Genomic DNA, 55509 nt, shown 5'->3' with positions numbered 1-55509 from the left:
CCCGACACAAAGGCCGTGCTTCGGCAGTGTTCTCTGATTGGTAGACATCTAGGCCGCTGATTGGCTGTTAAAGTGGCCTAACGATTGGATAAAAGCAAAGAGAAATGGACGAATCAGAGTCTAGCACTAAGCGGCTCTTCTCATTGGATAAAATGGAGCTATGTTTGGATCCTTTCCTTGGTTCCAAAGCTCTACAATAGAAAGTCAATGCAAATCAAGTGCATTGGTCCCCATCAGGAGTGCAGAGTCTGGGTAGGCAGAAGCCTAATCTTATTTGTATCGAGGAATGCAATCAATGTAGGAAGTGGTTAGTTTAATAAAATTTTTGTAAATATTTTCCAGTGTAAAATAAAATGTGTTCTCTATTATTATTTACTTTTCATTAACATTTTGGTAGTTTTAATTCGTTTTTTTGTTCCCAAGCTTTATTCAAGAACTCATAAAATATTCCAGGTAAGTGTTTTAATTCACTTTAACATTTTGATAGTTCAGTATGTAGTGTAAATGAAAATTAGAATTCAGTAAGTCATATATTACCAAAGTATTTTATGTACTTTTCACATACATTTTAACCAAAAATCAGTTTTGCTTGGTAGCGTGGAGAAGGGCAAATAATAGCCACAAAGAAACAAATATCAGTAAATGATTTTATAGGTGTCGTTCTGCACAGTCTCAGGCCTGCTGTCACAAAATGCTTGGTGATTCCAATATGTAACTAAGCAACACGGTTTTGAATTATGTAATTCAACTGAATGAAATTACTACAGCAACAATGGGAATAGTCCTACCACAGCATTTGCATGTCCATAACAAAAAAAGAAAAGACAACCATATTTAATATGTGCCCTTGTTTGACGGCATACTTGTGGAGAAGCGGAGCAGATGTATAAGGTGTTAGTTCCTATCCTTGCCTAAATAAGCATCTTGGATGGAGTGCAGTGTTGACTTCAGGGATGCAGGTACGTGAAATACCAAAGCAGGCTTAAGGCTAAGACCAGACAAACACAACTCAGAAATGGAAATAGAGCCTCGGGCATTCTACTCCATAATCTTTCCTTTGGGTTCACCGAATAGTTTATTTAAATCTTTTTATTTTAGCAGAACCAGTTACATATAGACTCCAACCCAGAGAATTATTACACGTAAATACAAATGCCTCAAAAATGTACTTGTGACGCCAAAAGTCCCCTCTCAGTATCAATAGTGAGAAAAAAATGTACAGTTTGGAAAAGTAGCTATGGCAAAAACATCTTTGGCCCAATCTCTGGTACTGAATTACTCTTTTAATTATTTCTGCCCTTTCAATGATAACATTCAAAATAAGTATCATATTTAGGCTTTTCTTCTGCTCAGAGTTTAAGGTAGCAGAAAGATTAAGCTTTCTATTCATGATATGCTGAGAGGAGAAACCAAGATGGAGGGAGGCTCTTTGTTTTTTAGAGACGGAAACACCAGTGTGTGGTTGCCTCTCGTGCGCCCCCTACAGGTGGTCTGGCCTGCAACCCAGGCACGTGCCCTGACTGGGAATCTAATGGGGGACGGTTTGGTTCACAGGCCAGCACTCAATCCACTGAGCCACACCAGCCAGGGCCAGAGGGAGGCTCTTGCCCTGTTCTTGGAATCTGTGTAAAGAAACAGGGCACTGCTTAGATCTCGCAGGAGACTGTCAAATACTCTGAAATATAACTAGAAAAATACCCTGCCATCTTTTTTTTCCACTGCTCAAATGGCTTGGGGAAGGAATGGGCTCCTTGAAACACCCCTTTGCAATCCAGTGTTTTCATAGGCGATGTGGAACCCTGACTGTCCCATGTCTCCTAGAGAAGAGACAGTAATTTTTGTTTTCAGTTTTGCTAATTAGAGAGGAACTAAAACTGCTCCAGGAGCAACCAGGTATGGATTTATAATCATTTATTTAAGGACAATTAGTGAAAATTATTTGTCCTTCTTGTCAGTCATACAGATTTGCCTTTCTTTCTCCTAAGTAGGTGCAGGGGAGGAAAAGCAACACAGGAAATGGAGAACTGCAAATGTTTATACAATCAAAACAATACAATAGGTGATGCAGACAACTGTTCTAGTTCCTGTTCTGTCACAGACTTGCTGAGTAACTCTGTGCAAGTTACTCAACCTCTCTGAGTTTCAGTTTCCTTTTTTTGTAAATTAAGCAGATTGGATGATATCTCCTAATTCTATTAGTACGCACTTACTTATTCTGAAGCTCATGCTGTACACTTACTTAAAATCTAGCACTATGCATTTACTATATTTCTTCATTCAAATCACACTGGACTGTTTTGGGGATAATGTATAAGCCAATTACTGAGATTTAATAATAGGATTACAACAATACACTACAACATCATTTATTTGTCCTTTTGTAATCTTTCATTTTCCAATGCCCCTAGTGGTTAAACATTTGGTCTGTTTAAGAAATACCAGTTTCACCCTGGTAGGGGAGCTTAGTTGGTTTTAGAGCATCATCCAAGGTTTCTGGTTGCTAGTTTCATCCTGGGTCAGGACGCATACAATAAGCAAGAAATGAATGGATAAGCAAGTGAAACAACATCTCAATGTTTCTCTTTTTCGTTCTCTCCCCTCCTTCCTCTCTACAAAGCAATTAAAAAAAAAAAGGAAAGAAATACCAGTTTTTTAACTTTGTAGGCTGACAATTTGGCTTCTTTTGTGAGGTTACTGGGAACTAAATAAAAATGCGTCACTCTTAAATAACGATTTTTCATTCACCCCATCCTCCCTCACTCTAAGGTTGTTCAGAATGTTTCTTTAATGGCATGATCATTAGTTAACAACAGCATTAAAATATCTTTGAAGAACTTTAGAAAGCTCACAGAATCAAATGCCTAGGTCTGGGGGAACTGACTTATTTTACAAAGGCCAGGAAGTGAAAAACTTAGCCCCACTGGTGGGACGTGGGAAAGGGAGACATTTTCCCAAATAGGAAAGGCTGACGTTCAGAGCAGGAAACTGGAGTGGATCATAAATCGCACCACCTACTCAAACCCAGGCCCTTCCTCTGGACACTATATGCTGCTTCTCAACACCCCTGCAACTTGCCCGTGTATCTCAGACTACTCCAGATGGAGATTAAATTCGCCCTTGGCCCCTAATGTACTGAAAACAAGTTGGTCAGGCCAGGTGTTGAGGTGACAAGGGAACTAAATCGTGGAGTTCCAGGTTTCAGGGTTGCTAAATGTTTATGGAGCGCCCCCAGCAAAGACGCGGGAACCGAGTATTGCGTCGCGTAGCTCTTCTTTAGCAAACCTTTCTCAAGCTGATTTCCAGCGGGCAGACCTTCCTTCGTGCCTGATCCCTAGTCCAGCTGAAGAACTGAGGATGTTGGCGCACTCCAGGTGCCGGCAGCACAAACGGACCGTACAAGATTCTTAATCATTGCTAGGGGCTGGCATCTGAACTGAGCCCAAGCTATACCAAGTCTGGAGGCGAGGTAATTATTACACTCTTGGCAGTAAAATTACACCTGGAACTATTTCACAGAAGTCTTCAGGCCCTCCCCAGCTGTGGGCCCCATCTACTCCGGGGGATCCAGTTTCAAGGAAAAGTACCCCTACGAAACTGGAACTGCGCTACAAAACGCCGCAGGACTACAATTCCCAAAAGCCGTCGCGGGGTCTCAGCATCCGGGACACCGTCTGCACGGATCTCTGGGTATTGTGGTCTGTTCCTTTGGCAGCAACTCTCTGCCGACGGTAAAATTCCGGCCAAACCAGGGACTACAACTCCCAGAAATCCTTGTTGTTGTGCGGGGGGTCTTCACGTTCTCGTGGCGCGGCGCAGGCGCACTGAGACCTCGGCGCGGACCGCGCAGACTGAATAATAAAAGGGGAGCGGCGAAGAGGCAGGAAGACAGGACCATGTCGAAGGGCCCCGGGCCCGGCGGCTCCGCAGCTTCCTCGGCGCCCCCGGCCGCTACCGCTCAGGTGCTGCAGGCACAGCCTGAGAAACCGCAGCACTACACGTACGTAGAGCCCCCCCCGCCGCGCGCGCACGCCTGACGTCAGCGGCCAGCGTGAGTCACGCGCGCAGGGAGAGCGCGAGGCGGCCTCTCCCTCCCCCCTTTCCTCCTCCGGCCCGGCCCAGACCGGTTCCAACCTGCTGGGGCCGGTCCCGACTGCCTCCAACTGCCACCAACCTCTGGTCTGGCCTTGGGGCGGGAAACCCGGTCCCCGCTGCTGAGTGGGCAAGGCAGGAGCACGGGGTGCGGAGCACACACACGTTAGGTCGGGCCTTCGAGGCCTAACTGTTCCTCAGACCGTGAACCACAGTAGCAGGCACTCGAGGGGCGAGGAGGAGTCCAAGGCCCGACCAGAATGAGTTTCTTAGGGGCCAACCCTGGGACCACCTAATGAATCACGATTAGCGTGAAGTCCAGGCCTTTTCGGGCCCCCAGGCCCGTGTGTTTTCCACGTACACAGCTGACCTAACCCGGAATCAGGGATCCTGAGCAGGACGGGGTCGGAGGATGTGCTCAGGGCCACCCGAAATGTGCCACCAGAGTCGGAGAGCCCTGAATGCTGACACTGGAAGAGTCCAGTAACGTGGAAAACCTTTCCCTGGGAATCAGCTTGGGTCTCAGTGTAGGTCCCGGTCTTCCTCCTCTTTACTGCCTTTGAAAGCACGTTAAGCAACAACCTAGTGCTAGGTGCTTTGGGAGAAAAAAAATGAAAGGAGGTGGGTCTTCCTGTTCAAAATGTTGGTTTCCATGTTCCCAGATGCTCTTTGTGTGCCTCTCATCCCCATGGGCTCCTGAGCGATGTGCATCCTCATACCTCAGGCTAGAGTAACCCGTAGGGGCCACCTGGTGAACCAAGAGCAGGAAGCGCCTGTTGGAGCAGAAAGAACTGCAAGTAGACAGGAGGAGCTCGGGCCACAGAAGTAACACCCCCTGGGAAGCCGCTCTGGGATTGGGGGCTCAGTTTCTGGAAGTGCGTTGGTTTCTGTGCGAGCTGCTCTGCCATTGGTTGAAATCCTCGGAAGCTCTTTCTTGACTACTGTCAGACTCGTGGTAACTCACTCTCGTAGTGTGGCGGTGGCTTCACTGGTCCTTTCTTAGCGGGCTTCCGCGATCCTGCCGTTGTTTTGGTGAGGTGGTCTGGCCTTAGAGAATACTGATTGGTTGAGTGTTGCGGTCAATCAACAGTGTGGTCTTGAGTGGGAAATCTGCAAATTTGGCATAGTTGGAACTTTATAAACTCTGGTTGCTCGAATCACGTTTTTCAGTACATGCCTATAACGTTTTGAGTCATGTGGGTCTTGGTTTCAGCAACCTCTTTCTGTGTTGTGTTGCTAATTGAGTATACCGAGGCGTCTTATGTTAAAAAGGCTTTCTACCCTGGCTGGTGTGGCTCAGTGGATTGTGCGCCAGCCTGTGAACCCAAAGGTCGCAGGTTCTCTTCCCAGTCAGGGCACGTGTCTGAGTTGCTGGCCGGGTCCCCTAATGGGGGCATGTGAGAGGCAACTGGATCGATGTTCCTCCCTTCCCTTCTCTCTAAAAGTAAATAAAACCTTTAAAGGGGGGTGGGGGCTTTCTGATCGGTATGGAATTGACAGATGAAACAAGTCAACATCTGTGGGTAAATTATTAATATCTGAGTCTTCGTCCTGATGCTCATTTGTTGAAACTATCTTTCCATTCCTCGTAGGGTAAGTGCAGAGTAATCAGTCTTGGCCTTGAGGTGGTTTAGTGAATCCACAGTAAGTTTGATTGTGTGGTTGGAGATTTTAGGTGTTACCATCTTTATTTTCTGTTGTGTGTTCATTCATGTGTGTGTGTGTGTTTATGTTTATCTTAATATCTCCAAAAATAAGAGACAGAAATCAGCTGTCTTTCTTGGTAGATTTGTGGGTATTCAGAAGTTGTGATGATTGGGAAAGCTTCATTGCTTGATGCCCCAGGTTTGAGGAGCAGGGAGGATGAGGTCACAGAAGATGTCTCCGGCACACTTGTTGGCCCTGGGTTTTGTTTTGTTTTGTCTTTTAAGATGAACCAATTTGTTGCTTTTGGGGGTTAGGGTTAGGATACAGTAATATTTTTAGGTTTATCTTTTTTAATTTTTAAAAAACTTTATTGATTTTAGAGAGGGCGGAGGGGAGAGAGACAAACATACATTTGTTGTTCCACTTATTTGCGGCTTTATTGGTTGCTGCCTGTATGTCTGTCCTCTGACCCGGGGATCAAACCCACAACCTCGGCATATCAGGACAACATTCTAACCAACTGAGCTCCCCAGCCAGGGCTTGATACAGGAGTATTTTTATTTTGATTTCAATATTCGTTACAAAGTTTTGAGCTGCTCGGCAATTTTTCATTCTCCCTTGCAGCGTGAATTTCCAGGACTCGTTCCAGTCTGATTATGGCCTAGCTATTGTACGGATACCCTCATTGAATACAGACGTGGACCCTGTGATGGTGTCCGTACAAAGCTAAGTCCACTTGGAATGTTTGTATTTTCTTTTTCCTGTCAAAATTTTTTACCTTTACAATTTTTCTTAAACATTTATTACATTAATTGTGTGTATTTTTGCTCCTGTGTTATGTGAAATTATGTGACACGCAGTCGTCATTGCAATGATGTGGAAGAAATTTGCATTAAAATTGAGTCCCACTCGTCATAATGGCAGACAGTCTCAGCAAGCACAGTGGAATCCACCAAAAGCAAACGTCGCCTTTCTGTTTGCAGTGTTTCCCTTAATGTGTGCCTTCTCCCATTCGTCCTTGTCCCGCAACGGACGTCCTAGAGTTTGAGCCCTCTTCTCTAAGAGGATTATTCATCACATAGTTTGAAGGATAATTATTTTGTTGGTATTTTTTCTAATCTCTTGAATAATCTTGATTTAAGAGAAACTTTAAAATAATCCCTTCAGCAGGCACTTGTGCTAGACCTGAGGAATTCGACCGTTTTAGGAAACGGGTCTATCAGAATTTCCTCTGTTGAGCGGCTCCACGCACATGACCAGCGCTCTGACATGATACTCCAGCGCTCTGACATGATACTGTGCATGTGTCAGTGCGCATCCAATATAAGAGGCACAGGTCCTCTTGCTGCGTAATTTGTCTTTCTATTTCACAAAGACTAAATGTTACCCAGGTTTACTTAGAGCAAGACCTTCTTATATATTAGAAGAAAAGTTGCGGCACTGGCCAGGGAGCTCAGTTGGTTGGAGCGTTGTCCCGATACACCAAGGTTGCGGGTTCAATGCCCGGTCAGGGCACGTGCAAGAATCGAGCGATGAGTGTGCAAATAAGTGGAACGGCAGATTGAGGTTTCTCTCCCTTTCTCCTCTTCCCCCCTCTCTAAAATAAAAATAATAATAATAAGTTGTATAAAAATAGATACAAGAATGAGAAATTTTAGAGCAATTACATTCTGAAATATATCTACAAATTTAGCTAACTTTGGGCTTATTCCTATATAACAATTGTATCGTTATTTTGACATTGTAAGAACTTCAGAGACATTAAATCGTGTTTGGATTCCTTCACCTGCAGTTGATCCTCAAAGTTCTTAATACCTTGTGTTAAAGGAAAATGAGTTTCTAGTTCTGGGAAGGTTTCTTGGAGTTTCTGGTCACTGGGTGATTTCTTATAGGCAAACGGAGGATAAATACTTTAAAGATTTCATTTAATCAAGTGTCCTTTTAATTTAGTACTTTTTCCTGAGATTTTTAAACAGGGGTAATGTAGCAGTATGTCCATAGATAACTATTTTGAGGCAAATTTGTTAGTTTGTACCTTACAGAAATACCGTGAACATCACTTGATTGCATCTGGTTGTGTTTTGGAAGATCCAGGACGTGGACGTGTAGGTAAATCGTCCTTGCAGATTGCAATAAGGTTGTACGTACATTACTGGAGTGCAACTTGTTGCACAACTGAAGTCACTGGAAGCGTTGCCTAGTAACCTCAGCAAGAATGAGTTAAATTACCAATAAATATTTCTGGATCTTGTTTACTTACTTATCAAGTAGAACTCCTCCCTCCCTCCCTCTTTTTCCTTTCTTTTCTTTCTTAATTGATTTTAGAGAGAGAGGAAGGGGGAGAGAAAGAGAAAACATCCATTTGTCGTTCTACTTACTTGTGCATTCATTGGTTGATTCTTGTATGTGCTCTGACTGGGGAATGGAACCCGCAACCTTGGAGTATTGGGATGATGTTCCAACTAACAGAGCCACCTGGCCAGGGCTAGAACTAGTTTCTTGCAGAACCAAAATTAAGAGCTCGTTACAGCCTTCAATCAAGCCCACAAAATTCCTATTTTTAAGTGTTAAATGCCCATCCTAAGGGTAGACTCAAGCTCAAAATCTGGTTGATATTTGCTATAATCTAAATTAATGATTAAAGTGAAGATTTGCTTAATGGTTAAGTTTTTTTGTTTTAATCCAGCCGTGTTAGACACTAAAGAAGGCTTCCCCGCAGCCCATATGAATCTGCTTTGACTGGTGGTTTCTGCCATCCCACAAAGACTGACTTACTGGTGAGGGCAGCTGGACAACTCTGAGAGCATCTCAGAGCAACCCACTTGGGCGCACTCTGTAGAGGAGCTCCTCCTCTGGAAGGAGCACCCCAGATAAGTGCACAAAAGCAAGATACCCTCTCGGACCTACTTCCTCCCGCTCTCAACACCCTGCTGCCTGAAGGTGAGCTCTCCTTCCTGTGTGTCGTAGAAGCCGTGAGCTCACTTCGGTGACGAGAGCCCTGCCACAGCCAGAGCGCCACACATCCAGCGGGCGTTTCTGCCAGACCTTTGCCTAAGAGTCACTGTCTCAGCAGGAGAGACTTTAGGGCAACAGAGTGATTAAGGCTGCATTTGTAGCTATGTTACTGAAAATGGTGGACTGGTTTAGGGATTATTTTCCCAAATGGGGCAATATTTTCTTAATGATTTAAGTTTTTCATTTACTGTTGAAACCTACCAAAGGAGGTTTTCCCACGTAATGCATCTTCTGTATTTTGAAATTGGAACTGTGGACAGTTATGGTTAATCCTAGTAGGTTGTCTTCCCTTCTTTTAAAATCTTGGATGAATTTAGGGCACACTAATGTGTTATAGGAAGATGTTGTCGAATGTCAGTTTCTCTGCTGTTCTCAGCCCATATAAAAAAATACATTAGCCTAATTGCTAAAAATGCCAGGAGTTTGGGTTCAGTATCCTTCTGGGCAATGTAGCTTTCTTGTTTTCTTACTATGTGGGTGCTCTGTAGATTCACCCAACCAACCTTCTTAAATGCCTGCCTGGACGACAGAGATATCTGTATAGAAACTTTGGGTAAAATCAGTGCATATGGTCATGGATATAAGCCATATTTATAGAGTGATGGAAACATTCGGGAATTGGTGATGGTTATGCAACGTGTTAAATGTACTAAAACACAGTACACTTTAAAACGGTGAGTTTTTATGTTGTGTATATTACATCTCAATATTTTTAAGAAAAGGGTTTTAAAAAATCAATACATACGAATTCCTACTGCTAGAGAGTCCGTAGAGCGCACGACCCTTCAGGCTCGGCAGCATCCTTCAGTGTGAGCCAGCCTGCGCTGGGTGAAAAGGAGCACCGCCCCTTTCCCCAGCCCCTTTCCCCAACCTTCTCAACGGCTGAGTCCCACTGGGTCCATGCTAGTGAATGTGCCCCCACGTCGTGAGTCTGCGGAGGTGCTTTTGAGATAAGGCGTGAATGCTCAGCAAGTTTGAGACTGCTGGTAGTTAGTAGTTGCACTTAAAACCGTCTCTGAGTTGACAGCCACTGTAAGGAACAAGCCCGTTTTTCCCAATGCATTTGTAGGATGCATTGTACTTATTTCCTAGGGTGGGTGGGAGGTAGAAGAGAAGGTTGCTGTTCTGCTAAAATGTAATAGATCACAGTCTTCAGGTATTGTGTTGATTGTTTTGATGTTCACACGGGCATTTCTTTAAGGACAGACGACGTGTTTTAGGCGTTTAAAATGATATCAGTGGTTATAATGTTTTAGTTCAAGTAGTCACAACAAATTTTTTTATTTCTTTGTAAAATCCCTCAACTTTCACCCCTTTTTTCTTTGCCAGTGTGTAGCATTTGACAGCAGTATCAAGAGCTGAGGAGGAGGAGAAGATGGAAAGGAGTCTAGCGACTTAAAAATCTCATAGCATTCTCTGTGAGGTGACCTTTTTCCTGTTGGTGCTCAATTTATTTAGGAGATGAAGATACTAAGGCCTGGGACAGTATCATCATGTTATGTCTGAGCTTACTGAAATGTTTCTTCCTTTTCCTTTTTTTAAAAAAATTTTATTTATTTACTTTTAGAGGGGAAGAGAGGGAGAGAAACATTGATCGGTTGCTTCCCCCACACCCCCAAATGGGAATCTGGCCCACAACCCAGGCATGTGACCTGACTGGTAATTGAACTGGCGACCTTTCGGTTCACAGGCCTGCGCTCAGTCCATTGAGCCACACCAGCCAGGGCTCCTTATTCTTTATATCACAGTTTGCTTATTGTGTTCTTAAGTTGACTCATTTGTTTCCAATTACTATTTGGAACACCATATGGCCACCGTAAGTCCTTAACAGAACGACTTAGGAGGAGGGGGAAGGCCCACATTCCCTATGAAAGTTTGGCCTAGTCACAAAACTACCCATTGAAGAGAGGTACTTGGGCTTAGAAAAGAAGAGGTTGATAAGAACCTTTGGTGTGGGTTTTTTATGACCTGAAAGTTTTAAATAGTGTCTGGGCTTTTATTAATTTTGGTAAGAACATTACTGTATCTTTTCAATGTCACTTTTACTGCCAAGAGGTGGCAGGCATTTGTTAGCCTGCCGCTTCAGGGTCTGTGTAAATCAGACCTGTCCTAACGCAGCATAACGTAGAAACACGTATCTGCATTTTCTTATTTAAAAAATTTTTTTTCTATTGAACTGAGAGTCCTTTATAATGAGTACATAAAATGAATATTAAATACGCAGTAGAGCATGTTAAAATTAACATTTCTGTTTTTATTTTTAGCAACTTGTTTTGTGGTGGTGTAATTGTGGCCTGTCAGAAACTCCCCGACGCATTTCGCGCAGCATCCAGAGTCATGCATGCTTCTTTGCTGCTGCTCTTGTTTTCCCTTTCTCTCAGTTAAGAGAAACGAAGTTGACGGTCAGCACGACGTTTAAGAACGCTGACTCCAAGGCCGACTGTGTGGGTTTGAAGTCCAGCTCTGCCCCTTATTTGCTGTGGGACCTTGGGCAAGTGACTCCCCTCTCTGGGTGTCAGTTTGCAGAGGGTAGCAGTAGTGTCTGTGCGTGCGGCTGTTACGAGGATTAAGTGAGTTCACGTATGTAAAGTGTATGAAACAGTGCCTGGCCCGTAGCGCAGTGTCAGGGACTGTGCTAACGACTCTCTGAACTGGGCCCAGCTACTGCTTTGGGTTGCGCTGCTCTTCCCTTCCACAGCCCTAATCAAAACGCCTTCCTGGGCTGTCCCCCCGCTAGAGAGGTTCTTCATTTCCTAAGGCACACTCCTCTCTTCCGTGTCCACTTGAACTTCAGTCGTCACCCTTCGTACAGCCTCCATCGGACTGCCTGTATCTTACTTATATGAAGGATTTGTGCTGTGAATGGATCCCCCCTCCCAGGGCCAAAGACTTGGTTGTACAGAAAACAGTGTGTAACGTAACACTGATTTACACATCGGATTGGAGGGTTTTCAGACCATCTGCGTAAGGAAAAGCTACATCAAGTGGAGGTTCTCCCTAATTTAGGGAGCGGGAGTCAGGGCTCTCAGCGTTCCCTACATGTCCCCCCAGGCCAGTGGCTGAGACGCTCACATGAACTCTCCTCAGTATTACCAGTTCCAGGGTCCTGAGGGCAAGGGGACAAGGGTTCGAGGAAGAAGGAGCTGGGGACACACAGCACCAGGTCTACATCTGCATCGGAGCTTCATGGCTCCTGTCGGTTGGCGGGGCCAGCCCAGCTCACAGGCGTTGGACTTTCTCAGTGACGAGTGGGTAAAAGCATTTGCCGGTGGGTGGCTGCCCACCCTGAAGTGTTTGCTTACCGAAGGGCCTCTAGCACTCGTGGGGATGCTGTGCGTGTGTCTGTCTCTTTGTTAGGGCACGCCCATTGTTATTTGGGAGGTTCCCTCTGGCCTTATTACGGGGCTTTTTTGGCTAAAAGTTAATTTTGGGATCAAAGCCTGCCTTAAAGGTTCGGACATACTCAGAACTCACTAGACATTTATTTTATTTGCTTTCTTTTTCTGCCAGAGAGAATGTTCTAAACCAGGATCACTTCAGAAGACTTGGAGGCCAGATCTCTGTAACTGCATAGCACTTTATCCGAATTGTCCAGATACTTGCCAAGCACCAATTTTAGCTTTATTTGGCCTTGTGTTTTAAAAGTAATTTTTTGGCAACTTCCATTGGTGTGGTTATTGTTACAAAATTATGTGGTTTCTGGATTATGTTTGATATCAGAACAGAATGTGTATGTCTTATAAAAACAATAGAACTACCTAAAGCTCTTTAGAAAAGAGGAAGGATTTTCAACAAATTGTAAAATATGTGTATATTTATATAGATGTACATATATATCACACTTAAATAAGTAATTTAGTATTCTTAAGCTGCTTATCTGCTCTTACAAGTTGAGAATATTTTATTCTCAAACGTGAAAATGAAGAGGCTTTGATAAGCCATGACATACGAGCTCTATGACTGAGTTTCTCTTTAGGGTTGCGTGTGGGGGAAGTAGCCAGGAGGGCTGCTGCGGACGTGGAAGGCAGTAGTTTGCAGATCAGGACCCTCCGAGCCCTTGGCTACCCCAATAGACATCACAAAGCTTAGGCGGATGGAAGGTGTTGAAAGCCACGGTCACTCGTTGCATTGTTCGTCAGCAGGCTCTCTGCGGGACGTCCTTGACTCTGTGGTGTGTTGTGAGCGATTTGGCTCCGTGCTGAACGGCACTGCCTCTTGTGGACTTGACCATCGTCAGTTTCATGAATTGTCAGAAGTAGAAGCCGAATACTCTGACGTGCTCTACTGCACAACAGTTTGATGGCTTAGCAGTGGTAAGGTTTCCTTGTAATTTTTTCAGTTCAGGGCTGAGATTAAAACTTTTTTGAATGAGAAGAATCATTTTCAACTATTATTGAACAATGAATGGCTTTGGAAATTAGCTTTTGCTGCAGACTTCATAATGTTTCTCAGTGAATTCACCCTAAAATTACAAGGCAAGTCATTACTTATGTGCAAACCTGACATTGCAGTAAACTCATTCCGACAACTCATGTTTGACCCGTGAGTTGTCACGCTACCTGAGACACCGTGCTGTCCAAAGTTAAAGGTGAGACCTCCGTTTGTACACAGGTTTATCATGGATGTGATTTCCGAACACAAACAACAGTTCTGACAGCAGTTTTGCGTCTTGATATGAATACAAAGCAAGTTTCTGTATTTCAGAGTCCATTTACCTGTGCACCTAAGCAGTTTACACCAAGCCTTCAGCTGGAAGTGATTTAAATGCAAATATCAAGATAATTAAAGCCTATAAATATCTTTTAAGAGACGAATATGCTCAACTAAAATCATGTTTGGGGAATAACAGCATGTATTGGCAGTACCTACGTATGTGAAGAGACATTTTCAAAGGTGACATACGCAAAATTCCATTACACAGTGAGCATTAACAGATGAACATTTGTAATTTTGATGAAAGGGACCTCAACCTGGCAAATGTCATCCCTCCCAACTCCATTCTTAGTAGACCTGTATTACAACAGTTGTAGCTAAGTATTACTATATTTTGAATTTCATCAATAAAATATGTATGGAAATTTGTTCTCTCTCTTGTTATATAAGTACCTGCATAATATCCTCAATTTGGTGTCTTGACCCCCTAAGTCTCAGATACTCACTGTCTGGTCCTTTAGAGCCGACCCTGCTCTAGAGCTTGTTTTGTTGGGGAGGGGAGGGTCAGTGAGGCCGTGCCGAGCGCCTTGGCAGAGGCAGGAAGGGCTGGATCCGGCCACGGCTGCTTCGTCCCCCTTGTCTCTGAACCCACATGGTTTTTCTGTCAGCATCTCTAATACTTCTGTTCTCTCAGTCGTACGCCTCCCTAGGAGAGAGCGAGTGACACACCCCAACCGGTGAGTCTGGGATGGGGTTAAGGTGACCCGGGAGTTGAGCTCGTAGCAGATGAGTGCTTGATTTAACACCCCTTTGAGAGTGACACAAGTCACTGAGTTTACTACTACTCCCCTGTGTCGTCACTGTTGTTGGTTCAGGGGGTGAAGGATTGAATTTAGATTTCAAGTAGCCTGGCTTTGGCTGTTCTTTAGAATTTCAGAAGGTAAAGATAAGCCAATAAATGTTGAAAGTATTATTTGATTTTTATTAAAAAACCTAGATGCCCATATTTTATTTTTACAGTTTTTAGAGAAGAGTATGAAGAGTTCTGTAAGGCAGTGTATCACTGGGACACATTACGATGCTACCTGTGTAAAAATAAACACTGGAAGAAAACTTACCAGGAAGGGTGATTTTACCCTTCAAGGGGGCATGTTACTTTCATAATAATCTTTTACATTGGTCAGTAAACCATAAATTACTAATTCCATGTCCTGAAAAGGAGTGTGCGATGACTTTGATGGGCAGGCGGCCCCAGCGGAGCAGAGTGTGAGGGCGGAGCCCTGGGGAGCCCTTCCGCTGTCGGAGGCGTGGCTTTCTCTGGCAGACCTTCCTTACTCAGGGCCGAAGTGGTTTCTTAACTAGTCCTGGCCACAGCAGGTCATTGAGGCCTCTCAACTTGAAGCTAGTTTAGGTTCATTAGCTTTTATCCTCGGGCTTGTGGGCATCTATTTGGGAGACTGGGGCGCTGTGCCCCCCCTCCCCCAGACCGTGGAAGGGGGAGGAGGGGTTGCTGAGACTTCTCTCCTTGGTCAGACCCCAGGGCTTGTTTCCCCGAGAGCTGGCTGAACCGAACACTGAGCCTCAGCCTGTTCAGTGTGTTCCGTCCTGTGCTTTCAAACCTTTAAAATGGACATATGGAGTGGAGCTTAACGGAGACAGTTCTGCACTTTCACTGAAAATTTATGTTCTGAATTTCAATCCATGAAAATACGAAAGTGATTTCTAAGTGGTTTTCTCCTTGCCTCGTGGGCACGCATCGCCTGGTACCACGAGGCTGGAGGGGCGTACAGGAAGCTCTGACCCAGCGTTTTGGCTGCTAGGTGGTGGGTGGTAAGTTTCATGAATGGTGTAAGCATAAGGTTCAAAATTTCTTAATTTCTTTCCTCTCGTTGTAGTTGGTTGAAAGTGGGCGCTCTCTGCCACCTAGACTCAGTCATTCTGCCCCCTGGCTCACAAGTGGCTTTCTGCAGGTCGGTGTGCCCTCTTGGCCGAGTGTCGAGTTTCCTGCTCTGTCGAGCCTTCCGCCGGGGACCAGGGTCGGGCTTCAGCTGGCAGGGCTCAGCCCTGCTGGCAGCATCGGGAAACTGTTGGGATCGTTTTGTGGACTTTGCTCTTTCTGAGACATTTTAATTTCTTGTAATAGTCAACTTTGTCACTGTACTGGGGTCTTTTTTTTTTTAAGATTTTATTTATTTTTAGAGAGAGAGGAAGAGAGGAAGAAAGAGGGAAACATCAGTGTGTGGTTGCCTCTTGCACGCCCCCTACTGGGGACCTGGCCCACAACCCAGGCTTGTGCCCTGACTGGGGATCGAATGGGGGACCCTTTGGTTTGCGAGCCGGTACTCAATCCACTGAGCCACACCAGCCAGGGCTGTACTGGGTTCTTATGTGCCCAGCACCAAGGACTTCAGTAGAAGAGAAAGCCACACACATTATTAATGTTCAGTGTAGGATAAGGGCTGTAAGGAATGTCTAGAGAAAGTGCTGCAAAAACTTAGAGATGGTAACTTTTAGCCGATGACAGGGCAGGAGGGGAAGAGGCCCAGGAAGGCCTTGAGGTGGTGGCATCAGAAGACTTGTTACCATTGGATTCAGCCTTGAACGATCTCTGCAGGTGAGGAAGGGCGTGCGAGCACAGGCAGAGAGGGAAGCTACTCCGTCTGCAAGGACTCCAGTTGTTAGCAGCGGGAATAGAGAGGAATCCCGCGAAGTGAGGCTGGAAAAGTACACCGGGCCAGACGAGCAGGGCCTGGAGTTCAGGATCCAGAGTTGCTTGTCGTGGCAACTGGGGGAAGCTGAAGGCTTTTAATAAAGTGAGGGCCAAGTCTGGGCTCCAAGAAGAGTAGTGAGCCTTGTGCAGGGTAAACTGGACAGACAGAGGAGAGGCCAGAAGCAAGACCAGTTTATTAAAAGGAACCAGGTCCCTGACCTGTGGCAGTGGGAGTGGAAATGAAGAGGCTTAAAATTATGTCATTTGTTGCCCCTGTGCCTGTCCTCCGGGGCACCCCTGCCAGGTGGGACCCTTGTGGAGCCCTGCAGACATGGCTGCCCCAGGGAGTGGGCTTGCCAGGACCTCTCTTTCTCCAGCGGGACAGGCTGTGCCCAGAGTCCGGAAGACCACGTCCTAAGTTCTTCCCTGTCACCTCCCTGGCTGTTTGCTGAGGCACTGACACCAGCTAGATTGGAATTTCAGATAAATAATGAGTAATTTTTTGCTATGTCCCAAAAGATCTTGGTGTATCTGAATTCCAGTTTACTGATGTCCGGTGTGTGAGCAGGCAGTCCTAGCCACCACTCATTCTCTGCCCCCGGCCCAGGGCTCAGCCGCCTCCCATCCCCACCTCTTTCTTCCAGAGTTAGTCTCCTTGTGGGTCCAAAGTCGTGGGGAGTATGAGCTGCCCAGGAGGCGTCAGCCTAGTTTAGGGGGTGAGAGTCCTAATTCAGTGCCAGGGTGTGGTACCTTTGGACAGCATGAGGTGCAACATTCTGTCCACGTAGACGGGAGACAGGGAGACAGACCTCATGTCCCAGTTTTGTGTCCCAATGCCAGAGGGGACAGGAGAGCGCCAGCCCCGAGGGAGCCTTGCAGACTTCTGCACGGTGACTCAGAATGCACCTGGACCCTGGCCACAGTGTCCCTAAAACTTGGCTCTGCCTGCACCTCATCACCTCACCCTCACTTCCCCTTTCTGCTTCCTCCCCTACCCCATTCACATCCCACAAGGGTGCTGGGAGCTCAGACATACTGTTTCTAAGCTATACTGTGCCCTGCACCTGAAACACCCTTCCCACACTCTTCACCCACTAGTGCCTCCCTTCCCCTCTCCCCACCGCAGGCTCAGCCGGGGCACGGGTCCTGACTCTGGGTTCCCAAAGAGCCCAGAGTGAGCCTCCCTCATGACTTCACATGCCCGGGTGGTTCCACCTGTTACTGGCGTCTCTCCCGTGGAAATCGGGCTTTCCGAGGACAAGCGCCTGCTTCATCAGTGTCCTCATTGCCTACCACCGTGCCTGGACCTAGTAGGTGCCAGAGGTGTGCTGAATGAATGCAGGACTCCATTGGGAGGCCTCACTGCCCAGGAAACCCCATCTGTGTTCCTCAGGAAGCACCCAGCTCCTGCCCTGCTCCCTACTCCCGAGCCCCCAGATACCTCACACTTCAGGGCTGAGAGGACTTCCCGGCACTTTTTACTAGAATTAAGGAAAACCTGTCTGCACAGTCTCAGCCCTGGACCTGCCTGTCCCCACACTTCCCATGGGCCCAGAGGATCTTGGCGTGAGCCAAAGATGTGGGCTGGACCCTCTGTCTTTTGACCCATGTCCTCCAAGCCTAGACCATGGTTTCAGGTCAGTTTGTTGCTCCTTCCACCCTCTCTTCTGCACCTTCTAGAAGCATCTTCGTCCTCGCTGGCATCACGTGTTCTCTGTCCAGCTGTTTGCCGTCTGCACGGTTAAGGTGTGAAGGAAGGGACAGAGAATTGCGACACTTCCCTGTTTCCCTGTGGGGCGAGAGGCAGATCTGAGACCCTCTGCACAGACACAGAGGGAACAGATGGGTGGGTGGTATGTTTTGAAAGGGGGTAAGCAGCTCTGGGGCGCTCCAGGGGATGGGGCCTGGGAGAGGAGCTTTGGGGGCGTCTTGGGTGTCCCATGCAGAGCAAAGGAGAGGGGTGAAGGTCGGGAGGAGGCCATACGGACAGGCAGAGTCCCCAGGTCAGCCAGGATGTAGTGGCCCCAGCTGCTGGGGGTGCCCACCGAGATGGCTGGGGACAGGCAAGGCTGAGAGGGCAATTCTTTTTAGATGCTCCTAATGTGAGCTCCTTCCCAAACACTTACCTGGGTCGTGCCAGGAAATGTCTCTGGGGGGAGGTAGGTGGGACAATAATTATGTGAGTCAGGAGTCCAGAGGGACACCTGTGACCTGGGCTTTGAGCTCAAAAGCAGCAGCCTCCCTGGCCCTCAGCACCGCTCCTGGGACTGGTGAGGCTTCCAGAACTGGCAGGGAGGGCTCAGAGAACAGGCCACCATTAAATCCTCCACTGGTCACGTGGCGGCAGCTGACTGCTGAGAGCCCTGTGGTCTATGGTTCCTGCCCTTCAGGCTGTCTTAGGACCTGGGCATCGGGAGAGATCCACATGCTGAGGTCCAGCCTTTGCTCTGGGCCTCTTCCAGTGTCGCCATGAAACCAGCACCCCAGAACAGGGCCCTTGGGGGACTTTGATGGCCAACTTCTTGCTGGGAAACAAGGGACTTCACTCTCTGCTCCCGGCCCGCCAATCGCGGGGCTGTCCCTGCAGGTACCTGAAGGAATTCCGCACAGAGCAGTGCCCACTCTTTGTGCAACACAAATGCACACAGCATCGGCCCTACACCTGCTTCCACTGGCACTTCGTGAACCAGCGCCGCCGCCGGTCCATCCGCCGTCGGGACGGCACGTTCAACTACAGCCCCGACGTCTACTGCACCAAGTACGACGAGGCCACGGGCCTCTGCCCGGAGGGCGACGAGTGAGTGCCCCCCAGCCTGCCCTTGGGGGAGCCCCATGTCTGCTGGGTCACGTGCCCTCAGAGTAGGCCTGGCAAAGTCTGAGCAGCCAACTGAGGCTACTGGGGAGGCTGTGCTGCAGCCTGGCCCTGGGCTCAGACCCTGCAGCCTCTAAGTGGGCCCCTTCTTTTCACACTTGCGGGGAACCCTGCACAGGCCTTTCCTCTGCTGAGCCTAAGGGCCACATCTCTGAACCAAAGTGGCTCCCTGGGCCTTCTGTCATGGTCCCCTGCAGGTCACTAGGACCCTCTCCACCCCCTGCCACCACCCATCCCAGTTCTGTGCTGGGCGCAGCAGAGACACAGCCTCTCCAGTCCCCATGTTGCTGACCCTAAAGGTTTTACCACCATGCTCTGTTAAAAACGGGGTACGACACACACAAGGGGGCAGCAAGCCAAGGAACCTCAGTGAGAGGTTCACTCACCAACCTGCTGGCTGTGTGTTTCAGCCTCGCAGAGGTGGCTCCTGTGGGCATGACTCACTGACCCATCCCCCCGCCAGCACGCCTCTCTCGCAGAGGTCACGGCTTGCAGACCCCTCTCCCAGCCCAATGACGCACTTAGGGCACAAGGCCTTTGCTCCTCCGAGACCCCTGGTCTGCGCAGCGTGTATTCTCCCAGGAGCGCCCGCCCCTCCCAGAGCTGCTTTTCAGGACAGCCTTTAGGAGGACATGCTGAGCAGGCTGGAGTGGGTCTGCCAGGCCCTGCTGGGTCCCCTTCAGGCTACGGCACGGACGGGCGTGGGGATGGCTCTCTGACTGCTGCAGCGCTCATTGCTGCCTGCCTCCTTGACCCGCCATCGGTGCACTGACCGATCACGGGAAGGGCGGGGGCTGGGAGCCCAGGCTGTAGGGGGCCCGGTAAGTGACCACCCTACTTCCGTGTTGCAGGTGCCCGTTCCTGCACAGGACCACAGGGGACACTGAACGCAGGTACCACCTGCGCTACTACAAAACTGGAATCTGCATCCACGAGACAGACTCGAAAGGCAACTGCACCAAAAACGGCCTGCACTGCGCTTTCGCCCACGGGCCCCATGACCTCCGCTCCCCTGTCTACGACATCAGGTGGGCTGGCTGCCACGCTGAGCTGATGGCTGTGGGCCGGGGTGGGAACCTGGCTGCCCACATGGTGAGCGCCACGTGTAGAGTGCAGGCCGGCACCCCGGCTCCTCCCCTCATGCCCCTTCCCTGCGCTCTCTGTCTTCTCCTCCCAGGGAGCTTCAGGCCATGGAGGCCTTGCAGAATGGCCAGCCCACAGTGGAAGGCAGCACAGAGGGCCCATCCGCTGGGGCTGCAAGCCATGCCATGATAGAAAAGATCCTCAGTGAAGAGCCGAGGTGGCAAGGTGAAGGTGGCCATGCAGGTGGCCAGGCTCCTCCCACCAGGCGTCTGTCCCCACCCCTCTCCCACCCAGAGCTGCCCTAAGGACCTGGCTCACCGCCACCCCTGCTGGGAGGTGCTCACCTCACCCCACCTCGCATCCAGCCAAACCCTGTCCTAGGGGTCAGGGGAGTTACTAGGGGGGTTTCCCCAGACACACCTTGCCCTGCTCTCATCATCCCAGGTGCACCCCAAATTTCTTAGGGATTCCACACATATGTACTTGTGCGTGTAAAGAAGTGCATGTGCGTGTGTTCTGGAACCTCCTAAGGGTGCCCTTTTTACCCTGGGAGCTGAGAGTATCCCCAGAGAGGGTGGAGGACAGCATCCACCCCCTCTCTCCCCTGGGGTATCTTGGTCCTGACTTTGGCCTGTGGAAGGGTGGCCCTGCTTATACCTCATGGAAGCCTCTGCTCCCAGACCCTTCCCAGCGGCTTCTCCGTCCTGCCCCCCACCCCACCCACCTGACCCCTGCCTCTGGCCCTGCGCAGAGACCGCTTACGTGCTGGGGAACTACAAGACGGAGCCTTGCAAGAAGCCCCCGCGGCTGTGCCGCCAGGGCTATGCCTGTCCCTACTACCACAACAGCAAGGACCGGCGGCGGAGCCCCCGGAAACACAAATACAGGTCAGCCGTGGGGGGCCAGGTGCCGGGGGTGGAGGGGTCCCAGCAGAGGCGGCTCCCATTGTGCTCACAGGGATAGTCAGAATAGCAGAGTTCTGGGGTCCAGCGGGACTCTCCTCTCATGGCATGAGGATGTAGGGCCCAACCTTCTCTGAAGCCCCTTCAGTTCTGACACAGAGGGGTGTGCTGGGGCCACGCCGTGTGCAGAGAGTGTGGTGGTGGCAGCTGCCCGGCCATCCTGGGCTGCACAGTGCTCAGTGGGAGGACCTGGCTGAGGGAGCAAAACTGGGCCAGCGCCACACAGCCTGGCTTCTGGCCCTGTAGGGCAGGGGTCTCGTCTGGTCGGTGCTCCCCAGATCCTGATCTCCCCCTGACATCCATGTGACCCCACCCTCTCGTTGGACCAGGTCATCACCGTGTCCAAACGTGAAACACGGGGATGAGTGGGGAGACCCCGGCAAGTGTGAGAACGGAGATGCCTGCCAATACTGCCACACCCGCACGGAGCAGCAGTTCCACCCGGAGGTGGGCCTGGGAGCCGGGCCGGGCCTTTGGGGGGCGGGCGGCTGCAAGGCAGAGCCCACCTGGACTCCATCCTGGCAGAAGGACTCGAGCCACGGGCTCCCCGACCAGCAGTGCCTGAAGGAGCCCTGCTCCTTAACTTGGCAGCTTCCCTTGTTCGCACCCACGCACACCGCACAGCCCTCTGCTCCCAGCCCTCCCCCGGCCTCCAACAGAGAGGGCCTGGACCCAGCGCCCTGGCCGCTCTTTCGCGTCACTCGTGGTGGTTATAACCCAGTGACACCCAGATGAAAAAACAAGAAAGCAGTTGCCCTGTCCGGACCAGAGCCTAGGGTACGAGCAGCCTCCCTGCCACAGGTCCGCAGTCCCCTGGCTCCGTGGTGCGCCCTGAGCCCTGTTCCGTCCTGAGATCTGGCGCTGGGTGCCTAGAGGCACATGCCGTCCCTTCCCCGGTTGCATGGAGACCAGGACCCACTGTAATAGACACACGAACAGGCTGCCTCACATGGGCTACGGACAGCAGGGTGGAAAGTTAGACCAAGCCCTGGCTGGTGTGGGTCAGTGGACTGAGCTCCGGCCTGTGAACCAAAGGGTCACGGTTCGATTCCCAGTGAGGCGCATGCCTGGGTTGTGGGCCAGGTCCTGGGCTGGGGTGGCGGGGGCAGGCGGCGTGCAACAGGCAAGCACACTTTGATGTTTCTATCCCTCCTTTCTCCCCTCTCTAAAGATAAGTTAATAAAATCTTCAACAAAAAAAAAGCGCTGAGTGTAGGTCCCAACCTAGACCTTCACCCAGGCCGCCTCTGATCTTGGCTTTCTGAGTGCCCAGGGGCGTGTTCAGAGGTCGCAGCTCTGGCTGAGATGAGGCCCTGGGTGTAAAGCAGCGTGGACAGGCTCCCTCTGAGGGCTGGGTCAGGGCTGGTCAGACTTCTGACCCCAGGAGGGAGGGTATCCTCCACACGGGGGCGGCAGTGTCTGCTGCAGGGGTTTGAGTAGGAAGTCGGCAGGGAGACTGGAGAAGCAGCGTGGAGTAGGGAGGGGAGCGGAGCTCATTAGTAAGCTGACCCGCCCACACTGGAGGCCCCAGCCTGAGCCCCCTCTGCTCTGCCCTGTCCCTCCAGATCTATAAATCCACCAAGTGCAACGACATGCAGCAGTCGGGCAGCTGCCCCCGAGGACCCTTCTGCGCCTTTGCCCACGTAGAACGTAAGCTGCTCCCACTGACCTGAGGCAGTGTCCTCTCTGCCCTCCCCTCCCCCACCCTCTTCTGAGGCTCAGGTGAGGGGGGGTGCCCCCCAGAGCCCACTAGGCAGGTCGCAGCAGCCACCCTGGGCCACACGCGTGGCAGACCGCTCATTGAACGTGGCGCTCTGCCATGCTGAGCCCTGCTGAGAGCAGAGCTGTCCAGTCAAAATGATGCAGCTTGCTTATGTCACTTTAGATATCCTAGTTACCACATGAGAATAAGCAAAACAAATAGGCTAAATTAATTTGAACAGCATGTCTTTATTTACTGCATTATAAAGTGATATTTCAAAACCACACAGAAAACCGTCAGGTTAGTTTACTGCTTTCTTCAAACTGCCATTGAAAGCTGGTGAGGGACGGCTGCTGCACGTCTCGGTCCAGAGTGGCCACGTCCTGCGTGCCCCGCCATGCGTGGCTTGGGGCTGCCGTACTGGACAGCGCAGCTCCACTCTGCACACTGCGCCCCAGACCGCCACTGCCTGTTGCAGACAGGGCTCGTGTTATGGCCTGTGTCCACCCGAGCCACCGCTCTGGCTGTCCATCACCTCTTCCTGGGCCCAGACCTTCTCTCCGGGATTAGAGTGGAAAATACACTGAGGGCCCTGGGAGAGGGGAGCATATTCCTGGCACAGAGGTGGTCCCCAGCCTCGGGCACTGGGACCACTGGTGGAGGCAGCACAGAGAGCCGATTCACGCACGGTTCAGGCTTTGGAGTCATAAAGACCAGGGTTCGAATCCCAGCTCTCCTGTTTCTGGGTTCTGTCACTGTGGGAGACTCAGCCTGCCTCTCTGAGCCTCAGGTTCTTTGTCTGTGAAGTGGAGACCATGAGATTACTCATGTCTTCCGGTCACTGTGAAGATTCCCAATCAGTGCCACTCGCATGGCACCTAGTAAGTGCTCAGTACGTGGTATTAGTAGAAGCAAGGCGGGAGCCTTCCCTTTACATACGGGGGTGCATGGTCCTTTGAAAGGGACCCGGGGGCACTTATGGCTCAGGAGCCTGCGGCCACTCTGCCGCTGTCTCTTACAGAGCCGCCCCTCAGTGAGGACCTGCAGCCCTCCTCAGCCGTGCCCAGCCCCACTCAGCCGGGCCCCGTCCTGTACATGCCGTCAGCCGCTGGAGACTCAGTGCCCGTGAGCCCCTCCAGCCCACACGCTCCCGACCTCAGCGCAGTACGTTCCCGTCAGGGGCGGGTGGGCGCCAGGCCTCCCGGGAGCCAGCACCTGCTTCTCGTGTCCCCACCCCCGCCCCCAGCCTGTGCTTGGGGGAAGCCTTGGGGTTCTGCCCTTTCTGCCCCAGGGTTCTTTTCTCTGTCAAGCAGGGAGAGGGGGTGGTTAGTGTCCCCAGAGCCTGTGTTAGCCTGGGTAAAGTGGGAGAAGGGACAAAGCCTTGTGTCACCACCCCCCCTACACACATACACAGTTCCCTCACGAGGTTCTGGGTCTCCTGGGTGGCAGTTGTGCCCACTGGCAGGTGGAAATGGAAGGCATTTCCTAGGCTGCTGGAGAAGCTTCCGCCTGAGGAGGGGCTGGAGGGTGGGCAGAGCCCTAGCCTGCATGTCACCCACCGGCCTACTCCCTCCCTTCTCCACAGCTCCTCTGTAGAAACAGCAGTCTAGGCAGCCCGTCTAATCTCTGTGGCTCCCCCCCGGGTTCTCTGAGGAAGCCCCCGAACCTGGAGGGCATCGTCTTCCCTGGGGAGTCTGGCCTCGCCCCCGGCAGCTATAAGAAGGCTCCTGGCTTCGAGAGGGAAGACCAGGTGGGAACTGAGTTCCTGAAAAATTTCAAATGCCAGGTAAGGGATGAGAGGAGCAGCCTGGTGAGGTTCGCCTTCTCCTTGGAGGGCTGTCCTGCTGTGGACAGTGTGACCGGGAGCTAGGGAGCCCCTGTCCCTAGCCTCTTCAAGACTGAGCAGAGCAAGCAAGGCCTCCCATCCCACAGACAGAGTCTGGCAGGCTGGAGAGGCCGGGTGCCCCACCCAGCATCAGAGTGGCCCACAGCAGCGGGGGTGCCTACCCTGGTCTCCAACCCCACGTCTGGCCCCTTCCGTGCCCTGTGCCCTGTGCTGCCTTCATGTGGCAGGGCCGTGGACAGGACAGAGGCTGTCCCTGACGTGCTCATCTGAGGCTTGGAGTTGGTGGGGAGGAGTGGCCTCCATGGCTCCTAGAGTAGTGGAAGCTCTGGGGGCATGGAGGGAGAGTGGGGTGCACGTGGGTGAAGGGGGACTGCAGGTGCCAGGCCCCTGGTACCTGCAGCCTCAGCTGCGGCACATCAGGGGAACCCTGGGCTCCTCCAGCACCACACTCACCTTCTGCTGTCCAACCTTCTGCTCTCAGGCCAAGTTAAAACCCCATTCACTGGAGCCCCGGAGTCAAGAACAGCCTCTGCTTCAGCCCAAACAGGTACCAAATTCTCAGCCCCCTTCTGGCACCTGCTGTGCACGGACCGGGCCCAGAACCCCAGGAGGCTGCAGAGTGGGGGGTGTGCTTTCCCGAGCTGAGAGCAGTACTAAGGGGGGCCCTGGCCCCAGTCCAGAGAGGGTGGGTCAGGCCCTGGAGCCCCTCCCCCCAGGCTCACCCATCAGCCCATCACACACTATGTATTGAGCGTCTGCACCACACCAGGCACTGGACTCACTGCTCCCCACCCTGTGCAGGATGGTCGGGGTGAGTGGGCCCTGCAGCCTCCAAGCTGCACCCCTGCAACTTCAGCCTCTCAACTAGGTGTTGAGTGGGCGGGGCCCCATGTGGGCATGGAGGCACCCAGACAAGGGCTGGGATGCCCCGTTTCCTTCTGCCCTACCCAGCCCCCATCTCTAGCCCCTGGCCTTCTGGGCGGGCATCCCATTGCCTCTCCTCGCTCTCTCATTGCAGGACATGCTGGGCATCCTCCCCGTGGGCAGCCCCCTGACCTCAAGCATCTCTTCTAGCATCACCTCCAGCCTGGCAGCTACTCCCCCTAGCCCTGCGGGCACCAGCAGCGTCCCTGGCATGAACGCAAATGCTCTGCCTTTCTATCCCACCAGCGACACGGTAGAGTCGGTCATAGGTAATTAGGCCATTTCCGTTGCCAAGTCCAGGATTGGGTTTGGCGTCAGAGACACTAGGTCTCTGGAGTGAAACTCAGACCAGCATGCTGGCCACGTTAGACATCTGACCGGAGGGAGCCATGGTAGGCACCCTGGGCCTTTGAGCAGAGCGGGGCGCGGACCCAAGGTGTCGGGCCGAGACTTGCCCTCACAGCAAATGAGAGGTGCCCCTTCCCCGGGCACGTGCGGTCTCATCCATGACACACGTCCTTCGGTTCCCACTCACTCTTCCCAGCTGGGCTTCCTCGTGCAGCGAACAGCCTGCACAACTGCCCTCAGCTCTCCTGGTCATTGGAAGCCATTGCTCTTCTCTTTCAGCAGCCACTTTGTGCCAGGTCCTAGTGCAGAGACTGGGGGTACAGACATGAAGACCTTCTGTCCTTGACTTCAGAGAGGGACACTGCTCCCACCCGTGGCCCAGTTCAGCAGAGGGCAGTGTGCATTTGTCGGGCTCCTGCTGCGCATTAGCTGCTGAAGGCCCAGAGACGGGCCTGCCCTCAGCGGGCACGGGGGTGAGACACACACCATAACGTCAGGAGGCAAGGCCTCTTCCGAGGCAGGAGCCCCAGCCGGGGCCTCAGTTCCCCCCGGGGGTATCAAAGCCAGCTTCAGAGAGCAGAGCCATCCGAGCTGGACTCGGCAGGGCATCGGGGTCAGTGTGACAGAGGAGCAGCCAGTCACAGGCAGAGGCTCGAGAGAGGACCAGCCAGTGAGACCTGAGCATGAAGATGAGGTGGGGCAGGAGATGAGGTAGTAAGGGGCAGGCCTAGAACTGTGGGGTTTGAGCCCCCGGAGGCTGGGAGGCTCAGACCCCGGTCCCTCTGTCCCTAGAGTCTGCCCTGGACGACCTGGACCTGAACGAGTTTGGGGTGGCTGCCCTGGAGAAGACTTTCGATAACAGCACAGTTCCCCCCCCGGGCAGCATCACAATCGGTACTGGGCTGGGGGGCAGATGGAGCAGCCCCCACCCGGCTGGCCCCACACGGCCCCTCCCCCTCACGGCCCACCCTCCTGGCCTCTCTCGCAGGTGGCAGTTTGCTGCAGAGCTCTGCACCTGTGAACATCCCTGGCTCCTTGGGCAGCTCTGCCTCCTTCCACTCGGCGTCCCCGTCCCCTCCGGTTAGCCTCTCCTCACATTTCCTGCAGCAGCCCCAGGCCCACCTGAGCCAGTCAGAAAACACGTTTTTGGGGACCTCAGCATCCCATGGATCTTTGGGTAAGAATGGGGGTGGCTCACTGAGACCTGGGGCAGGAACCTGGGCTTTTGGAAGTGCCTTGGGCCTCTGTCCACAGCCAGAGCAGAGCAGGGTGGAGGTTAGAGCAGGGGCTCAGGCGCTGGAGGTGAGGCAGGTCACTGTCCCATGACTCCCTTAGCTGTGTGATCTTGGACAAGCGACTCAGCCGCCCAGCCTTCGTTTTTGCTGCTGTGAAACGGGTGTGGTGCAGCGCCCGCCTCGGAAGTGGCAGTGGGGCTCGGATGAAGGGTGAGGCACAGGGCCTGTGCCTGGTGGGGAGCGGCTGCTCAGAGCCGCCGGAGCCCGCTTCCACTCTTCGTGCCAGGGTGCCGGTTCCACCCAGGTACCCGGGGCTCCTGATGGCGGGCTGGCTGTAGCCAGGTTCACAGGAGGCCAAGAGAGAGGTCTGAATGGCGCAACCCAGGCGCAGGGTGGCCTTTCTGCAGGCAAGGGACCAGGGAAGGGCAGGTGGTTACAGCGTGGCATGCAGGCCTGCAGGCTCCACTACCTGCCACGTGCAGGGTCCTCATCTCCCTGCATGCGGGCGCTGGCTGGACTGTGCACTGAGGTCACAGCAAGGACAGCAGAACAGCAAGCGCCCGGCCTGCTGCCTCTGGATGAACAGCAGCGGCTCCTCTTACTTCCCAGCCCTGCTGCTCTCCAAGGAGCTGGGAAATCCCTCCCAGGAGGGTGTAGGGCGTCCTGGTCACACGGAGCCACTGAGTAACCGGGTTGGGGCCTTCCCTGTCTCCCTCCAGAGATCAGAGATCAGAGATCGGGGCGGCACAGTGACGTCTCAGCCCTTTTTGGGTGTGTCTGGTCTTTTTCCAATTACAGTGGACACTCGTGTTGGTTTCAGGTGTATGGCACGGTGGTTAGGTGACCGTGTACTTTACAGTGCCGCCCCCCCCATCTCCAGTCCCCACCTGGCCCCGCACCACACGGTTACAACAATAGCACTGACTACGTGCCCTGTGCTGTGCTTTGTGTCCCTGAGCGTCTCTTAGTTGAGAAAAGTGTCTGTTGTTTGGCGTTGACACTGACAACTTCAAATGCTTTGGGTTTTTTTAAGATTTTATTTATTTGTTTTTAGACAGAGGGGAAAGAGAGGGAGAGAAACATCAATGTGTGGTCGCCTCTCACACGCCCCCTACTGGGGACCTGGCCCACAACATGGGCATGTGCCCTGACTGGGAGTCAAACCGGTGACCCTTTGGTTCACAGGCCAGTGCTCAGTCCACTGAGCCACACCAGCCAGGGCTCAAATGCTTCGTCGTATATTTGCCTGACTTGTCCCATACTCCAGAGGCTTACTGGCCACACATCCACTCCTTCCCCGTGTGGTTATTGAGCAGTTTTATAGGTACAGTGTGAGCGCAGCAGTGCCTGCCGGCGTGGCGCCATGGCCTCTGGGGGCGGCAGGGGGCAGATATTAGCTCATACTTGGAGCTGCTGTGTGGAGTCAGAGGGCTGGGCTGGGGTTCAGAATAGCAGAAGGGACCTTACCTAGATGTGGTCAGGAGGGCCGTCTCTGAGGGGTGGCTCGTCTCCGAGAGATGAGATGCCTCCTGGGTGTGGAGAGGTGCTCAGGCAGAGCTCTCGGCTGGGACGGTGTCAGAGAGGTGGCCCTGGGCTCCCGCCTCTAGGATGGGGCAGATAGGCTCAGAGACCGCACACACTGCATGATCTCCACCCAGGACGCCGTCCCTCTTGTGGCCGGTGTTTCTTAGGGGACACTGTCTTAAATCCATTTGGTGCCAGAACGTCCTGGCTAGATTAGTGGGAAAGGAAGCCAGAAAGACGTCACTAGAATGACACAGTGGGCAGAACGAGGCCAGAGGTGGGTGTGGGTCCTGCTGTGGAAGGTAGGGGCTGCCCTGAGGGCCACAGAGCAGGGGTGCGAGCAGTGTCCGCAGACGTCTGGTGAGCAGGTGAGTGAGTGGGCAGTGAGTGAGTGTGATGTGCAAGAGACTGGAAAGAGGTGGTAGGGGCAGGTGGGGGCACGGGGTCAGATTGCCTGGCTCTGTCCAGGCTCCACTTACTGTCACCAAACGGGGGTGGACCCAGGCTCCCGGAGCTCTTGCTGCTCCAGCTCTGCCGTCATCCAAGGCCCCAGCCTGTCTTTCTCCTGAATCTCCTCCGAGGCCTCACCCCAGGGTACAAGAAGGCTCTGCTCCACCCAGCCCTAGGTCTCCACAAATCACTGCCTTCACAGGCGGCTCCCCCACAGCTCTCCCCAAGCCCCCAGGTCACCCCATGTGGCAGATAAGGATCTTGAGACTCAGAATTTAAGTGGCAGCTGACAGGTAGCAGCCGGCACCACAGTAGGTCTGACCCAACTGCAGCACCTACGCGCGCCCACCCAAAGCTCCGGCCTGGGGCGGTGGCCTGGAGCCCCGGGAGCCCTGGGCGCACCCGGCAGGGCCCTCCAGAGCACTGACACTCCTCCCCTTCCTGGGGCAGGTCTGAATGGGATGAACAGCAGCATCTGGGAGCACTTTGCCTCTGGAAGCTTCTCCCCAGGCACTTCCCCTGCCTTCCTGTCAGGGCCGGGGGCTGCCGAGCTGGCCCGGCTTCAGCAAGAGCTGGACGAAGCCAACGGCACCATCAAGCAATGGGAGGAGTCCTGGAAGCAGGCCAAGCAGGTACTGGGCCCCATGCCCTCCCTCCCAGGGCCTGGCGGCACCGAGCTCATGACCCTCTTGTACAGGGCACAGGGAGTGGGGGAGGCCCGGGTCCTGGAGAACAGAGCAGAAACTCAGTTTTGTTCTGTTTCCCCTGTTAGACCCTGGGGTGGCTGGTATCCCTGGAACTCTGTGAGCCATTTATGTGGTCTGGTCCCAGGCGCCATTGGCCTCTCCCAAGAAGCCCTGACTCTCCAGGGCTCAAGTCCAGGGTTCTTGGTTCGAGGGTGGGCCTTCCAGCTGGGTCCAGCCCCCTTCCCTGCCCACAGAGGGTCTCTTGGAGGTCCTGAAACCTCTCTTCTCTGCAGACAGTGTCAGCTGCCTCCCTGCCTCCTCCCCACACAGCTGACCCACTCCCAGCAGGCCCCACAGCCACGGTGGCTCATGCAGGCCCCCAGAGATACGCTCTGGGACGGGGGCAGGGGGCCATCTTGACACGCTCTGCATGTTTGGCCCACAGGCTTGTGATGCCTGGAAGAAGGAGGCAGAGGAGGCCGGTGAGCGGGCCAGCACGGCCGGCGCCGAGTGTGAGCTGGCCCGTGAGCAGCGGGATGCACTGGAGGTGCAGGTGAAGAAGCTGCAGGAAGAGCTGGAGCGGCTGCACTCGGGGCCCGACCCGCAGGCCCTGCCCGCCTTCTCCGACCTGGAGGCCCTCTCGCTCTCCACCCTCTACTCCCTCCAGAAGCAGCTGCGAGCCCGCCTGGAGCAGGTGGACAAGGTCAGCCTGGGGAGGGTCGGGCTGCTCTGGGTGGGGGTGTACGTGCCACAGCCAGGGCTGGGCTCCAGGGGGCCCACACTGCTGTGGAGCTGGCTGCCCTCCTCCTGCGAGCCCTGGCCGGTAGCTGGCTGGGAGCTAGGGAGAGCAGGCCGCTCTGGTGGCAGGGGGGGGCACTTTGTAAGGCGGGTGGGACCCAAGCTGCACTAGTGTCCCTGGGCGCTCTGAGTGCTGCACAGCCAGCAGACACTGCATGTGGCTGGGTCCCCAGGGCTCTCCCGTCTGCATTCCTAGGTTCCCTGCTGGGCCCCCAGAGAGCCTCGAACAGTGGAAAGAGCCGTCTTTCCCTCACCAGGCCTTTGGCATCCCATCCGTGGCTGTAGCCTCGGGCACGCCACTGCCCTCTCCAGGGACCAAGGGTCACCGCAGATCAGTGTGAGGAGAAGCCCTTAGGCTGGGGGCTGTGGAGTGCGGGCCCCTGAGTAGCGCCCTCCTCCCACCCAGGCCAGGCCCGTGACCTCGGCATCCCGCTCCCCACAGGCCGTGTTCCACATGCAGTCGGTGAAATGCCTTAAGTGTCAGGAGCAGAACCGAGCGGTGCTGCCGTGCCAACATGCCGTGCTGTGCGAGCTGTGTGCCGAGGTCAGCGAGTGCCCCGCCTGCCAGCCGGGCCGCGCCCACGCGCTGCAGTCGTGACCCCGCGGGCCCGGCCGGCCGGCTCGGCTCTTCCCACCTAGGACTTTTTAAAGTATATATATGTATGTATGTATGTATGTATGTACATGTATATGTATATGATTATGTATATGTGTACATCCCGTGTGTGTGCAGGCGTGCGTGGGCGGCCAGTGTGAACAGTGTCTGTGTGTATATCTCTACACAGATATAGACACACACTTTAAACAGACTTACCAAGCACTTTTTAAAAGAAGCAACTATTTTGCAGTCCTCCCTCTACCCACTCCCTACCTGTCCCACTTGCCCCTCTTCTCCTACCAGCCTTTTGGCAGGGAATCTCTTTCTCTTTTTTATGTAGGAACTAACTATTTTTAACTTCTTGGGGCCTGAGCAGGGAAGGATGGGAAGCTGGATGGGCCGAGGGGAGGGGACGAGCCTTCAGGGCAGGCCCTGTTCACCCCACCTCCCCAGGACAGGGCAAGAGCCAGGGCTTGGAGGCCCCAGGCAGTCCTGGTTCCTGGCGGTGAGGCCCAAGGGGCGTGCCAGGGCTCCAGGCCAGCCTAGCTCCTAGCTTTACCAGATGTGTATTCAGTTCGGGGCTGGCCTAGCAACCTGCTCCTGAGCTCCCACCGCTGGGCCCTTGAAGCCCCTCGAGGGTCAAGGCCCAGGAGTTCCACCCCTCGGGTTCCTGAGGCAGGGGCTCGGCGTCAGTGCTCTCCCCTGGTCTCGGGAGCAGCCTCCCTGGCCCCAGGGCCACCTACCAGGCTGGCACTGCCCTCTCCATCACCCCCAGCTGCCCCCAGCTACCCCTCCTCTTCTGGCACAGCCCTCTGCCCCTGTGCTCCCCACCCCTCCCTCTGGCAGCTAGCAGGGCAATCGGTAGGGAGGGGCTGCGGACTGTGAGGACCAGGGGCTCAGGCCCTGCCCCCGCCCCAAGGGGCTCCGTACGCATTCCTTGGTGCTCTCCGAGTGCAGCTGGCGTCCCGCCCGAGTGGCGTGGGCGCACGTGTGCGTGTGTGTGCGTGCCTGCCTGTCCGACGTGTAGTGTGTCTTAGCTTCCATTCTGAAACTCGTTCTGTACAGAGAGATGTGGCGGGACGGGAGGGCGGAGTGGGTGGAGAGAAGCCACCCCACTCCCAGCGCTGGTGTCTGGGGTGGGAGCAAGAGGGCTTCAAAGGGTCTGGCCCCAGCCCCTCCCCCCCTTGGGCTCAGCACGAAAGGGCTTTCAATGAATTAAGTGAAAACTTTCTTTTTTTTACAAAAATGCAAAAATCAACAGAGCTCCAAAACTATTGGAAATAAAATATGAACTTGCAGCGGTAGCTTGTTTGCATGGGGTGGGGGCCCCAGGTTCAGGCCTCCGAACGGTAAGGTGGGCCAGCTCAGCTCCGGTTCTGGCCCCACCTGGGCTGGGCACTCTGCCCCCACCAAGGAAACAGCTTGTGCCCTGACCCCTGCGGTGTGGCTAGGTGGCCGCAGAGACCCAAGGGCTCCCCGGGCTCCAGTACTTGTCTGAGCCAGGCCCGCTGCAGCGAATGTGGGGACCATGAGCCCTGGACAGAGACCCCCCCAGCCCACCGCTCTGCTCTTGTGGGCCCAGTGGACAACTGCCACTGCTTTATCTGCCATCTGCCAAAAACCAGCAGGGTCCCTAGTGGTTCTCAGAGGAACAGACGGTGCCTTCTCATAAACACAGGAAGAGAAAGGTGGGCTCCAGAGGAGCTGACCTGCCTGTCCCCTGCCCCTTGCCCCCTGCGGGCAGAGGGTCTCCAGCTTTCAGCCACCTCTTCCCTCCCCCTGCTCTCAACCGGCCTGTTAGGTGGGTGTGAAGGAACACAGCAGTGGGCTGCCCTCCCGTGTGGGTCTCCGAGGTCCCGAGCTGCAGGGGGCCGTGGAGACACCTCAGAGCACCCACACGTCTCGCTTGTGCGGGCTCCGAGAGGGGAGGTGACTAAGCTGCGGGTAGAACTGCACCTGGGTCTTGGGCTGTGACGGACAGCACACAGGCTGCTGCCCCCCCGGCAGGCTCCCCACTCACGGTGCTGCCCTGGAGTTCCAGGCCTGTCTGGGGCAGTGGCCACTGGAACCGACGTGCCGGGCACTGTTTTGTTCGAAGCCCTTGGCCGAGCACCAGTCATTCCAATTGCACTGGCGCTTGCTTGTGCATGCGCTACCCCCACACCACCTCCTGCTCTGTAACATGGGAGAGGGGAGAGGGGTGGGCCCAGGGTGGGGCATCCCAAGGGGTCTCGGGCTGGGGAGAGGTTTGCAGGACCCAACCTGAGCCCCACTACCAGCCAACCAATTGTTCACTAAGAGGACAATGCGTTGTGACTTTTATTTTTGCCAAGAAAGTTTCTAGGTGGCAGGTGCTGGCTCCAGGAGATGTCCTCAGGCAACAGGGTTAGCCAGGCTGTCCTTTCTGCTTCTGTCCTCGGGCCAGTCCCCTGCCTGCCAGCTCTCACCTAGCAGGGCCAGATGGCCCCAGCTCTGGGCTCCCTAGCCTGGTGTTGGCAGCCCCCTCAGGAGAGGCCCTAGGCTCCCCTCTTTCTGGTCACCCCCCCTCCCCCCCGCCCCCCCCCCCCCCCGCAGCTGTAGCCACGTCTTTGTCAGAGTCCCCACCCCCTGCCCCAGGAGGGGGCTCTGTGCCCACAGCCCTGGCCCCACCCTGTGGCTGGAATAGGTGCTCCAGGGAACAGACGGCTGAGACTGGCTTTGCCAGAGCAGCTTTTCCCAGGGAGGAGCAGGGGCAGGAGATGCGGACAGCTGCCTCCCCTTCCCTGGTGCTGGGGTTTGGCAGGGAATGCTGAGGCCAAGGCTGAAGGCAGGGAGGAGGGAATATAAATATGCAAATAGTGTCTCCATCTCCATAAATATGCAAATGGGATTCCCATGCCCTGAAGGCCTTTGTGGGGGGGGGCAGGGGGCGTCCCACACCACACTGGGCAGGACCCTAATGAGTGTCAGGCCAGGCTGGAAGGCTGTGCTATGCCAGACCTCCCAGGAAAGCCCGTCCCTACCAGGGACCCAACCTCCACAGCTATCACCCTAGCCGAGGGGCATGCTGGGAGGCCTGCTTGGCTCGTTGCCGCCGCAGCTTCACAAACGCCTGGGCCTCACGATCACCCTTCCGGCTCTCCAGCAGCTGCAGGATCAGGTCCCCTAGGAAGAGAGGCGTTTGGGCGCTCCGACCCAGCTGCAGCACAAGAGGCTGAGAGGTGCCTCAGGTGGCAACTCTTCCTTTTAGTATGAGAACCTGAGGCTAGCTAGCTAACCTCTCTGTGCCTCAGTTTACTCATCTGTAAAACAGCAATAATAGTATCTGCCTGATGGGGTAGTTGTAAGGATTTAAAAAGTTAATGTATGTCAGGTGGGTAGAACTGGCCCATAAGTGGACAAACGTGGGACCTATTCCTGTTCGCAAGATGGGTCCCCTCCCAGGGTAGATGGCGACCTACCCCAAGCAGAGAAAGCCACACTGCACTCGGCCTAGCTGAAATGACACTGGTTTCCTGACGGGACCCAGCGACCTCGGCCGCACAAGCTACCGCGCTGGCTACACCGGCTTTCACCCCTCAGGAGGGGTCCCTCTGACCCCCACCCTCCCATCTCTGGGGGCCCATCTGAGCCTTTACAGGCTGCCCCTCCTGTGCGTCTACAGTGCGGGGCTCAGGCCTACCGTTGGGTGCTGGGAAGGTGAGGGGCAGGCGGGTCTGAGGCGCCTGCCCGGGCTCCTCCGCCCCACTCAGGCCTCGCACTGCACACAGCGGCAGGAAGGCCTCCCCTTCTAGGTCATCGGCCCCCAGGGTGTCGTGGTCCAGCACTGTGAGCAGGAGGCATGCCCCGTCCTTCCGGCATGGCTCAGCCGGCACCAGGCTGGGTGGGGGACAGTGGGGCTCAGCTGCCTGTGCCACACATGGCCACTGCCCGCCACCTCTACACACGGGCTCACCCTCGGTCCCTGAGGGTGGGCCGGGCCGGGCCGGGAGAAGGATGCCCAGAAGGGCAGCTGGGGCAGGATTAGAAAGTGTGGGCCACATGGTATGACGCCTGCCCCGTGGGCTGGTGCTTTAAACCAGGGTCCCCAGGCCCACCTGACCTGGGAACAGAGGACTTTGCTTTCAGGACTCTTGCCTGGAACCAACATGTGGGAGTCTTCTCCCAACCCAATGAGGTCCTCTCTGGGGAGCCCCTTTGGCCCCAGCGGGGAGGAGCAGGCCTGAGGTGGTCCTGGGCTGGGGAAGTGCAGCAAGGGTGGAGACCCACTCACAATTCAAAGGTCTCATCAAACAGCGGGTGAAGGTCCTTCTTGTGCTTTTGGGTCTCCCGGGGAGCCAGCTCAGGGAACTCGTGCCTGGGCTCCAAGGTCAGCTGGACAAAGGGGTCGCTGGAGCCTGGCGAGTGGCCCAGGGAAGGGACAATGGCCAAAGATATCCCAGCGCTCCGACCAGCCCCCACTCCCTGCAGCTGTGCCCTGCTCAGCAGCACTGCCCCCTCCTGGTAACTCAGAGGAAATGCACCCGATGCTCCTACTGAGCCGGCAGAGCTACCGGGGATGCGAGAGCCCGGTGGAGTGGTCCGTGGGCAGCGTGCACTCACCGTTGGAGTCCAAAGGCAGCAGGCTGGAAGCGCTGAGCAGCTCCACACGCAGCTTCTGCTCGGAGGCGTGGTAGGAGGCCTTGAGCGTGACCGCTCCGAGCTCCTCCGTGGTGGTTTCAGCCTAGGGGGTGGGGCGTAGGGGTAGCGTCAGCGAGGGCAGGGCTCGTGGGGCGGGCCGGGCCGGGCCGTGGGCGGGGCACCTCACCTGCTGCTGGAGGCGGCTGCAGAAGTACCTCTGGATGAGCTCCCGGGTGGAGGCCCCCTGCAGCTCCAGGTCCCTCTGCAGGGCCTGCGAACGGGGCCAGGCAAGAAGTCACTGGAACTGTCACACTCAGTCACAGCCCGGCGCTGTGCCTGGAGTTCTGGTGCCCCCCACGCAGCCCCACAGCACCCCCACCATGCTGAGAGCCTTAAGCCTCACGCTTGGGTAATTGCTCTGCTAGCTACTGCCTTGACATTTGAAAGAATTTTTTTAAAGATTTTATTTATTCAGAGAGAGGAGAAGGGAGGGAGAAAGAGAGAAACATCAGTGTGTGGTTGCCTCTCCTACGCCCCCTACTGGAGACCTGAACTGCAGGTATGTGCCCTGACTGGGAATCAAAAAGGTGACCCTTTGGTTCACAGGCCAGCACTCAACCACTGAGCCACACCGGCCAGGGTGATTTGAAAGAATTTTTGAAAGAGATGCCCACAGTGTCATTTGGTGCTGAGTCCTGTAATTATGTAGCTGATCCTGGATGCAGGTGAGCGCAGGAAGACAGGCTTCCCCCCCCCCCAGACAGAGCAAAGGGCCCTACCTTGAAGGTGGCCGTGTGCAGGGCCTCAGGCGGCAGGCCACAGCCCTCTGCATAGAAGCAGATCTCCAGGTTCTAGAAGATGAGCAGACAGCCATTGGTGCTGACCCCACGCGCCCTCCCACCAGGCTTCGCACTGCTCTCACCGGTGTCATTACCTGCAGTGCGATCTTCAGCCTCCTAGAGGCCAGCGGGCAGCTCCGCTGGGAGGCAGCCACCTCCACCAGCACAGTGAGCGTGTGGGTCCAGAGCAGGGTCAAAAGGCTGAGGTGAGGTGCCGAGGGGTGCCGGACACAGGACAGGAAGGGGGAAGAGAAGGAAGTAGAGATGATTTTGAGAAAAGGCTGGCCTCCTGGGACCCAGGCTCCTCCCCACCCCCACTCACTTCACAGGTGAGCCAGGGGCCTGGGGAAGTCAGGCAGACGGTGGAGGGAGGACTGGCCTCCTGGGGAAAGGAGGACGGGGAGGAAGGAGAGGGCCAGTCCTATCTAATACAGCTCCCAGCCTAGGCGACGAGCCTTCTCGGGGCTCTCAAACCCCACCAGACAAGGTGTGCGGGAGGCTGAGCCCCCAATGGCAGAGTCATGAGCCAAGGCGGCAGAGGTCAGCATGAATAGGATTTCAGCACAATGCGTGGATAAACATCTGCTATCTGTCAGGAGAGAAAAAACAGCACCCCAGGCGCAGGCCTACTAACTACCTGAAATGACTGAAATTTCACACGTCAAAGTGGAGTCAGGCCATTAAAGACAAAAAAAATGTGTAACTAGGAATGTGGGAGCCCTGGCAGGTGGCTCAGTTAGAGCACCATCTCAATACACCAAAGTTGCAGGTTCAATTCCCGGCCAGGGCACATACAAGAGTCAACCAATGGCCCTGGCTGGTGTGGCTCAGTGGATTGAGCACTGGCCTGAGAACCAAAGGGTTGCAGGTTTGATTCCCAGGTCAGGGCACATGCCTGGGTTGCAGGCCAGGTCCCCAGTGGAAGAGTATGAGAGGCAACCACACATTGATGTTTCCCTTTCTCTTTCTTTCTTCCTCCCTTCCCCTCTGTCTAAAATAAATAAAATCTTTAAAAAAAAAACAAAAATCAACCAATGAATGCATAAATAAGTGGAACATCAAACTGATGTTTCTGTCTCTCCTTTCCTCCCTCTCAAATCAATTAAAGAGAAAGAGAGAAACCCTAACTAGAAGCCCCCCTGAATCACAGGAGAGGAACACCAGTTGCCTACAAGGTTAGGAGGGCAGAACTGCAGCCTGCGAGGCCTGGAGATGGCCCAAGGCTAATGGAAAAGGGATGGCCAGGTAGTGAGCTCCCTGTCTCTGGAGCGAGCTCTTGAGTAGAGGCTGCTGGCATCCTCCCCTGAGAAAGGATGGGGAGGCGGGGAAAGAGGGGCAGGTGGAAGAGAAGTGAGGAATTGGGCATGCCGGGCAGGCCGCTGCTGCAGACCTGTTGAAGTTCTCCTGCACCAAGTTGGTGTTCAAGTAGCAGAGCTCCACCTCCAGGAACTTCATCAGGGGCAGAATGGCCTGGGGAGAGGGGCAGACAGCACTTCCAGCTCTGGCCCATTCCGGTCCCACCCCGATTCCCCTGCCCAGCCCGGGGAGGAAACAGGGCCAGGAGCTTTTGTGTGCAGTGTTTGGAACTTCTGCAGGAAGTCAGGGACTTTTCTCCTGGTGCTCACTGATACACATATCCCTCGTACCTAAATCATTGCCTGGGACAAAGTGGGTGCCTAAACAGTTGATAAATTAGTGAGTAACCTCCCAAACCATCTGTCCCTGATGACAGATGAGGAGACTGAGGTCAGCTGGCTCGTAGGAACAGGCCAGCTATGCTGGCAGGCAGCTGAGAAGGATGCGCGCCCACGTCTGTTTGAGCGCAAAGTCCAAACCCTGCCCCACTGCAGCCCCCACACTAACCATCCACGCTGGGAGAGTCCGTGGAATGTCCCAACCCCGCCCCCTTAGCGTCCAAGGAGCAAGCTGAGGCCCAGGAGGGAACATTCCCTGCCCAAGTCTGGAGGACTCATCTCTGACACCCCATGACCTTTGGCCTCCTGCTCACCCTGAGCCCCTTTGCAATTCCAGGCCTATAAAGCTGGCAAAGGTCAGCGAGCAGGGAGGGCCACTCACATCCTCCGGCAGGACAGACTCCCTGACGCCCACCAGGTTCCGGATGTGCTTGGCGATGCCCACCTCCAGCTGGGGACACAAAACGGGGGAGGGGAGGCCAGGGCCTGATTTAGGTTCAGGAAGCGGTGGGGCTAGACATCATCCGCCCAAGTCCTGCTGAGCGGGGGGCTTCAGGCTGAGGAGTGGCGGGGCAAGGTCACCGCAGGCCAGACAAGGTACCTGCTTGGCCAGTGTGTGGACGCCAGTGCGGATCTCGTGGCCTAGCCCCGCCAGTGCGCCTTGCAGCTGGGTGTGCAGCGTGTTCTGCAGCTGCCCCTGCTCCAGCACGGCCCCTACCCGCTGCTCCAGGGCCTCCCATGCCAGCTGGGTAGGTAGCTTGCCGATCACCAGCCGCAGCTGCTCCATGTCATTCACCACCACACACAGCTGGGGACAGGCATGGGCAGAGGGATGCAGAGATTCCCAAATCATGGCAGGTGGGGCAGTCTCCACCCCACCCCAGCCCCAGCCCCCAGCTCGGGCCCTTACCATATTGGCTGCCTGGCCCTGATCCTTCTGGCCAGCAGCGAGCTCACGAGCCCGGGCCTTTATCAGGCTGCAGTACACCAGGGCCAGCCGACAGGTGTCCTGGGTGAGGAGGGGATGATCACTGGGGGAGTACCCAGGAGGGGCAGATAGGGAAGGCATGGGGATCTCAGCGACTTGAGGGATTTAGGATGTAGGCCTTTGGAAACTGCTTGGGGTGAGAGCTTGGGAAAAACAGGGTGGGTGGCAATGAGGCGGTCCTAGAAGGGGGGGAAGGACACGGAAGATGCTGCACCTCCACGAACTTGACGGTGATCATGAAGGCTTCCTCTGGGTCGGGCCAGTCCAGCTGCCGGGCAGTGTGGCTAATCTGGGCAAAGCAGGTGGACAGATCCACAGCCGACGTGCTATGCTTGGTCAGTTCACCCAGGGGCACCAACTGAGAGATGGGGGAGCCCTCAGGAAGGAGGCTCAGGGCTTGCCCGGTCCATGCCCCTGCCTCCCTCCTTCCTTCAGAAAGCATTCAGAGCTTCTACCATCTGCAAACACAGAGCTGGGTGGGGGGTTGCAGGGGAATAAGCCAGGCTCCACCCAGAGTCCCCACAGGGCAAGGATCAGTCCGCAAAGGGAAGCCACAGTTAACTCCAAGGATACTGAGAGGCAGTGTTTTGCACAAAACTGGTCTACAAGCATCCTTTAACGCCAGCTACCTGCTTCTGCACATCCAGAAGTCCCAGCAGAGCCCCAAACCCTATAGCTGGGACCACGCCCCAGGCCATACCCTGCCCTGCCCAGCCCAGCCTCCACCCCGACCTGGTCCATCTGCACAGCGCGCTGCACCCGTGCCAGGGCGACGCTGTACGTCTTCTGCAGCCAGGAGGGGATGGCCGGCTGGAACCAGCGGTGGAAGCCATCCAGGGCCAGAACTCCATCCCTGAGGAAAGCCAGGACTCAGTCTGGTGAAGGTCGGGGCCAGCGCGGGCTGCAGACCCTCCTCAACCCTTCTGTCCCCTCCGCACCGCAGCCCGCCCGCTGCCCACCTCTCCGAGGGGGCCGGCCCCAGCTGGCAGAGCTCCTTGAGGCTGATGTAGAGCTGGAACAGACTCTCCCCCATCTCTGGGGACACGGGGCTGCTCACTGCCACTGCTGTGTGGTCCTGCACACGCTTGGCCACCTGCCAAGGGACGGACGGTGTGGCGGGCAGGGCTCCAGAGCCAGGGTGGAAGGAAAGGCTGGGAGGTGAAGGGAGAGACTCACCAGCCACTGCAGCTCCAGGAAAGCCATGGAGAAGAGGTCGATCTTAAGAGTGCTGTAGGAAAGGCGGTGGGTGTGACCTGGTGACACACCCTGGGGTCCCCCGGGGTCCCCTGGTCCTGTTCTGAGCCCCCACCCACTCCCTCCCGACCCAGCCACCTGCTCACTTGTGGAAGATCTTGTTCCACGTGCGCTGGCACTGGTGCAGGTCGTCCATGATGTCCTGTACCAGGCTCAGCAAGGCCTTGCCTGCCTCCAGCATGCCCTGGCGGGGACAGAGGTGAGCTGAGCGGGGCTGGGAGAAGCAGACACCCCACCCTCCACCTGGCCGAGCCCCTCACCTGCACCATGGGCTGATGGTGCTGCTGCTTCAGGTGGAACCACTCAACAGTGCCAGTCTGTGGGCAGAGAGGCAGTGAGCAGGGAGGGCTGCTGGGCCCAGGACATGCCCTCTCCACCCCGAGGGCGAGAACCCTACCCGCAACGCCTCAGCCACCAGGCGGGGCAGTGGGGCACTGTCGGGGCACAGCTCTCCAAAGGCCTTCATCTTGCACATCTGTACCAGGACCCTGTGGGGACAGAGAGCCTGCTGCCCTGTACCCCCCACTCACCCCTGCAGGTGCCCCAGCTGTTCCCTTGTCCCTGACCCCACTGACCTGAGGAGAGACTGCAGCCGGGCAGGGGAGTCGGAGACGGAGAGGGGGAAGACACTGCGGAACCTCCGGATGAGGGAGAGGCCGTAGGCCAGCAGGGAGCTGAACGAGGTGGCCAGCTCCTCCCGCTGCAAGCCCGGGAAGATGCTGTGAGGCTGGAGCTGCTTATGGGGCCCAGAGAGCCGCTCCCACTCCCAGGGCCCTGCCTGCCCAGCACCCCTCGCCACGCCCTGGCCCACCTGTTCCGCCTTGAGCCGGCCCTGGATCCACTGGTACTCGATGCTGGTGATGGGGTGCAGGAGGCAGCTGCTGGGGAACTCCAGGCTCTGGTAGACACGGCTGTAGGCCAGCCACTGCCTGCAGCAGACGGAAGCCCTCAGCCTGGCCAGGTCAGGCACCTCCATTCCCGCTGCCCTCCCAGTCTCTGGGAGGGAGGGGCAGCGCCTCCCCCTGCCCTGAAGCCTCCTGGGGATCCCCACTGACCCCCGGGGCTGAAGGGAACCCATAGAACTTTTTTTGTTCCTATAGCTTTTCAAACATGTAAATTAATCGCCCATCTCTTCAATTAGGATAGTTGTGATTTGAAAATTCGGGCTTTCTTGCTTCTTTTTAAAAATCGGATTTGGAGACGAGCCTTCATGCACATGTGGCTCATGCCAGCGGGGACTCCCCTTCGGACAGGCCAGGGGGGCGTTGCCGAGGTGATGATGGCGCTGAGACCAGGCTTACGGAGGAAGACGCAGGAGGGTGGGGGAGAAGAGCCACCAGGGACAGGCCTCGGTCCCGTCCCTGCTGGGGCACAGCGGCCACCTGCACGACAGGCTTGGGACCGGCAGGCAAACTAGGCCCTCACCATGGGTGCCTGTTCCAGTCTCCAGCCGCACCTGCACCCCCCACCTCCCCCGCACTCCACCCCCCGGCCCACAGTCCTAGAGCGGCCTCCTTCCCGGCCCCGGGCAGCCCCCGGAGTGCCCCCCTTCTGACTCCTCTAGTGCACTGCAGTGTTGGGGAGCTCACTGGTGCCCCGGCCGGGCCTCCCCACAATCTGCTGTGGCCTTGGGGACGCAACAGCACATTCGCACAGGCTCCGGAAGCTCAGCGCTCAGTTTTGTTGACGGGAGGCAACAGCATTGGGAAGTGGGGCCAGGGGCTGGGGCAGGGGTGGCAAACTCAAATGCCCAGAAGGACCCACGTGACGTCAGGGAGTGACATGGGCCTGATGGCCACCTTGACGGCTTGGGGAGGACAGGCTACTCTGCTCTGACCAGCTGCAGCCCAGCAAAATGACAGCCCTGTGACTCTGGCACTCATGCGTTTTATGGGGAACTGTAGGGGAAATGTCCAGGTTTCTACAAGTTGGCAACGGGCTCAAAACTGAAAGTACACAGTTCGGACCAAACAGAAACCTCTCGAGGATGGACTTCGGGCTGGCTGCCAGCCCAGTGGGGGGCAGGCAGGAGGGAGTGGGGCACACTCACGCCATGGACTGGTGGAAGTCAGACAGGTCCTTCTGCGTGGCATGGAGGAACAGGATGGTGGTGGCCTGGGGACTCAGCGACCCGTCCCAGGACGTACTGCCTGCCTGAGGGGACAGGTGGAGGGGTGTCAGGGCCGGTGGGCAGACCTCAGCCCTGTCCAGCCCCGGGAGCGCAGTACCTGGTGCTGGGTGACCTCGTGGGACACGAGCTGCTGCAGCAGGTGGAGGTGCACCGTGTAGCTGGGCCGGGAGCGGCTGGCAGCGGTGGCTCTCTGCGGTAGGTTCAGGGCGGCGGTGAGTGGAGCATCCCATTCCCGGAGTGGCCCGTCCAGCCCAGCTGGGCCACTGGGAGGCTCCTGGCCCTGGTCCCAGACCTACCCGCTTGTGAATGAACTGGAACTGGAGGTGGCACTGGCCGCGGTCTGGGTAGGTCTCGGTGCACGGCTCCAGGGAGTACCACTGGTCCTCCCGGCAGCGCAGGTCCTGGCAGGCCAGGCAGTCGGGAATGCCCGTGCCCGTGAGCAGGGACAGGGAGGCGATGGTAGGCAGGCCTGGAACTCCTCCGCTGAGCCCCTCCCCAACCCCCTCTGCTGCTCTCCTGGGCCTCTTCCCCCACCCCACTCACCTGTAGCCTCAGAACCACGTTCCCCAGGAAGTCGTCCTGGCCTTTGTCCTTCCGGGCCTCCTTGAAGATCCTGTCCCAGGCAGGGTACGTGAGGAGGAAGAAGGGCCGAGAACCTGAAGGGCCCCGGGTGGTAGCTGCTCCCGCCCTCCATGGCTGCCGGGGCCCAGCAGTGGGTGCGCATGTAGAGGGAGGACAGAGGGAGCCCCACACCTTCCCTAGGAGCCCCGCGGCACTCACCTTCGCAGCCCATGCAGGTCTGTGAGTTCCCCGAGCTTCTGCCGGACGGATTCCACAGTGTCCAGGTCCCTGGTGGGGCAGAGGTTTGAGCTGGAGGCCGAGACGGCATCCTGGGAGTCCCTGTCCCTTCAGTGGGAGGCTCTGACACCCTCCCGCCTCCCTGTCACCTTCCCCACCCACACAGCTGGGCGTGTTCCTCACCACATGTCCAGGTGAAAGCTCGAGCTGCTTACGTCCTCAAACTCCCTGTAGGGAGCAGAGGGCATGGGTGAGGGCCTTGGAGGGCAGACCCCTCGGCCAGACCATGGCTGCCCCAGCCTAGGGCCTATCTCCCGAAGCTGCCATCCCCAGTAGTCTCACCCACTGTGGAGCCTTAGCCCTTCCCAGCTGCATTCCCCCCCTCCTTTAAGGGAAGGCTCCTGGCTACCCTTAGATCAACCCAGCCAGCAGACCCTCTGCACCCGCTAGCTCCTGGGGCATTGATGCCACCACACAGGGCTGTCTGCTTTCCCTACCTCCTCAGGAGCAGGCTCCTCCTCTGGTCAAGCAAGGCCCCCTCCCTCCTACCCCCACGCAGGTCAGGAAGTCCTGCTTATCTCCTTGACTGTGGGACCCCTGCCCCAGGGAGTAGCCCCAGGCAGGGCGGGGCCGGGACCAGGACGTACAGGATGAAGGTCTCGTCCCAGACGGGGTTCAGCGTCTGGGTGATGACCTGGGTTCGGTGGGTCTGCTCCTCGGGGATGGTGTGCCGCACCACTGCCTTCTGTGGCCGCCGCGGCCCCAGGCTGTCCCCTGACGTGCCAGCCCCCTGCTCGATGCCCAGCAGGCAGTAGGGGTCACTGAACCCTGGGGAGGACAGGGGGACAAGGCCACCAGGGCGTTGGCTAGGCTCTTTGGGAGGGTCCCTCGTCACCCACCCCCCCACCCCAAGGGCAGAGCCCCTTCCCCTGCTAGACTCCAAGGGCAAGGAGCCATTAGCACGCCGGGGCCCGGCAGCCCAGCAGGGACATTTGGGAGAGTGGAGCTCCCACCAAGAGTTCTGGGACACATGGTGATGGGAGACGGGTGATGGGCGAGCTGCCCTGCCTGCTCACCGCTGACATCCTTGCCCAGAATGCCCTTGGCTTGTTTCACCGTGGCCTTCAGACAAAATGTTGGCTTCTGGAGAGAGAGGAGGGGGCGCCTGAGTCCCAGAGGGGGCTTCCCAGCCCCCGTCCTTCCCCGGAGTGGCTCTGGACTGGCCTTACCTCGAGCTCCTGGACCTGCTGTAGCATCCGCTGGTGCTCCTCGGGCTCCGTGTGGAAGGCCTGGTGGGGCAGGAGTGTGGGAGGCTGGGGTTGTGGGTCGGGGAGTGGGGCCAGGTCGGGGAGTGTGGCTGGGCCTGGAAGGAGGGCTCCAGAGTCCAGGCTGCAGGAGGTGCAGGGTGGGGGCTGGACTCACATCCTGCAGGTATCGCAGCAGCTCCGAGGCCTCTGTCACATGGTTGGGCTCAGGCTTACCCAGGCGGTGCAGGACAGTGTAGAGAGCTTCCTCGTAGAGCAGGGCCCGCTGAGACACAGCAGGGTCACCTCAGGACCCGCACCCCCCCACAAGGTCTGAGCCCCGCTAGCCGCCGCACGCCCAGAGCAGGGACAAAGCGCTCACACAGGCAGGGTGGGGAGAGGGCTCTTGCCGGCAGCTGTGGCCAGCACCTCTCCATGACCCCAGCACCCCGATTCTTACCTCCTCGGGGGAGAAATGGTGCGATGGAGGCGCGATCTGGGGAGCAAGGTGAAAAGACAGAGTGTCCAGGCGGCCCGGGCCGGCCTGGACGGCAGGGACGGCTCCTCGCAACGCAGGCCCGGGGCTGCGGCCCACAGCTGCCGGCCCCACCAGTGACGCACACCTGTTCCTGCGGCGGGCCTCTGGGGGCTCCGGCCCCTGGGTCGCCTTCCTCAGCCCCTGGGTCACTTTCCTCGGCCCCGGGCCTGCACTGGCTGAGGTCCATTGGCGCTCAGCTACCCTACCAGCGTGAGCTCTCCGCACCCGGGGCCCCCACCTCCTTTCCTTCCCCAGAGGAAACAGCACTGCTTATCGGGCGGCCACGCTCACTCGCACCCCAGCGGCGGAAGTGAGGCCCAGCAGCGGAGGTGGGAGACTGGGAGTCATGTCAAGCAGGCCTGGGGGCTTCTCAGCTCGTCCCTAAGCAACCTGGTCCCAGCCAGGACACCCCTGCCTGTTGGAGCTGGTGCACTGGAGCAGTGTGGTGGGGCAGGGGTCAACACCACCAGGGAGAAGGGGCTTGGGGCCCGGACCTAAGGCCCAGGGGTGGCCCAGAGAATGCATAGACCCTATTCTGCTGACCCAGAAGGCTCTGTCCAGGGGAGAGGGGAGGCACGGGAGGGGACCACACCCTCAGCCCCAGCCTGAGAGAGGTGGGGCCCACACCCTAAGACCACAGAGCCCCACCCAGGCCAGCGCTTCTCCTCCATGAGGTCACTCCTACCTCCTGAGCTGTTGGGGGCAGGGGCTGTTGCAGCTCTCCGACCCTGCGGCGCCTTATCTTGATGGCTTGGCGCAAGAGGGGAGGGCGCCGCTGGGAGTGGGAGAGGAGTGTCGCCATGGTGGCCAGCTCTGCCCTTCCCCTCCGCTGTGCCCGCTGCCGCTGGGTGAAGATAGTGTAGCCACAGGATTATGCAAAGAGTCCAGGGGAGGGGCGAAGGAAGGCGGGTGGGGAGAGGGCCAGGTCAGGGTTTCACCACCCCAGACGGCCGGCACCTCTCTACCTCCCTACCTCCCGCTGGCTGGGCGGTGATCCTGGGAGGGACTCTCCCTGGCTGGAGGCTGAGAGAAGGTGTACGCCCAAGGTGGACTCGAAGGTGGACACAGGGGGTGGGTCCAACCACACCCTACCCTCCCAGGAGCCTCTGGGAGGGTCCAGTGCCCCCAGCAGGGGGCGTCAGGGCAGGCCAGGCACTGGCCCTGCCCCATCCCGATGGGCCAGGGACTGAGGGAAGTAGCCCTGAGTGGGTGGGCTTCTCACCCACAGACTTTCCTGAATGGGCCCCAGGCTGGGGTGGGCGTGGGCAGGGCACAGGGTGGGGCTTCCAGAGAGGTGTCTCCCTGGCAGGCAGGCAGGCAGCCAGCTGCTCAGCCTGCTCCACTCCTCAGGTGACATTCCACCTAGGTGACGGTGAGCTGCCCCAGGCAGGGACGGCCAGGCCGAGTGTCCCCTTCAAATGACCTTGTAGGGGGTGTAACCAAGCCGGGAGCTCCTGAGAGGACCTGGCCGGAGGGAGAGCCTAGCAGGCAGTGCCTAGCCTCTCCTGAGAGGGCCCCTGGGCCCAGAAGAGAAAGGAAAGTGGACACTTGAGCGCTCAGTTTTCTCTGAGCTCGGAGCCCAGCTGACGTGGTGCCCAGGGCCTTCTTCCAGGCCTGAGCCAGGGTGTGGGTGGGGGTGGCGGACAGGCCTGGGCCCAAGCTTTGGCTCTTTCCGACCTCCCCCAGTCCGGGCACCAAGGGTCACGAGGGTGGTGAGAGAGCGTGTCCTGCAGGGGCCGGCCTGGCCACTCACAAGCCTGGATATGCTGCTTGTGGCCATGCTGGGCCCAGGGTAGCCAGAGGCAGGAACTCCATTAGCCAACCTGGCCCTGTCTCCATGGCCTCCCATCCGGGCAGTCTGGGGCTGCACTAGGCCTGCAGGGGACTCAGTGGGTAGGCACAGTTGCTGAGTAACAGCTAGGGAATGGACATTCGAGAAGCCTTAGCTTCCTGGGGCCAAATGGGCCATGAGAACAAGGGACTCTCCCACACAGCCAAAGCAGCACTGTTCCTGCCCCACCAGCCGCCCCAGGCCTCCGGGGCCTCCCCAGGGCTCGCCTTGTCCCCACACAGAGGCAGACACGTCCAGTTACTTCATTTTTACTGTTCACATTTTCAGCAAACAAATCAAGGTGCAAACAGGGTTTATTTCACATTAATATATTAACTGGATTTTTTTTTTTTTGGTCAAATAAATAGGGAAGTCTCTTTAAATAACCATCTCCTCACTTCGTGGCAAGTCCGGGAGCGAATGAGCACACGTCTGAGCGCATCCAGGGCGCAGCGCCGACAAAGCGTGAAGCTCGGAGGGAAGGGGGCAGGCCAGGTCCCAGGGGTCAGGGGCCTCCGATCCAGCCCACCCAGCAGCCTCCCAATGGCATGCTGGGACAGATGTGCACTCTCCAGTTGCAGGAGCCCCTTCCAGACGGAACAGAGAAGGCAAAGGGAAACGAAATCCAGAAACACCAGCAGGGAAGCAGAGGGCCTGGCACTGAGGCCACCCAGCCTCTGGAAGCGGAGGTAACAGAATGACCAAGGGCAGGACAGGGAAGGCAGGAGGGACTGGGGCTGGAGGCCGGCTAGGAACGGAATGCAGGCTGGCAATCTGGTGGAAGGGGGCCTCCGCAGCTGGGCACAGACCAGAGTGCAGGGGACGGAAGCAGGGCTGACGGGCCTGGGGCCATGGGAGAACCAGAGGCTGAACATAAAGTGGCTACCAAAACAAGGGGGCTGGACTGCGGTGGAGGAGGTGGCCAGAGAGTCCCTCTGTGGGTAGAAGCTACTGGAACAAGACAGGAACACGGGGGACCCCCCCGCACTCCCGAGGAGACCCCAGAGATGCTGAGAGGAAGTGTGCCGAACTGTCTGGGCTCTGAGCTAGTGTAGGAAGCTGGAGGCGTGGCTCCGAGTCAAGGGGCCCCTCCCTTCTGTCAACGCAGTTCCTGGTAAGTGTTTTATAATCAGACCTGGAGAGAGAACATGCTCCTCCCCCATTACCCTCCCCTCCCCCCGTCCCCCATACAGCTCCAAGGCGAGGGGAAGGAAAGACAGGTAGGACAGAGGGAGTGAGGGATCTACTGGGTCTTCTTATCTTCTGGGGGGTAGTAGGGAGGTGGCGGAGGCTGGTTCTACGGAAGAAAACAAAGTTCACATTAGAAGGTCAGAAGGAGCCAAGGTCTCCCTGGTCCCTAAATCCCAGCCCACTGTGGCCACCCTGCTGATGTTCCCCCCTCAAGTCCCACTTGCATCCCCGCTCACCATGGGCATGTAGACGTTGTGTGGATTGCCAGGGTCATAATAGGCACTGGCAGCAGCTTCTGCGGCCTTGGCCTCGGCTGCAAAAGCAAACACACTGGGGCTAAGCCTCCCCTCCTCTTCCAGCCACCCCTGGAGCTGCTCCTGGCCCAGTGACCCAGCCCCCCGCCGCCCAGGGCAGCTGGTGCTAGGACCCAGTTCTCTCCATAAAACAGCATTACCACCTCCTTAGCACTCACCACAGGCTACCCTGTCCTTTCCCTGTCATCTCCAGCCCTCACAACCTGGCCAGGGCGCTGTTACCACCTGCTGGTAGTGGCGAAGGCCGAGGTATAGAGGGAGCCCTTCCCGGTGCCAGGGTACACAAGCAGCTAAGAGCAGAATGCTGGAACCTCAGCTCTCCACCCTGAGCCCACCACACTGCCGGTCCCTAGGCGAGGGAGCATTCACTATCTGGGACTCCTAGCCAGCCTCTGGCCATTCTCTGTGACCCTCTGTGCTGCCATAGGGAGACGGCTGGTCTCCCAGCACCGCTAAAAGCCTGGGGCCTCACCTGCAGGAGTGGCGGGGACTTCAGGCCCACTGACCGGCGGCTCCATAGGCCCAGGGTAGGGCGGTGGTGGGGGGTGCACATACCCCATGGCCCCGTCCATCATGGGAGGTCCCGGATAGAACTCTGCTCAGCAAGAGAGGGATAGGGACCCAGTGAGCAGCCCAGCCTCTCCAGCTCCTCTGTCAGCCTTGAAGCAGGTCACAGAACAAGTCTCCCCTCTATACCGCCCTGGCCTGGGTGGGGCTGGTTAGTGGGTGGGGTGAGGGGTGGGCAGCAAAGGACACACTCACCAGGTGGGGGCGGTGGGTAGGGGTAGCCAGGAGGGCAGGGGTACATTCCATTGGCGACGGGCGGGGGAAAGACATAGGCCCCGCTGGGCAGGTAGGAGTACCCATAGGCTCCAGTGGGGGCTTCGCCTCGGGAGGCTATAAGTACAGGGGAGAGAGAAGTGAGCGCCTCAGGCCTGGGGGCAGGGGAGAGGGCGGCCCCACCCCTGCGAGGGGAGCTACAGGGTCCCAGGATGTGCACAGCAGACCTGCCTTACCCCACCCCATCCTGTTCCCGCCCATACTTGAGCTGGCCTTGGTCAGAATGAGGTGAGGGGTCAGGATGGGGAGAGATTAGAGCAGGAACAGGGGCGGAGGGATGGAACAGGGGTAGAGGGATGGCTGGGGGGTGGAGGGGAGGAGGAAGCTCACAGATGGGGTAAAGAATAGGGCTCAGGGAGGCTGGGGACAAGGTGAGGGGCCTGCTGTACACATCCCTTGGTTATTTAAAATGGCTGCCTGAGGGTGGCTTAATTGTTGGGCATCTTGTTTTTATGCAGCCACAGTAAATTGTCCAAACAGCTTGAGTCCAAACACCTTCGTCAAAATGTCCTCTACATGCTCCAGGCGGGGGGAGCTCAGCCTGTCAGGCACAGGACAGAATGACGCTAATCCCAGCTTCCTTCCCAGCTCCCAGCCCTGGTCAGCCCAGGGCCCAGAGACTTATCTCTTGAGAGCTTAAAAACAAAACGAAAAGGAAACAAACTCAAATGAACAAAAAACCACACACGATGGCCTTGGCCCCGAAGCTTTAGAGCCTTTTTACCTTGAGATGCCACCTGTAGCATCCGCTGCCCGAACTCGATGGCGCCCCCTGCAGCGAAGGTCAGCTTGTAGGAAGCAGAGCCTTCCCAGCCGCCTGAGAAGGAAGGCACAGCGACAGCTCAGGAAAGGAGCCTGGGTCACTCGGAAGAGAGGGCCATCTGTACTCCCAAGGTCCCTGCCCAAAGCCCGGGAGGCCTGGGGGGAGGGGCTGGCTCTGCAGCACCTCAACTCGACTGGACATTGGCCTCCCCGCCAATGCCCGGCGGCCCACCTGCTCTGGAGTGGGGGATTTTCCCTCCTGAAACAAGCCGGCCCTCCCACTCAGCACTGCAAGTGCATCTGCACTAGGGCCTCCCACCCCCAATAATGCGGCCTCCCGGGAGCAGGTATAGTCAGCGACCACCAACACTCAAGTTCAGAGCGGATCCCAGCCTGAGGGGGCCTAAGGGAGGCCCCTGGGGCCTCTAGCTGAGCTCCTGGGGCTGGTGGGGTGTGAAGGACAGAGCGTGCCACCAAGTAGGGCCTCTTGGGCATCACAGAGGGGCAGCTGGCTCCTCCTGGCTCCAGGGAAAGGCCCTTCCGAGAACCTGGCACAGCCCCTTCCCACACTGCAAATCCGGACCCACTTGCCCAGGGCACAGTGAGCAGCTGCACTTCACTTTGTTGACTACACTCTCTGCAAAGGCGGTGTAGGCAGATTCCCCAGATCCTGCCAACCAAAGGCCACCTCTGCGCCACAGCGCAGCCCAGGTGTTGGTTTTGGAAGCTAATTCACAGCCAGGAAATGGACAGGCTAGGATGATAAGGGACCGAACAGGAGCCCTCCAGGGCAGCAGTTGGAGCTGCCCTACAGCACCTCTCCCGAAGCCCTGTCTGCGTAACCTCAGCCCCCGTCACCCACCTCCTGCCTCTGCCTTCACTGTTCCCTTGATGTAGTTCGCGCCGAACACAGGCTGCTTGATCTCACAGTCCTTCATCAGGTAGAACGGCATCATGAAGGACTGCATAGCGTCCTTCCCCTTGGACAGAAAGATGACCTGCAGGGAGAGAAGACAAGTACCATCAGCGGCCAAACCATGGCCCGCAGGCCGCTTCCTGTGGGTGCTGAGCTCACACCAGTGCTGGGTGTGCAGCCCGCGCCAGGGCCCGGCAGCCACGAGCGCTCTGCTCCAGACACTCGTGGAGGGAGCTTCTTAGACAAGACCTTACACGGGGAGGCCAGATGTGCGTATTCACAAGAAAACCATGCCACAGACAACATGAGGACAGACAGCTCTGTCACTTAAGCGGTGGCAAGGAGGTGGCGGATGTGAAAGGGCTTGCAAAGATAGGGCAGGGAGGCAGGGCCAGGGCGGGGAGGACTCCTGAAGGGAGCGGCCCAGCAGGAGCTTGGCGGAATGGACAGCGAGGCAGCGGCGGGGGCACTAGGGCCGGGACGCGGGGGTGTTGTAACTTCCCCGTAGACTCACTGCCTGAACAGCGAGAGTCTCCCATCCCGCACTTGGAGAACTTTCTGTCTCAAACCCACAACTCCGGTGACTGAAGATGCCACCTGAACCATCAGAAATGGGTGTTGATAGCCCTGGCTGGTGTAGCTTAGTGGCTTGAGCACAGGCTGAGAGTCGCCAGTTCGATTCCCAGTTAGGGCACATGCCCAGAGGCCAGGTCCCCAGTGGGGGCCACATGAGAGGCAACCACACACTGATGTTTCTCTCCCCCTCTTTTTCTCTCCTTCCCCCCCTCTCTAAATAAATAAAACCTTTTTAAAAAAAGAAAAGAAATTGGTGTGGAGCCTGTCCCTCTGCTAAATCCTGGTGACTAACATTTGAAGACGTGTTCCTCTTGCGACCGTTCAAGCCCAACTCTTGGGTGTCGACAGATTCTCTTCCAAGAATGCATTTCTCAGAAGTCTCTCAGCATCTGCCTGGGTAACCTCAGGCGAAAACCATTGTGAGGCTGGCATTTCTCGCTCTGCAGGGTTTTGCCGGGCTCTCTGCCCAGGCCTGAGGCTGTGGCCATGTTCCCGTTCACCACATTCATCACTGTGATGCGCAAAAGGCCGCGCAGGCTACTCTTAGGTTAATCGGAATAGTAACGGCCTCCCCCTCCAGGCCCAGGTCTTCCCAGCAGCTGCATCCAGACACAGAGATTTTGTCTGCACGCAGCTCTGGGACTTGCACGGATTCACTGCCCAGCGATCAGTTCCGCTGTGCAGACTGCCTGGTGGTTCTAGAACCCAGAAGCACGTGGCAGAGGAACACCCAGAGTGAGGAACTAACATGCACCTGGGTCACAGGCCACCGGGCTGAGACTGACCTAAGACTCCCATCAGCCTGCAGGAGCCACGAGCCCGCACAACCACCCTCATGCTGTGCCACTCACCCGGTAGGGGGTAAGGTACACAGTGCCCTTCTTGGTCCCTTTGAAGGCCTCTGGCACATTCTTCATGTCACTGAACGTAAGTTCCACATGGTCATAGGACATGAGGATGCTGCAGGGAGGAAAGAGGGAAGTCCCCAATGAGACAGTCTGCAGCCACGGCCTGTTACCCCAGGGACTGGACCCTCCTGGTACGCAGGTCCCCGGCGTGTCGTCCCTTTTAATGGTTTCCGATTGCTGCCTGGAAACTGTTACTGCAGCCGTGGGACAGATGAGAAAGTTAGGGTTCTACAGATTTCCCCAAACCCCGTTTATGCAACCCGTGTGGCCAGCACAGCAAAAGAGCTCTCCCCGGGCTCTCCAAGCCAGTTGGATTATCTGCATTAACTCTGCTTTCTTCTGAGTCCTTATGGTACATGTTGTTTTCGTTGGTTTGTTGTTCAATCCTAAGACACAAGCATGCTGAGACACGACTACACGTTACACAAGGGCTGACTTCAGGGCCCCTTTACGCCAGGATTCCTAAGCAGGGGCCTCGAGATGACCCTGCACGCGCATTTTTCTGGGAAAACCTACAGCTTTAGTCACTCTCAAAGGGGTTCACGACTTGAAGAATAGGCTTGAATATTTTATATGTCAGATAGTAAACTCTAATTTAAACTTCCATTACTGTACACACGTTTTCTTCGGAGGCGAGGCTGAGGTACCCTCTGAAACAAGGCACACCGTTCTTTAGCCACACCGAGGCCCGACAGGACAGACACAGTCTTGTCCCAGAAAAGTCTCGCTGAGCCAGTAAGAGAAACAGTCCCGGGAGACATTACCAAATGGCATCAAAAGCGTCTGTCAGGCCAGGGACCGGCTGGCACACAGCGGCTACACACTGGGCGCAGCGTGAGGTTTCTGCGATTGTAAGATAACAAAGTGGGTCTCAGCTCACGTGGTGCCCTTTGTCCTCTCCTCCTCCCCCAAATCACGACACTTTTTCACCGGGGAGGGTGAGTGGGAAGGGGCCTGGTGTAAGAAAAAGAGAAGTACAGCTCAGAGAAAAGAGGTCATTACCAGGAATAGGATGGTCTGGCCAACTCTGAGCAGGTAAGATGGAGGGAACGCTGGCATTCTCAGGTCAGGGGACTTCGGGCGTTCTCCTCTGACTCACCAAGTGTTCCCCAGTGACAGGCGCTGGGCTGGGTGCTGGCCTTAGCTGCCTACAAGGCTCTGAGCCCACCAAGTCTCCTCTGGGGCCTCAGGTTCCTCCTGAACTCCTGCCTTCAAGAAGAGCTTCAGGGCCGGCATAGCTCAGCCAGGGCTGCCTGGTCTGATTCTCAGTGCAGGGGGAGCAAGCAGAGAAGGAAGCCATCCAAGGAACCCAGATGTTGGAGGAGGGACAGAATTAACTGGGGGGTTGGTAGAAAGAATCTTGAAGTTGGGGGACCTCTGTTGCAGGGAGTTACCCAAGGCAACACGAGAAAGAGGCAAAAACGGACCTTTACAAGGACAGACACGGTGACAGTTGACAAGCGTTATCTATTTAAGCTCACCTCTGGCCTATTTCTCACCTGAGCGGTTCTGGAATATGCTGAAAGGCTATTGATTTTGGAGTAAAAATTCCTTCCCGGAATCCCATCTCTGTTACTTTCCCCGCACATAAAATGTGTGCACTAATGCATCTAACCCACGGGATTTCCGTATTAAAGGCAAAAAAAGGAGCAGTGCCTGACGTAGTAACATAGTAAACGTTCAATAAACGGCAGTTATTTTTGTCTAAGGCTATTCCCATCACTAGAGTCACCAAGTCCGGGAAAGGGCTTAGGAACTACCCCTAGATCCCACTTGCTTCCATAAACCCCCGAACCCGCTCAGCCGCCCCAACTCCATCCCACAGCTGACCGTGAATCTCGGCCCCTCCCCCCGCCCGCGACCCACCCACCTCCCTCCAGTCCCGCCCCCACCGTCCCCCCCAACACCGCACCCCATCAGTTTCCACTCTTGGCCGATTTATTCCCCACAGCCCATCGCCCAACGTCCACACTCCTGCCGCCCTCCCTTCGGTCCTCCAGGATCCTTTTGCAATGTTTTCACCTCTCCGTGTTGTTGACGATCACTCCGCCGCCCTCTGAGTGATTCTTGTTGAGCGCCATAGTCTCTCCAAAAGGGTCCCGAGACTAGTAACGCAGTACGCTTGCGCCCCTCTGCGTCCCGCCCCTAGTGGCGTCGTTCGTATTAGAATCAGCCAATCACAGCTCTTGAGTGGAGGCTGGCCCAACCACCTGACCTCCGAGCGTCACGTGGTAAGATTTAACTCCCTCCCCTCCCTCCCGTTTCACCGGCATCACAACACAAGTTGAAGACTACAATTCCCAGAAGGCAATGCTCCCATCACCTCGCCATATGCTAACAAGATGCATTCTGGAACTGTAGTCTTCTAGACCATAAGCCTGAGCGACTTTTGTACCTGGCATCTCTAGTCTCTGTGCCCTCCCCACCTAGTCCTGAGAGCGACAGAAAAACAGATGGGCACATCACAGGGAAATTAATCACAAGGGCCCTGAACGCACAGAGTGAGGACTGTAACCTATATCGCTCTGTGGAAAAACCGTACTGGGACATCCCACTCAATGAACATTTTACATGACTTGACCTCCCCACTAGGTAGAGTAGGAGTGAGTCATAATCAGGGTGTCCAGCCTGTGGCCTGAGGGCACATGCAGCCCAGATGCTGTGGATGCAGCCTAACACAAAGTCGTAAATTTACGTAAACACTAAGAGATTTTTATGGTGTGATTACGTTTAAGAATGAATTTAATGTGCTGCCCAAGACAACTCTTCTTCCAGTGTGGCACAGAGATGCCAAAATGTTGGACACCCCCGCAAGAGTGCAGACCCACTCTGTTCCAGGCCGAGATGGCTGGATGGCGCGCAGAACGTAGGCAAAATCTCTATCCTTCATGACGTCAAACCAAGCCTCCAGGTGGGGGAGAATCCGCCTGTCTCCCCACCTCACT

General features: G+C 56.1%; 3 protein-coding genes across 8 annotated transcripts; 1 reads left to right on the top strand and 2 right to left on the bottom strand.

The window, feature by feature from the left end:
• Positions 1-3829: 3829 nt before the first annotated feature.
• Positions 3830-33689, top strand: UNK (unk zinc finger). 4 transcript variants are annotated; one of them, XM_045190113.3, is made up of 17 exons: positions 3830-3997; positions 15300-15374; positions 18702-18911; positions 19838-20014; positions 20164-20294; positions 20821-20956; positions 21361-21478; positions 22596-22680; positions 23754-23896; positions 24318-24518; positions 25060-25125; positions 25597-25771; positions 26643-26744; positions 26839-27027; positions 29510-29691; positions 30191-30448; positions 30740-30921. In XM_045190113.3, the coding sequence occupies exons 1-17, from the start codon at positions 3894-3896 to the stop codon at positions 30896-30898; spliced, it is 2511 nt and encodes an 836-aa protein (XP_045046048.2). In that variant the 5' UTR covers positions 3830-3893; the 3' UTR covers positions 30899-30921. The 4 variants fall into 4 exon arrangements, with proteins under 4 accessions (XP_045046048.2, XP_045046049.2, XP_045046050.2 ...); XM_045190114.3 differs by lacking the exon at positions 30740-30921 and adding an exon at positions 30986-33689 and having other exon boundaries at positions 3831-3997; XM_045190115.3 differs by lacking the exon at positions 15300-15374 and having other exon boundaries at positions 3832-3997; positions 30740-30914.
• Positions 33690-33694: 5 nt separating this feature from the next.
• On the bottom strand, positions 33695-46302 carry UNC13D (unc-13 homolog D). 2 transcript variants are annotated; one of them, XM_045190117.3, is made up of 33 exons: positions 46200-46302; positions 45912-46070; positions 45149-45184; positions 44867-44974; positions 44674-44733; positions 44521-44587; positions 44092-44272; positions 43628-43672; positions 43427-43495; positions 43190-43259; positions 42943-43047; positions 42744-42836; positions 42566-42669; positions 41327-41444; positions 41091-41215; positions 40913-41003; positions 40776-40832; positions 40602-40699; positions 40438-40489; positions 40221-40354; positions 39994-40114; positions 39476-39619; positions 39184-39282; positions 38875-39081; positions 38656-38724; positions 37970-38049; positions 36675-36780; positions 36520-36591; positions 35928-36011; positions 35723-35843; positions 35394-35517; positions 34803-34999; positions 33695-34285 (listed from the first exon to the last, which is right to left on the bottom strand). In XM_045190117.3, exons 2-33 carry the CDS (start codon positions 46026-46028, stop codon positions 34167-34169), a joined length of 3273 nt encoding a protein of 1090 aa, XP_045046052.2. In that variant the 5' UTR covers positions 46029-46070; positions 46200-46302; the 3' UTR covers positions 33695-34166. The 2 variants fall into 2 exon arrangements, with proteins under 2 accessions (XP_045046052.2, XP_045046053.2); XM_045190118.3 differs by lacking the exons at positions 45912-46070; positions 46200-46302 and adding an exon at positions 45312-45764.
• Positions 46303-47310: 1008 nt separating this feature from the next.
• Positions 47311-54832, bottom strand: WBP2 (WW domain binding protein 2). 2 transcript variants are annotated; one of them, XM_024553697.3, is made up of 8 exons: positions 54587-54832; positions 52508-52616; positions 51027-51162; positions 50127-50219; positions 49325-49459; positions 49035-49157; positions 48485-48561; positions 47311-48354 (listed from the first exon to the last, which is right to left on the bottom strand). In XM_024553697.3, exons 1-8 carry the CDS (start codon positions 54643-54645, stop codon positions 48301-48303), a joined length of 786 nt encoding a protein of 261 aa, XP_024409465.1. In that variant the 5' UTR covers positions 54646-54832; the 3' UTR covers positions 47311-48300. The 2 variants fall into 2 exon arrangements, with proteins under 2 accessions (XP_024409465.1, XP_024409466.1); XM_024553698.3 differs by lacking the exon at positions 49325-49459 and having other exon boundaries at positions 54587-54718.
• Between the last annotated feature and the right edge of the window lie 677 nt (positions 54833-55509).

Source organism: Desmodus rotundus, unplaced genomic scaffold, assembly GCF_022682495.2.
Source record: "Desmodus rotundus isolate HL8 unplaced genomic scaffold, HLdesRot8A.1 manual_scaffold_310, whole genome shotgun sequence".
In the NCBI taxonomy this organism is placed as follows: Eukaryota; Metazoa; Chordata; class Mammalia; order Chiroptera; family Phyllostomidae; genus Desmodus; species Desmodus rotundus.
The sequence above is the reverse complement of the archived record's forward strand: the minus strand, read 5'-3'. Positions and strand labels throughout refer to the sequence as shown.

Coding starts and splice junctions, on each gene's coding strand:
- UNK (XM_045190113.3), top strand. CDS start 3,894: ATGTCGAAGGGCCCCGGGCCCGGCGGCTCCGCAGCTTCCTCGGCGCCC. Junction 3,998..15,299: donor GAGAAACCGCAGCACTACAC/GTACGTAGAGCC, acceptor CTCTCGTTGTAG/TTGGTTGAAAGTGGGCGCTC. Junction 29,692..30,190: donor CCTGGAAGCAGGCCAAGCAG/GTACTGGGCCCC, acceptor TTTGGCCCACAG/GCTTGTGATGCCTGGAAGAA.
- UNC13D (XM_045190117.3), bottom strand. CDS start 46,028: ATGGCGACACTCCTCTCCCACTCCCAGCGGCGCCCTCCCCTCTTGCGC. Junction 45,185..45,911: donor TGCCCCCAACAGCTCAGGAG/GTAGGAGTGACC, acceptor CTTGCTCCCCAG/ATCGCGCCTCCATCGCACCA. Junction 40,833..40,912: donor TGGTGGCTGAGGCGTTGCGG/GTAGGGTTCTCG, acceptor CTCTGCCCACAG/ACTGGCACTGTTGAGTGGTT.
- WBP2 (XM_024553697.3), bottom strand. CDS start 54,645: ATGGCGCTCAACAAGAATCACTCAGAGGGCGGCGGAGTGATCGTCAAC. Junction 52,617..54,586: donor ATCGTCAACAACACGGAGAG/GTGAAAACATTG, acceptor TCCTCCCTGCAG/CATCCTCATGTCCTATGACC. Junction 49,158..49,324: donor CTACCCACCGCCCCCACCTG/GTGAGTGTGTCC, acceptor CTTGCTGAGCAG/AGTTCTATCCGGGACCTCCC.